General features: G+C 40.4%; 3 protein-coding genes and 2 non-coding genes across 5 annotated transcripts; 2 read left to right on the plus strand and 3 right to left on the minus strand.

Annotated features, from left to right (window-relative positions):
• Positions 1–3,709: 3,709 nt before the first annotated feature.
• LOC131226421 (small nucleolar RNA R71) lies at positions 3,710–3,816 on the minus strand. Its single transcript, XR_009161807.1, has one exon. It is a non-coding gene; the product is annotated as a small nucleolar RNA R71 (small nucleolar RNA).
• A 111-nt stretch (positions 3,817–3,927) lies between these two features.
• Positions 3,928–4,034, minus strand: LOC131226373 (small nucleolar RNA R71). Its single transcript, XR_009161762.1, has one exon. It is a non-coding gene; the product is annotated as a small nucleolar RNA R71 (small nucleolar RNA).
• A 1,105-nt stretch (positions 4,035–5,139) lies between these two features.
• On the plus strand, positions 5,140–7,531 carry LOC131225504 (uncharacterized). Its single transcript, XM_058221041.1, has 2 exons — positions 5,140–5,581; positions 6,499–7,531. Exons 1-2 carry the CDS (start codon positions 5,265–5,267, stop codon positions 7,154–7,156), a joined length of 975 nt encoding a protein of 324 aa, XP_058077024.1. The 5' UTR covers positions 5,140–5,264; the 3' UTR covers positions 7,157–7,531.
• Positions 7,532–22,529: 14,998 nt separating this feature from the next.
• Positions 22,530–23,645, plus strand: LOC131224925 (uncharacterized). Its single transcript, XM_058220364.1, has 2 exons — positions 22,530–22,949; positions 23,109–23,645. The coding sequence occupies exons 1-2, from the start codon at positions 22,530–22,532 to the stop codon at positions 23,643–23,645; spliced, it is 957 nt and encodes a 318-aa protein (XP_058076347.1).
• A 7,701-nt stretch (positions 23,646–31,346) lies between these two features.
• On the minus strand, positions 31,347–44,050 carry LOC131225268 (large ribosomal subunit protein uL23). Its single transcript, XM_058220772.1, has 4 exons — positions 43,957–44,050; positions 43,755–43,809; positions 31,689–32,052; positions 31,347–31,569 (listed from the first exon to the last, which is right to left on the minus strand). The coding sequence occupies exons 2-4, from the start codon at positions 43,771–43,773 to the stop codon at positions 31,485–31,487; spliced, it is 468 nt and encodes a 155-aa protein (XP_058076755.1). The 5' UTR covers positions 43,774–43,809; positions 43,957–44,050; the 3' UTR covers positions 31,347–31,484.
• Positions 44,051–70,396: the final 26,346 nt, after the last annotated feature.

Below are 70,396 nucleotides of genomic sequence, written 5' to 3' on the forward strand. Positions count from 1 at the left end.
TTACAAAATAAACATATGGCTGAAATCTTGTTGCAACCATGCACTTGTTTTCTACAGAGTGGCTCACCTAAAGTGTGAAATTGCCTATTATTTATGTGAAAATGTTTAAAAGCTTGGCCAACCTGATGATAGGGTTCGATTTCTTATGCACGTCATATTGGCTAGTGATATTGCATGTGGATGGGCAAGCGTCACTAGACTTAACAAGCTTCATACTTCCCATGGGTAGTTAACTTTGATACTCTCAGGTACAATGGTTGATACACTAAATTGTAAAAATCTAAACTGCAAAAATCAATCCATTGGATTTTAACTGTCCAATAAACATCCACCGATCCAATAGTTTAGTGATAAAATAAGTGTATTTTTGGACGTGTATAACTTTAAACTGAACAAAATATGTTGGACAGTTTAATTTTAGTTAATGATATACCACATGTACGACTCTCATTGCTCCATATCCTCGTGTTGAGGATCACATAATCCTCCTCGATCTTGATTTTCCTTTTTGGCAATTCAGGATCCCTAACATGTATGGCCACATATGGAAAGTTGTTCCCATGATAGCAAGCAGCCCTCTTGGATATTTGAAGGGACTATGATATAATAATTCAGGTAAAGAATTGATCCTGATCATTGATTTATTGACACGTTGAGCTACACATAAATAAGGTATGAACCATTCATTCAGTGTAATTTTCTTAATTCGTCTCTTCTAATAATAAAAGCCAAGTCGTCATATCTTTAAATGTGTTCCCCACAAACTCTCTCAACGTATGGGTGGGACTATAAAGATGGAAAAAATATGAACTATTTCAATGGGACTAATTTCAAACCAAAATAATATAGCAGAATACTTGTTAGTATGGGAATTAAAATTTTCAGATTTTCTTACCGCAATGTAACCATCCCAAATTTCATTTGTAGCAATGATCATTTTCTCATCAGAGCCCCATCCAAAACCACTCACATTCAGTATATCTTTGATTGCCCAATACAACCTTTTTTAAAGTACATAAATGGTTGGAAATGTTGTGATTTTCCTAGAGAATTTCACATATATCATGGATCTCCATGACTATCGTCTTGTAAGCTTTTGGTTTAAAACCAATATCATTTTACACCAAGATTCACTTGCTCCACCAATGCATTAACTAGGGCATTGTCCATTAGATTGATCTATTGAATTCGATTTTATTTTTTTTTTACTTCCATACTTCTTTAGAGTCAACTTCGTTTGCCTTATAGGTGATGAGCCTTTGTATGAGGGAGATGGACTTTTCTTTATTGGTGTAACGAATTTTCGATTTGCTGATGTTGAGCTCTTACTTGGTGATGTTGCACCCTTTGCAGGCAACGGCCTTTCATGCTTACGACTGAATACCTTCAAACTACTGTTGAGTGTCAAATATTGCATATTTTCCCCTACTATATCTTAGTTTTATGAACATGATACTGCTTAATGGTATATTTTATACATGCTTGTATTGCAAGGTGAATCTGAGAGCTTAGATTGAAAAGAATGTTAAAAGCATGGATTTGATGCTCAAGAATCACCAAAGCAAAGGATGAATCTTAGGAGACCAAGATTAAAGAATTCACATGCCAAAGATCTAAGAAAACCAAGTGAAGAATGAAGAAAATCGAAAATTTGAAGTGAATGTGCGTAATTCTCGACTAGTCGAAGCTATGGCTCGACCAATCCTGGCTCTGGCTCGACTAATCGAAGAAACTTCGACTCGAATTCCAACAACATTATTTTTTAAATTCGCGCAATCCTCGACTCGTCGAAGCTTGCCTTCGACTCATCAAAGATCTCCTTCGACTCGTCCAAGGCTACGCAGATAGCACACGGACTGCGTAAATTTGAGGCGGTTCCAAGGTCAGTTTGTGAATTTTCAAGGTTAGTTCGCAAGAGGGTGTATCACAACTATAAATAAGAGTTCCTAGGATGTTCCTAGGCATCTTCTAAGGTTTAAGGAGTGGAGCAAAAGGGTAGAGAGCCGTCACCAAGAGTTTTTCTTCTTCTTCCTTAGTTTGTTTTTATGTTCATTTTTAAGAGTTCTTAGTTCAATCATGTCTATGGTTAGCTAAACCTCTTAGATAGGGCTAAGAGGTGAAGCTTGTGACGTGTTTGAGATGTTTGTTTTGCTTTGATTTATGTTTTTATTAAACCTCATGGATTCTAGTTCTTTATTAAGGAATATTTTTAGTTTTTAATGGTTTGTTGTGACAAATTACAATAGATCTGCAATTGCTTTGAATATCTTCTTTTCCTGATTTGATATTATGAAATTAGTAAGACTCGTTGTTCACCATCGTCCCTTGGGCATGGTAGGGTGATGGAATCCTTCCTAATCTTCACAATTCTCCTATGATTGGTTGTGGGATTGGTATATCCTGTTGTTGGCCATTGTCTCATGGGCATGATTAGATGATGGAATCACTTCCAATCCTCACAACTCTCATCGGTTGAGATTAGATTCATGAGAAGTTCAAAGATTCAATTATCTCTCTTTTCCAATTGGATAGGATAAGACTCCAACTCCAGTTGGATTTCTTGAATCAAGCAAGGTAGCATCCTAAGAAGCTACAAGTGGATCCTTGGCACCCTATTTCCTTTTAATTGATAGTTTTCACCTTAATCACAATTATTCACTTTATTCTAGATTTCTCTTCTTCTAGTTCTGATTTTAGTTACTTTCATAATACACACGAGATTAGTCTCTGTGGATTTGACCTCGGTCTTATCGAGATTATTACTACATCGCGACCCTACACTTGGGGTTGTGAACAAGTTTTTGGCGCCATTGTCGAGGACTAACGATTGTGTTTTTCTGAGATTAATTAGTTTTAGAATTAGGTTAAGATTAGGATTTATTTACTTTCTATTTTTAAGTTGGATTTTTTCTAAATTATTTTTAGAAACTAACTTATCTTTTTGTTTCTAGGTTAGGAATTTTTTTATTTTTTTTTATAAAAAAAACTAACTTGTTTTTCTGTTTTGCAGGATCTCAATATAGAAACTTCTAATTTGGTAACTTCTTTCTAATTCTCTCTCTTTCTTTTCTAGAACTATTATTTGTTTTAGAATTCTTTTTTTTTTAGGATTAAGTTAGATTTTGAAATTGAGGGCCGAGAGTGTTTCATGCCCAAGTGGGTATGTGACAACACTCTACGCTTCTTGAGTGAAGGAGGATTAGTCGAGGGGTTATCTATCTATCATAGGATTAGACACCATTTGAGATCCCCAGAGTCAATTGAAGTGATGGCTACAAATCAACCTGTAAATCCTCCTCAACCTCGAGTTAAGAAAATTCATGATAAAAATGAGGTGTATCAAGCACCTCTTCCTTGTACTTTACGAGACTATTTACAGCTGGTAGGGGTGAGTATACCTTCATGCATGATTTTTTCAGAAAATAAGGGACATATGGATATTAAGCCATGGGTGATCTAACTTCTTTCAAAACTACATGAACTTGAATTTGAAAATCTATATTTACACTTAAAAGAATTTGATGAGATCATAGCCACTTTATATTTTCCGAATGTGTCTGAGGACATGATCAGGTTGAAACTCCTTTACTTCTCTTTGAAAGAGAAAGCTAAGACATGGTTGCATTCACTACGTCATCGATCTATTGGTAGATGTAACAACATAACAAGGGAGTTCATAAAGAAATTCTTCCCGTACCATAAAACAAACACTCTCAGGAAGTCAATTATGAACTTTGCCCAAAAGGAAGATGAAACACTCTTCCAATGTTGGAAGCGGTTCAAGGATCTTGTCAGTTCATGCCCCCAACACGGTTTTGAAACGTGGCGCATCACAAACTTCTTCTATGATGGACTGACATCTTCCATGCGCCAATTGGCCGAGACAATGTGCAATGGCATAAAGAAATTCTTCCCATACCATAAAACACCCTCAGGAAGTCAATCATAAACTTTATCCAAAAGGAAGATGAAACACTCTTCCAATGTTGGGAGCGGTTCAAGAATCTTGTCAGTTCATGCCCCCAACATGGTTTTGAAACGTGACGCATCACAAACTTCTTCAATGATGAACTGACATCTTTCATGCGTCAATTGGCTGAGACAATGTGCAATGGGGAATTCATGAATAAAAATGTCAATGATGTGTGGAACTATTTGGACAGACTTGCTGAAAACGCACAATCATGTGACATCTCCCAAAATCTAGCACCACTTCTAAGCCTACTCAATCAAAGGAGAGGGGCCGAATATATTTTCTAAAAGAAGATGATGATATAAATGCTAAAGTGGCTAATCTCATAAGGAAATTCGAGGTGATGGAACTAAAGAAGGATAAGGCTAAGGAAATTGTTTGCGGTATTTGTACTTGCAACATTCACACAATTGAATATTGTCCGACAATACCTGTTTTTCAAGAGGTACTGAATGAGCAATCTAATGCCGTAAATAATTACCAAAGACCTTTCAGTGGATCCACTTCGAATACATACAATCCTAGTTGGAAAAATCATTCAAACTTCAATTAGAGGAATGAATACTCCCTCTGTCTCTTCCTATCTCAAGATTGGTGAACGAACGGGATCTTGCCTCTTCTTCTAGCTATCGCCATTGCTTTTATCCCAATCAATGGACGGCTTGAGATTAGCCAATGGGAATCCATTTCCTAACTTAGGCTTGGACCCAAATTGGGTTGGCTTGGACATGGATTTGATTTCCTGATATTCGAAACCCTCTCCATCGTTTCTGCCTCTCCCTATGTATCATCACTAAATTTGCATAGATTCGTTCTTCGATTCTATTAGCGTGCCCAGTAAGTTTCCTAATAAATGTGCACGATAATTGTAACCACATTACGTATAACGATTCATAATTTCAAAGCATGTGTTGCGGAACGCAGCGCTGAAAGGAAATTAAGTGAAGATGTCTTTAGGTGCAACCAAAACTTGTGTGGGCCATGAGAGGTTTTTAATGGTCGATTGCCACTGTTGCCCTTATCATGGTCCACGTTTGATTTGGATCTGCATCAGTTTTGGGATGATGCCATAGAATGAGTTTTCAAAGCGGATGGACGGTGTGAATATATAATACACATACATCACAGTGGGCCCATCACCCACTGGGCCCATCCACGTCGAGCTAATTAGGTCCCAGCCCGGCAGAGAGGGAGCCAGGCCAGGTACGGCAGGTCGTCACCCTTGCATCTTTCCTCTTCTTCTCCACACCTAAAACCGACACAAGAAAAGCAAACCTCTGGAAGTGTGGTAATGGCTCCTGCATCGAACAAGGGCATTTCCGTCCCGATTCTATTGACAGCCTTTGCAGCTTCATCAGCCCTTATCTTCTTCTTCCTCCTTCCTTCTCTCTCCTCCATTTGCTCTTCACCTTCCCAACCTATACAGCGAAGCTCGGTATACAGCAGTCCCAATCCCATCTCTCCAACCCCAGAAGACATCTCCTGGCTCAAATCCCAGCTCCAGATCAACCGCCTCCCCGACCCTCCTTCATCTCCTGAAGCCTGGCATTCTCTCCGCAAAGGCATCAATCCCCGCACCCGTGCCCAACAGCTCGATGACTTCAAAAGGTGCATACACCGTAATCTCTATATATATCTCCCAGCAATCCTTTTTTTTTTTTCCTTCTCCCCTCTTTTGAAGAAGTTAAGATGATTAAATGCATCTCTTGGATGAAAATCTTTTAATTGTTCCAGTGTTCAAGAATTCTCAGTTTGTGTAAAGTGGGGTGCATGATCCAGGCCATTGATCTGATGGGCCATGCCACCGGAAACTCCAAGATCTGGAGGTCAAAGCAAAACATTACTGTTTTTGGCTCTTTTTTCTTTTTCTCAGTTGAATGTAGACCTCTTGCTTCTTCTGTTGCTTTTCTTAGCTGTATATGTGCGGGTCACCAGCTGCCCCGTCAAGGATCGGTGGTGTGGTGGATCAGATCAACGGTCTGGATCGCTGGATCATGGACCACACTTGTACAAACTTAGAACCTGTGGGAGCTGTGCTGTTGCTTCTCAGCCTTTTCCTTGGTTTCAAATTCAAAAGGCGTCTCTCACTATGAAAATGAAAACATGTTTCGTTCTTGTTTGAAAATTCTCAAATGTTTTTCTGTTTGTGTGTGGATGCTCCATTCAACTGAATTGTGATTCATTCACACATTCTAGAGGAAATGACCTAAAAAGGGTGGCACCATTTTAATTCATGGTGACAAACAAACATCTGAATTCCATTCCGTGGGCTTCAATTTGGATATGAAATTATAGTAGTTGCAATTTGGGTGCTATTCCCTCATTGAAAATGAAGTGGGCTACACCCACTTTGGCCATTTACTCTCCATTGCATTGAATTATTACAAGTCAAATCAATTGAATATCCAAACACCTCCGCCTTAAATCTGTTTCTCGATCTCAGATTCATGGGCTTTTGTCACTATGAACACCTACTTGAATATTTTTCATAGTCTTAGCCATTTTATTTTTCATACTTATTTCAGATTCAAAGGCATTTCACATTATGAAGACCCAGATGAAGCCAACAACCACACTGGTCTCCCATGCCCTGGCGAATTATTGATCGAGGAGCACCACAGCAACTACGGTGAACCTTGGGCCGGTGGCCGCGATGTCTTTGAATTCCTTGCTAGCTCTTCCCGCATCTCCCCTGATGCCCACGTCCTCGAGATTGGCTGTGGGACCCTCCGTGTGGGGCTGCACTTCATCCGCTACCTTAACCCTGGAAGATTCCACTGTTTGGAGCGTGATGATCTTTCTCTGATGGCTGCATTACGGTATGAGCTCCCTTCTCAGGGGCTCCTGAACAAGCGGCCTATGATTGTCAAAGGTGAGGACATGGATTTCAGTAGGTTTGGACCTGACGTTATGTATGATTTGATCTATGCAAGTGCAGTTTTTCTTCACATGCCGGATAAGCTTGTTTGGGTTGGGATGGAGAGGCTGACGAAGAGATTGAGGCCTTATGAGGGTCGGATTTTTGTTTCACATAATATAAAGTTCTGTTCGCGATTGGGAGGAGATGAGTGCACAAAGCGGCTGTCGAGTCTTGGGCTCGAGAATGTGGGGAAAAAGACACATGATAGTTTGTTGTTCAATCATTACGAGATTTGGTTCGAGTTTAGGCGGTCAAAGGTGTAGGAGTTTAGTGGTTTATATGTATTCTTCATTATATTCTTCATTATCAGATCAGTTGTGATCAGGAGCTGAAGAATTGCTTCTAGGTGGTTGGGCGTCATCTCTCAGTGCTTTATTTACATCTTTGGAGATTGAATTTTGCAATGTATAACGGTGAAGAGATGAGATGGGCGAACAATGCAGATCTGAGGTCTTGATTGGTTGGTTGCTCTGAATTTGGGATCAGGTTGGGCCCCACTTTGTAATTCTTATTTAATGGATTTTTTGAGAATTTCTTCAAATTTGTAATTTTGGTTCGGAGAGTTGACTGAGTTGAAAGGTGAGGGAGCTCTACATCTATGTCAACAGTTTCTTGCCAGATTGAATAACTTGTTTCTACATGCATGCTTCCTTTTTGGTCATGGTCGATGCACACTGATGAATGGTGCAAGTTAAATTAGCAAGAGAAAAGGAAAAGATAAATCAACCATACTGGTCTCGGGAAGACTGAATTCACATACCGTTGATTGAATCCTCATTATGAATATAATCTAACATGGAAGATAGGTTGTTATGTTAGTTTATTGCACTGTTTATCTTTAAATATTTCTATTCTATAGGTGCTTATGAATATTAATTGTAGCTTTAGATTCAACAGCAGTTTTGAGAACACTTGTGTATGTTACTTTCCATGTCCAAATAAAAATGATGAACAAATCACCTGAAATTCCATTGGCTTTAGTATTGTATGAAATTGAAATTTGGTGAAGGAAATCCACCTCGTTTCATGAGCCACTTTAGTATTGTATGAAAGCAGAATTTGGTGGAGGAAATCCATCTCATTTCATGAGCTACTGAAAGCTATCTCATTTCTCCTCTATTGAGTAACATAAGGTCTCCATAGATCCTTCAAGCGCTGAGATCTACATCATCACAATTTGTTTTCATCACCTAGTCAAGTGATGTAGATGAAAATCTCTCTGCAAGAGTTCCGTGCAAAAACTCTTAAAACTAAAATTCATATGTATAATCAATAATAACAATAATAATAAAACTAGGATTCTAGCCCATGTCGACTAAATTGCCAAACCTTCTTATGTTTTACTTCCTGAACTACACTGTCCCGATCACTATTTTTACCAACCCAAATTTTGGTTCTATATTCTTAGTGTTGATTAATTTTTTTTGTAATTTTATATCTTTAATGTAGAGATTTATACTTTGATTTATGCAATAAATAGCACACATATAATATGATACCATGCATGCAGGGTCTATAACAATCACATTCATTTTCTCATATATATGGAACTGAATTGCATATACTTAGTGTATGTATTGTGGCGACCCACACGATCCTTCCTCTATCATACCATGTATTGGGAAAAGTACCATAGCACACACCCGCTCATGTACCACATAAGGGAGCAACCCACGATCACAGTAACCTTGATGCTAGCATAACTAAAAAAATAGAAAAACTTGTACAGCTCACCCAAATCCTAATCCTAATAAATAATAAAAATTGCAAAATGGTAAATGTAAAACCACAAGAAGCTACATTGTGAAATCAATAGCTTGTTTTAGACCACAAGAGACTACATCGTGGAAACTGTAACTATCATACTTCTCTGAGAATAACATGAATATATAAAAGAACTTGGAGATCGTGAGGAGATCTATAGGATGCGTAGGAGATCTTAACAGATACGCTTATTAACATGTATTAAAGATAATCTTAATCTAGGAAATCCCTTTAATCTACACTAACAAACCCCTTAAAGTCAAGGTGCTTTGAAAGAAGCAACTTGAGTTTGAAAAGTATGGTGAACATTTATTCAAAATCAAAAGAAAAATTCAATGGCAACATGGCACAAAGACAACAAGTAGTATGAGGCAAGCAGGCACTTTTGGCAACTTCTGGAATGTCAACCATTGACACTTCCAATGACTTATGAATGATCTAGTGGCACTTTCAGTGGTCAGGATTTCACCCTTCGCTTTTCCAGTGCATACACACTTCTGGTGGTTGGAAGTTCAACCGTTGCTCTTTTAGTGACTCTAGATATTTCAACAACAAAAATTGGTCCGGTCCATGCACCTAATACAACAACAAGTCCGATCTATACGCCCAACACAAAAATGAGCCTAGTTCATAATGCCTGACTAATGTTGTCAAATGGCATATGCCATCTTGAGCTAACTAGGGCGTCATGCATATATGGGATCGCATAATTGCAAGCAATCGCACAACCCCCTAAACACTTTTTTTAAAATCAGGAAAAAAAAAAAAAAAAAAACTGAAAAATTATGAAAAGTTATGTTAATTACTACAAATATTTGGAATTTTTTTACCTATTTCATTAATATTTTCATATTTTTGTTGTATTTATTACATTACATATATTAGACTATTAAACTATAATGAGTCAACTAACAAAGTAACAAGTACCCAAATGATACATATACTCAAAATTGAGGAAAAAAATAGAAATTTTATTGATGTAAAAATACATTATACAAATTCAAATTTTAAAAATTGAAAATACGATATGCTTCTACACATTGATTCCTAATCTATTGTGGCACATCTCCACCATCATTGGCATCATCATCAAAGTCATCTTTTTCTTCGATGTATACTTCATCTTCTTTTGTTTCTTCATCATCTGTTCCCATTAGATATTCACCCGCATCCAATAGTTGATCATCTTCTTCTTATTTCTCATGATCCCGTCTTCTTCTTGGCCTTGACTGTTACTAAGCCTCACTCGGTTTCTTGACCTTTGTCTTGAACTTTCTTTAAGTGCCGATCCAAATGCGGCATCTTCTACTTAAGCCCATGTTAGGTCCTCGCTTACAAACGCTCGGTCCTCTGTCTCTACAAGCTACTTACCATCTGCCTCCAAATCATCTAGACAAATAATGTCATAAAAATTAGGCTTTTCTCACCTATCTGGAAATCATTTCCACAACTTTTAGTTGTATTGGACAAAGATCTGGTTATTTAAAACAATTGCTTTTTTTGGTATGGATCTATGTAATTAGATTCTTTTAAATATTCACTCCAAATCCAACATTTGAATATATTCAAATTCAAAATCTTACTGCCTCAAAAGTACTCCAGTTGCGCTCGCAACCGCTTGCAGAACATGTGAGACTAAGAATTTTCATGGCCAACTTCTCAGTGCTAGATACTTCCTGTTTGGATCTACTTCATACATTCCCCACAATCAGTTGTTTAAATAACAATTAGAGTAAGTTAGATTTTGTAGTTAAAAAAAAAAAAAATTTGCTCTAAGTTAAAGTAAATCCCTTAGTTGTTTATTCTTGGTAATTTCATAATTCTATGTCAGATGATTGTCCCTTGAGAAAATCGCCACCTCTTCGAAGAGAAGTCCAAAAGCTAGGATATCCTATCATGTTCATCCTTATTTGAAACCATTCTTTCCAAAATGTTAAGAAATCCTTACCATATGTGTCACTTCTTCCTAACTCTGGTTAGCATGAGCAAAGGATACGACACGATTAAGGATGTAGGCAGCTGAATACAAAGAGTATAACATATGACTACCCTATATTTTACCGATTATATCTAATATAGGCCTATAATTGTGTTATTTATAATTAAAGTGTTCCATAATTTTTATCTAAGCATCTCCATCACATCATAAATGTATCCCATTGTTGGCTTCTCATCGCCATCCTCTAATCTAAACACACCCCTTAAGGGTTCTAAAGATTTTAATGCCTTTAGTACTTGTGTTCGGAATGATTGTGAAAAGATAGTTTGTTGAACTTTCATTCAGCCTTTTTTAACCGAGGCCCATTATTTCAATCGATCAACAGTACAAAGCTTCTAAGTCGATTTTTTTTTTTTTGGGAATACAACCCTTGTATTTAATTTTTTTTTAAATAAATAACTATTGCAAATCAGGTGACGGTTGGATGAAACAAATCACAACAAATGTGTTTTCTCATGTTATGAAGTAAAATGGTATGTTTATGCATGAACATAATTATTCTTCTAGCCCTAGCAATCATTTTAATATGTAACTACCTATATCTTTCAAAAAAAAAAACATTAATATATACAATGTGCCACGCATGGAGTCTAAAGTAAACGACGTTTCTTTTCAGTCTAAGGTAAACGACGCTTCTTTTCCATAAGAAGGTGATCGGAGGCTTCATAAGAGGATGCACAAAGTCCATATCAACAACATCAACATCAATATTTTCATGGGCATCTTGTTCCATAAATCTTTTCTAAGTATTGCATTGTCACGCGTTTTTTATCATGTTTGTCCATGTATTCTATACTTTTCTTTCGGATCTCCATAGTAACATTAGGATATGCTGTTATATTTAATCCTGGCATGTGTGCGAGGCGTTGCTTGTGCCGTCCAATGCCACCGATATTTATAAATGCACAAAGTTCACACAATACCGAGAACTTTTCAGTACCATTACGGTGGTGCCCATACTTCCAACCCGAGTCATTAGATTAGGGTTTCAAAGAACGAAATTGGACAGAAGAAATGATGAGAGTGACTTGGGGGGGGGGGGCGCTTGTAGCCTTGGAACTTGTAGGAGTTATAGCCTTGTAGTTGTAACTTGAAAGAGTGAGAGTCTTGATTCCTGATTCTCTAAACTGAAAGAGATTATGAGAGAAAAGAGTAAGAGGTTAAGAGTTAGGAGTCTTAAGACTTGAGAGAAAAAGAGAGACATTGTATGTTAAAGTGAGAGAGAGATGAAGAGAGCAATAGAGTGAGGAAAATGGGGGAGCAAAAGGGGAGAGAAATGGAAGAAAAATTAAGTCCCAATGGTCACAAATTTGTCTGTTGGGATAGTATGCCATCTCATAATCCTCTACATGATCGTATAATGCCCAATAGCTATAAAACGTGGCATATGCAGTCTGGCCTCCCAAAATGGCATATGCAATCGCATATTACAGCACTATGCTCAGCACAAACAAGTTTGGTCCAAAATACTTGTCAAAAGGCCTAGTACGGAGAAGATACATTGTTGAAGGTGATGCAACAAAGAAGATGTATAGAGAAGGCCGCCAAAAGTGTAGAAAATCAGGCACACCCAAGGAGCACCCAATGCAAAGGAAACTTAAAGAAAAGTATGGGTGGCAATGGGCGTGCACGGAAGTACAGTTCACTCATAGAGAGAGAGAGAGAGAGAGAGAGAGAGAGAGAGAGAGAGTGAGTGAGAGAGAGAGATGACTACCCTTTTTTCCCCTCTCTTTGGTTGGATTCGATACAGGATCAAAGAGTGGAGTCAAGAGAGAGAGAGAGAGAGAGAGAGAGAGAGATGACTACCCTTTTTTCCCCTCTCTTTGGTTGGATTCGATACAGGATCGAAGAGTGGAGTCAACTAGTCACAAATGGCAGTCGGAGAAGATGGGAACGACTACGTGATTCGGGGACACTTTTCAGATATCTTAACGTCCATTACAGGTTTGGGGATCGAACGAGCAGCCGATTGGTATTGCCGACCAAGTTGGGCAGTGAGGTGATTCCAAGAACAGGATGGCGGGGGTACTGTTTGTTGAGATCTGGTTGTGTACAAGTTGCGGCTGTAGTAGGATCGACTGAAAACGATGAATATGGGATTGCTGTGATGGGTTTGGACAATGACGATGGGTTCTGAAATTGACACCGGAGCCAGAGAAGATGCGATGCGAGCACCAGAAAAAAAATGGCGGACTGCAACGGCGTATTTGAAGGCAATTCCTTGCAAATCGGGCAGTAGCTGTACTGCGATGACCAGAGAATGAATGGAAAATGTGCCGAATTTGTTGGTGAACAGTGGAGATGACGCAGCAGGGGGTAGATGGGTTGGATTTGTTGCGTTTCTACAGGCTTGGAGAACGTTGGACGATAGTGGACGATTGGAGAAGATGATGCTTTGTGGATGGGTTTGGAGGGCATTGACAGGGAAGAAGAAGATATTGCAGTGGCAACGGTAGTGGCAGATCTGACAATGTTGTCGGAGACGTGGCTTCGAGTTGCAGCAATGGCGGGATCCAGGTGGGTAGCGGGCAGTGCTGCTACACGCGATGATGAAGATGGCAATAGGTTGTCAGGAGTTTCTGAAGCCTGATGGGATTGGGATTCGAGCATGCAGGTTACAGCAGAGCATACACCCCGATCCGGCGACGATGGAGAATCATGGGCCCTGGTGGTTGGACAATGTGCAACGGGAAGTTGCCCTCGAGTGGCAAGATGGCTGGAGAAGAAAAGGTGAAGAAAGAGGCGGGGTTCAGTGACAATAGTTGTGCGGCTGCCATAATGATGAGAAGGGAGAGAGAGAGAGAGATGAGAGCTAGGGTTTTACCTAGCTCTGATACCATGTTAAACCATAAGAAGCTACATTGTGGAAACATAACTTGTTCATTTAGACCACAAGACGACATCGTGAAAACTGTAACTTTTGTATTTCACTGAGAATAACATAGATCCTGGGGAGATCTAAACAGACATTGACAAATATAGAAGATAATCTTAATATAGGAAATCACCCTAATCTAATCTAACGATAAATATGTTCATAATTTCGTCATCAAACTTAGAACTATAAAAGTGATGTCGTAGAAATAACTGTACAAAATAAAGCTCTCGTTATGTTAGATAACCAACAACTACACTTTCATGAAAATCACACTCCTAAGGATGAAGTTCTGTAGTTCCAATCATCTATGCATCATCAGTGAAATCACCAGGAAAAGCCAACCATCTGAATTTCCTGGATAGACCATAGACAGTACAGTTGAATTGAATCATTCCGCACTCTTTCAATTTTCCATTCAACCGTTGATGCTTGTATGTTTTCTTGTATGCTGTGCTTCTCACACATGCTTGGTTGCCTTTCATTTCCCTTCACAATATCCTCTTGTTCAGTTTTTATTTTCCCTTGATAGCACCGGCGTCAGCTTGTTTAAAGTTTTCAAGGGACTATACTAAGGCCAAATGTTTAGCAACCCCTTCCCAAATAAAATTCTATTATTCATCAAAAGAAAAGAAATAGAAATAGAAAAATCCCCCCTTGGCATCTTCTACAACTCGTGGAGGATCACCATCAATCCCACAGTCCATGCTTTCTTGTGTAAAATTTTAATCTTGGTATTTGTCTTGGGAAATCTGTACCTCAGAAAAGTGTGAATTTTATCATGGCAAGGTCCATCCAACTAAATCTTTTCCTCTGTAGTGCTGATCGTATTTTTGGTAGCGTTGATCCTTCAACACCCAATCACATGGTGTTAGGCATTTGACCTGTTGAACATCTTTTTTTTTTTCTCAAAGGGCGGTTGAACATCTATTATATGTATTGGAAATAATATTGGAAACTGACCCCTGACATAACTGTTCAAAAAAAAAAAAAAAAAATCCCCCTGACAGTGACAAGGGTTATACTGTGGAAAACTTATAATGGCCATTTGTCAGATTCAATTTCCTCAATTAACATCGAATTACACAAACTTGATATCGCCAATCCATTTTTTAAGTATCCGCTTCAGGTACCAAGGAGACAGATCTAGTGTCAAAAGTGGGGGAAATTTTGTTAAAGATAATTGACATTGTTACTCCATGGGCTTTTTTGGCTTCTCATATCAATTGGCAGACTAATGGGGTTTTCGTCTGCCTAGCATGACTGCCCAACTGCTACACATTTCTTGATTCAAGACTTCATTCTGTTTCCATCTTGATTTTGCTACCATTGCCAATATAAGACGAAATTTGAAGGACATGCTGTTAGGATTAATGCATGCACCTATTAAAAAGATCCACAAGAATGATAATTTTCATCTAATTTTCCCAATGAGCATCAAGTTCCATGAACTTGATGTGCATTTCTTTATTCTAGAGGAAATGAAATCCACCTCCAAAGGAGGGGGAATTTTCTAGAAGATACCTGCATTCTTAGCAATGGGGCATTTTCTTGGCTGCCCACATCCATCGTAAGGCCAATAGGCTGCTTGCTAACAGTTTGTCTAATTTTCAGAACTATATTTTTCTTTTTCTATTTTCTTTTTCTTTTTCCTGTTTCCATTTTTGTTGCATTCTTCTTTACTGAAAACTATGGAAAGTGGGGAATTTGCTGAGAATGGCAAATACTCTTCTTTGGAATAGGAGGTCCAAGTGACATGTAGAGGTATCCCGTATCGGTATCGGTTGGCGTAACGGTGTCCTCCAAAACCGATACGGATACGGGGGCGTAACGGTGATACGGGGGCGTAACGGCCCGTAACGGCGCAAAATTTTTTTTTTGCCAAAAAAATATGAAAAAATATGGATTAAATCCAGAATATTCTAAGCATTCCAAATATGCATTCATTTATAATTTGGAACATGTTTATGGTGGTGTAACGGTCCACTCTTTGGTGAGAAGTTGTATCGGACTGTCTGATGAATTTATGAACCAGATAACCTGAATTTGATCATATATTTAATTTTCTAACTATCTACTATCAATGATAGATATATTAGAATGAATGTAAAATGAAAATATCTTACATCAGGTGTTTGCAATTATTTTTGAGGAATTTCTCGAACATACCTGTGGTCCTGTGCAGTGTGGTGCACCATGCACGTGACTGTGATAGTGTAATTCCTGTCTATGACCTGTCATCCATCCTCAAGTCAAGAATATTAAAAAAAATAATTAGTAGTGTCTGATATACTCCCATGCAACTTGATTAAGGATTACTTGATTGGTTGTCAGGGGAGCTATTTTAAATACAAGTTCGGCAGTGTCAAGTGTGTGCATGGCTTCTTGCAATAATACTGTTGTGAGCTGTCTGCTGCAACAAATACTTACCTTAACACAAATATATACTCACAAGTCACAATCACAAGTCACCACCAAAATGAAAATCTGCTTTTTTGTGGTTGCTCGACCTCCACATCATCGTCATCGTCACCATCGGGCTGAAGCTGTCCAATAGGTGTAGGTGCTGCATATCCATAATATCCAATGCCAAAAGGAAATACTAGATCAACGAAACCAGAGGATGACTGATCATGACTAGGCAACGACTCTGACCCGGAATAAAGATATCCACCAGTGCCCCGTCGAATAGCCATATTAGTGCCCATACTCAGGCTGTTGAGAATCTTAAGATTGAGAGTGCGTCTGCTGTGATGAGTAACTTGGATTTGGATCTGGATATCTATAATCATATGGATATTGATCGGGAGGGCTACTCCAACATGAATGTGATGGAACAGGCTCAGTATAACCATCATAATTCAATTCACCATAAGAATATCCATCATAATAACCAAGACCATGAGCTTGTTGATGTTCTGAACCTCTCGGACCCGGTGCACCACTAGATGTACCCACCTCCTGCTGGCTGTATCGTGACTCGGTACACTCATAAGTCCGACCTCGTGTACCACCTCGTCGATGTTCATCGATATCGTGATCTGTAGACGGCTGTATAGGGCGCTGAGCAACACCAGAAGTGCCAGCACCAGGGGCAAGGGGGTCATCGTCTTCATCCGACACGGTCACACTACCACTGCTCGTATTCTTTTGTTGATCTTAAGCCGTATCCGTACGTGGCATAAACGCTGCCCCTCTTACTGGGTCCAACACATCTGCACGACTCTCTTGTTGTGCTCTGCGTATTTTTGGGTCATCAATTTCCAATTCTTCACTATCCTCTTCAATTTGCTCTTCCCTTGTTTCCAACCAAGGTAGAAGTGGGTCATCCTCATCATAAATATTATCCAAGTTTATTGGACAGTAGTCTCTGTCATCAGCAGCTGTAATGCTCCTATGATGTCGTCGCATTCTTAGTTTTATATTGTAGTGCATGAAGACAAGTCTATCTAATGTTCTAGTCTGCAATCTATTCCTATTCTTTGAATGAATGAGCGCAAAACAACTCCAATTCCTTTCGCAGCTAGAGGAAGATGTTGTCTGGCTCAAAACTTTTACTGCAATTTTTTGGAGAGCCTTCGTACTCTCTCCGAAATTAATCCACCATTCGGCCGGTTGCAATCTAGATACGCGGTGCAAGAGCATCTCCAAAGCTACCAAGGCGATTTCCAAATGTATCTAATTCATTTAATGCATTTATTTGCAGATCTAAGTCAGGCTCTAATCTCTTTATCACATTTTTTAGCCCGACACGAACTTCATCATCCGCAACAAATGATTGGGCATATCTATACCTAGGATTTAGGTAGTAACTTGCTGCATGAAGATCGTGATGGAGTTGGTTTGTCCATCTCTTGTCGATCATCTTCCAATAAGTCTGCCAACTTCTACAATCACGTTGAATTGCAAGCTTTACCTTATCCATGGCATCATATATGAAGCCCATGGTAGGTGCTTCATCGGATTCAACAAGACGGAGTACCCTCATTAGTGGCTCCATCACCTTTAGGATCGCCTTGACCTTCTTCCAATATTTGTTGTCCCGTATGGTGTTCACAACTTCGACCGGTATTTCTGATGTCTTCTTCCCATGTTTTGTGTTGAGCCATTCTCGGGAAGCGAACATCTCACTCAACTCTTCTCTATGCTGGAATAAACTCTCTAATGCTATAAAGTTTGTTGCGAATCTAGTCGCCGCAGGCCTCAACAACTCTCGTCCTTTCGTAAACTTTCTCATTATTGCAACTACTTGATTATGGTTGTAAATAAACGTCGTCACTTCCTTGCCCTTTCAACCATTTCCTTAACATTCTTCTTCTTCCCAATATCTTCCAATATAAGATCAATACAATGGGCGGCACATGGGATGACCAAAAAAGATGTTTTCTCTTATCCATCAACATATGTCCCGCAAGCTTATATGTTGCTTCATTATCTGTCATAATCTGCACTATATTCTCCTCTCCAATCTCGTCCACAACTTTATCCATTAGTTCATTAATATAAGTAGAATTTTTTGTTGCCTCTGAGGCATCAATTGACTTGTGGTATATAGTTCCTAAGTGGCGGTACACTATGAAGTTGATCATGCTGCGTCTGGTTGGGCCAGTCCAACCATCACACATGATTGTGCATCCTCCGGCTTGCCATACCAGGTTTAAAGGTAGCCACGTATGCTTTCACATCCGCATACTCTGCATCTGTCCATTTCCCCTAATCTCCTTAGCCGTGGGAGCTTTTATTCCTTCACTTTCTTTGCTGCATCAATTACCACCTGCCAATATGGAGAATTGGCTGCGTTAGGAGGTATGTTGGCATGTATAAATAACTTTGCTGCTGCTCTACCTAATTTCTCAACGGAAGTTCTACTCCACATTTGTTTTATCTTCTTTTGTTTAGTTGATTCTTTCCTAAATAGGATTGGATCAATAGAGGGTCTCTTAGGCTCATTTACTTCTTCATCCAAACGTATAGGGGCATCATGTGAAGATGTCTGTCGTCGGCTCCCAAACATACGTCGTAACCCACCAAACCGACCCCCCCCACTCCCATCCCCACCCCCACCTGCAGAAGCAGTTGCACTTCCAGTTGCACTCCCACTCCCACTCCTCCCCCTGTATCACGCACTGACCCATGCGTGCCAAACATGCGGCGACGTTCTTCCTCTTCACGAGCTAGACGCAAGCTCTCTCTCCTAGCTAAAGTAAGTTCTCGATCTGAATCTTCGTCAGAATCAATAATATCTTCATCACGAATGCCCATATATTCAGGACCAAACACTTCATGTCGAGCTGCATCCAAAATATCATCTTTCTTCTTTTGTACAGCAGTACGTTTACCCTTCGACTCATCCAGACTAGCTTACATTAAAAGTATTATCTCTTTCGGTACTCTACTACATGGCGCAACTTGACCCTTGCGATGTGCCAAATGTTGTTTGAGACGGGTAATTCCACCAGTCACTAGTCTATCACAATACTTACACTTCATTTGGTGCCTAGTACCACCAACCCTCTCACAATGTTGCCATTCAATATCATCACTTACTTGTTGTTGGCCAGACCCAAACATTTCTTTAGGTTTAGGTAGATACTAGATAATTAGATATGAGTATGAGTGTATGACCTATGTTAATAAAGATGATTTTATCTTCTAATTAAACCCTAAGAAGCTCCAAGGCAAAACCTGTCCAATATAAGCAAATAAAAACATAAAGTCACTAATTCGAAAATAGAAAAAAATTATAAAATGACACCCCAAATCTGTAAAATGCACATTAACATATTCTACCATGATTAACACATCATATGGCATGATTAAAACAGTAATACAACCATTAAAAATTGATTTTTCGAATTTAAAAAAAAGGGGCAAAATTCATGCGTAAATAGAAAAAATATTTAAAAAATATAAAATGGGACCCCAAATCTGTAAAATGCACATTAACATGTTCTACTATGATTAACACATCATATGGAGTGATTAAAACAGCAAAACAATCATTAAAAATTGATTTTTCGAATTTTAAAAAAAAGGGGCAAAATTCATGCGTAAATAGAAAAAAATATTTTAAAAATATAAAATGGGACCCCAAATCTGTAAAATGCACATTAACATGTTCTACTATGATTAACACATCATATGGAGTGATTAAAACAGCAAAACAATCATTAAAAATTGATTTTTCGAATTTTAAAAAAAAGGGGCAAAATTCATGCGTAAATAGAAAAAAATATTTAAACAATATAAAATGGGACCCCAAATCTGTAAAATGCACATTAACATGTTCTACTATGATTAACACATCATATGGAGTGATTAAAACAGCAAAACAATCATTAAAAATTGATTTTTCGAATTTAAAAAAAAAGGGGCAAAATTCATGCGTAAATAGAAAAAAATATTTAAAAAATATAAAATGGGACCCCAAATCTGTAAAATGCACATTAACATGTTCTACTATGATTAACACATCATATGGAGTGATTAAAACAGCAAAACAATCATTAAAAATTGATTTTTTGAATTTAAAAAAAAAGGGGCAAAATTCATGCGTAAATAGAAAAAATATTAAAAAAATATTAAATGGCACCCCAAATCTGTAAAATGGATATTAACATGTTCTACTATGATTAACACATCATATGAGATAATTAAAACAGCAAAACATATTAAAAAAGTATAAATACCTATTTTTGATAAATTTATGAAAAATGGCCCACCAAGCTTTGATTCAACAAAATCCGCCAATATAATGTGTTTTTTACTCAAATATCCAGCCAAGGTTGGTCGAAATTAGCAGTAGAAGGAGTGAGAAGGAGTTTGGAAGCAAGAAGTTTCGAAAAAACATCAAAAACGGACCTTAAAATGCAAAAAAAAATGGCCGTTTTTCGACCGTTACGGGGCTGACCGTTACGGGTGACCGTTACGCCCGTATCGGCCGTTACGCCCGTATCGGGCCCGTATCGGCCGATACGGGTACAAAAATTGGTATCGGCCGATACGGCCCCGAATCGGGTAACGGTGCGTACCGCTACCGTTACGTATCGGCCGTATCGGCCGATACGTAACCGATTTGGCATTCCTTGCTCAGTCTAGTATTTATTTCCAGCTGGAGAGAGGAAGTATTAGAGAAACACACCTTCGATGAATGAAAGATTTGACGGATGATACAATTCTATTTTGCGAGGCAGAAGTAGAAAAGGTGGACAAATTAAGGAAGATTGTTGCTTGTTTTGAAGTTGTCTCTGGTTGAGGGTGAATATAAGGAAATGTGAATTGTTGGGGATACATTTATGATTTATCTAAAGAAGAGGTGGGAGATCTGGAGAGTATTTTTAGGTGTCGGACGGGGTCTTGTCCTTGTACCTATTTAGTCTTACCACTATGCATAAGAAAACCGGTGAAGAACTTGTGGAATAAGTTGGTAGAAAGATTTGAAATGAAGCTTTCAGTTTGGAAAAGGAGGTACGTGTTGAAGAAAAATCTCATGGCAGAAAAGTGTCCCCAATGATGCATTCTTTCTCTAGCTGGATCAATGATTAGGAACTCATCAATCTTCCTCTTCTCGGCTCCAGATTCACTTGGACCAATGGTAGAATGAATCCCTCTCATTCTAGATTGGACAGATTCTTAGTCTATTCGGATTGGCTGGAATGGTCCCCTTTCGTCTCTCAGACCGTTCTTCCGAGAACAACTTCAGATCACAGACCGGTAATTTTGTCGTCTGATGAGTATAATTGGGGTCTGAAACCTTTCAGATTCAAATCCTCCTGGTTAAATATTAATGGCTTTTTTCAGTTGGTATCAGATTGGTGGGGTGGTTTTCATGTTGCAGGATTCGCAGGATATAGACTATGTAGCAAATTCAGAATGCTGAAGGACAAGCTAAGGCAGTGGAATCAGGAAGTTTTCTCCAAAAGGGATTCGGAAGCGGAATCGATTATGGCAGAATTGCAAGCGATAGATGTTGGAGCTGAAGATGGCATCATGTCGATTGAGATCCTATCCAAAAGAATCCAGCTCATCCAGTCTTTGTCTGCCAGGGTGCTTGATAATGAAATCGCTTGGAAACAAAGATCTCGTGCCAAGTGGCTTAAGGAGGGGGATAAAAACACGAAATATTTCCATAGTATAGCCAGCATGCATGCTAGAAAAAACAGAATCAGCAGTATCATAGTCAATGGCCGTCATATCGAAGACAAAGATGAAATTGCAGAGGAAGCTATAGCACATTCAGCTTCTTGCTTAGTGAAGATCGATGGGATAGACCGCGTCTGGACCACCTTCCGATGGATTGTCTGCTAATTGAAGATGCTAATGCCTTAGAAGCCCCGTTTACTGTGGAAGAAGTGAGGCTGGCTGTGGACTCCTTAGGTAGTGATAAGGCTCCAGGCCCTGATGGTTTCCCTATTTGCTTCTATATCTCTTTCTGGGAGGTGATCAAAGAAGATGTTATGCTCTTCTTCAACGAGTTTCATGAAAGGGGAAGATTATCTAAAGGCTTGGGGGCCTCCTTTATTGCGCTAATCCCTAAAGTCTCGGGTGCAAGTTCTTTCAAAGATTTCAGACCTATAAGCCTGTTAGGGGGTCCATATAAAATTTTGGCGAAAGTCATGCCGCTTGAAGATGGTCATTGGGAAGATTATATCCGGTCACCAGAGTGCATTTATTCCAAGGATACAGATTATCGACTGTGTGCTTATTGCTAATGAATGTTTGGATTCTAGTCATAAAGATGGTTCGAAGTCTATTTTTTGTAAACTGGATATTAAAAAGGCTTACGACCAGGTGGACTGGAATTTTCTTCAATACATGATGAGGCGTATGGGTTTTGGAGAAATGACGAGGGTGGATTTGAGAATGCTTAGGGTCAGCCCATTTCTCCATCCTCCTTAATGGGACCCCGAAAGGCTTTTTTAGGAGTTCCAGAGGCATCCGCCAAGGGGACCCACTGTCCCCCTTCCTCTTTCTCATAGTGGGAGAAGCCCTTTCCAGAATGATTCAGTCAGGTCAAGAGGCAGGCATTTTAGGCGGCATTAGAATGAGAGGAACATCTACTCCGATCTCTCGTATCCAGTACACTGATGACACTCTGATTTTTAGCGAAGCAGACCCTGTCAAGGTTGGTAACTTGCGCACCACGATTCATTGTTTCGAGGCAATGTCGGGATTAAGGATCAATTTGGCAAAATCTAAGATGTTTGGGGTTAATTTGAAGGAAGAGGAGGTTAGCGTGTTTGCTAATTCTTTTGGGTGCTCCTCGATTTCGCTTTTGGTGTCCTTTGTTGGTCTCCCGTTATGTTTGGGCTTGCCTCCTAAATCCCTTTGGGATAAGGTTATTAATAGGTTCAAAAGCTACCTGGCCAAATGGAAATGTAGATATCTTTCTTTGGGAGGCCGCCTCACTCTTATTAAGGTAGCTTTCTCAAACCTACCTTTATATTTCATGTCCCTATTCAGATGCCCAACCTCATTTTTGTCTAAGTTAGAAAGATTAAGACGAGACTTCCTTTGACATGGCAAGGAAGAGAAAAAGAAGTTCCACCTTGTTTAATGGCATCAAGTTTGCAAGCAGTTCAAAGAAGGTGGAGCGGGGATTAAAGATCTCAAGAGGATGAATATGGCTCTCCTAGGGAAATGGATTTGGAGACTTGGGACCGAGGACGATAGTCTTTGGAATAAGATTATCAAAGGGAAATACAGCAGGTCTATCGGTGGTTGGTGGACCAAGGATTCTTCTCGCTGTAGGGCCTCGGCCCTTTGGAAGGGGATCTTATCTTTGAAGAAGGATGTGCTCAAAGGAATCGGTTTCGTCCTAGGTAAAAGAGACAATATCCGGTTTTGGGAAGATATATGGGTGGGAGATGTGCCTTTGAAAGATGACTTCCCAAATATTTTCCGTCTTGCCTCCAACCTTGCTATCCATGTTGCTAACTGTTTCTCTATCTCGGCTAACAAAATTGAGTGGAATGTGGCCTATAGGAGGAATCTTCATGATTGGGAGGTCGAAGAGTACGTGGGCCTCCTTGAGCATATTTACAGGGGCATGCCAGACATCCATAGCCCAGACAAATTATACTGGAAAGCGGATAAATCCAGCAAGTTCAGTTAAATCACTATATGCCTTGTTGGGCCACGAGCTGCCCTCAATTGATGATCATCCGTCTTTCCAATTTTGGAAATACTCGGTCCCCCCAAAACATGTTGCCTTTGTTTGGTTGGTGGTGATCAAGAGGATTCTCACGATGGATAACTTGAGAAAAAAGGGGATGCCCATAGTTAATGTCTGCCTCTGCTATATGAAGAACGAAGAATCTATCGATCATCTGCTTCTTTTTTGTCCTTTTATCACTCGGATTTGGTTAGAATTCCTCAATTGCTTCAATATAAAGTGGTGTTTCCCTGGTTCGATGAGTCTTCTCCCTAAAGCCTGGCATGGGGTTAGATTGGGCAAGCATAAGACGCGCTTGTGGAGAATGGCAATCATTGCTATATGGTGGTCGGTCTGGGAAGAAAGAAGCGGTAGATGCTTCAAGGACATTTCAAACTCGGAAGCGGTTATCGCTAGTAAGGCTAAGCGGCTAATGATCGAATGGGCTGTTTATGTAGTGGGCCTTAAGGAATGTGATTTTCTTTTTCTTGGAGTCTAGTAGTGATTGCCTCCTCGCCAATCTCTCCTCTCCTCTGCTTTGTTTTCCCTTTTCCTTTTATATATATAGTGACTTTTCAAAAAAAAAAAATTGTCTTTGGGGGGAAGATTAACCTTCATTAAGGCAAGGGTGTCCATTCTCCCAAACTATGTCTTTATTCAAAATGTCCAAAATTGGTTATCGATCACCTGGATAAAATTAGGTGTGGTGTTCTTTGGCAATGTGCAGAAGAGAAGAAAATGTTCCATTAAGGATATGGTAGTGGGAGTGTGTAAGAAGTTCTGAATTGATGAATTCTGCGCTTTTGGGAAAATGGCTTTGGTGATTAGGTGGGGAGGAAGGCTTTCTATGGAAACAGGTTATAGCTAAGAAATATGGATTAGAGGAGGGGGGTTGAGAGATTAGAGCATCTTCCTTATATAGAGCATTGGGGTGTGGAAACCGATAGCAGTATTGAGAGGAAAGTTTATGGAGGGGATAGGTTTCTCACTAGGGGATGGAAGGAGCATTCATTTCTGGGTTGACGTATGGTTGGGAGATAAGCCCCTTCAAGAAGAATTTCCAAGTTTGGCTAGAATATCAGTGGATCAAAACATTATGGTTGCTAGTTGTTACTCTATGGAAGATAATGTGTTAATTTGGGCCCATCTATGTAGAAGAAACTTGTTTGAAGAGCCAGATGTAGAAGAAACTTGTTACTCTATAGAAGGGAATGTGTTCATTTGGATCAAAAGATTATGGTTGTGATTGCCCCAGGAGGTATCGCCAGTGGCAGGAGAGCTGGATTCTATGGTGTGGATAAAAGAAAATCGGGTAAGTTCTCTGTCAAATCATTCCATAGCTTCCTAGCTGGGTCTTCAGGTGATGGAGGTTTTGGTCACACAGGTCCAGTATGGTATTATAGGGCTTCTCCTAAAGTTGCAGCATTGGCTTGGCTTGTGGGAAGAAACAAGGGGCTAACAATTGATAATCTCCTTAGGAGAAGGATGGTGTTGCCAAACTTATGTTTGATGTGCATGCGAATGAAGAGACGGTGAATTGTCTTTTCCTCCATTGTCCTTTTGCAAGGGAGGTATGGGATAAATTTTTCAGAGTATTTGGAACATATTGGATTATGTCAGAATCAATAGAAAGCTTTTTCCTGCCATGGAATGGAGGAGGAATTGGTAAGGGAAAGCATTATGGAAGCTATCCTTGCTAGCTGGAATTTGAGCTGTCTCGGAGGAGATACAATAGATGCCTTCGGAATCGAAGAAGGGCAGGCAGTCTCTGTCTTCAAGAGAGCTTTAACAAGTGTAATGGAATGGGCAAATGCTTGTAAAGGTAGAGGGTAGTTTCGGTTTTGGGTTTTTTTTCTTTTTCTTTTTTCTTTTTTGTATATTGTATTCTTTTGGCTTTGGCCTGTTGTAATAAATCATCACCTTTCAAAAAAAAAAAAAAAACATTTGATGGATGCTTGAAATGAAACTTTAGTATGCTGGTAAAGTGATAAGAGACCTCTTTGGTGTAAGGAAGATGACACAGATTCTGGTGTTACTGGTGCTAATGTCCGATCTTCTTGGTCTTAGGGTTTTGATCCATGGAAGGGTGAAGCTCCTTGGATTTCCCACTTGCCATCCTTTCTTGGTTAAAATGAAGGATTTTAGTCAGAGATAATGGATTAGGAGGTGTCTTTCTTTTTTCTTTTTTCCTTTTTTTGCTTTTCCTTTTTCCTAAAGGAATGCTTTCAACACTATTTAAGGTTTTCTTTCACTTACTTCTGATCCACCCAAACTTCAAATCACTCCTTCAAACCATCAACATGCAGCTCCAGATACTCTCAGAAGATGCGGAATGGGTGGCGAATAGTATGATGGCAAGCCTATCAATGTCCTTGAAATTCCCCATTGCTGCCGCCGCTCTGGATTATACAATTTGCAATCCTTCTTGCAATTTTACCAATTGAGATTGTAATTCATGTGAAATGGGCTTCATTATGCGTATCTACGTTTTGACACTGGTATGAGTTGTTCACTAGGCATTTCCATCTTTTGCAATATACAGCATATAAGATTATATGCAATATGCCATTTATTAATATACTATATGTAATGTAACATGTCTACATGTTATATGGCATGTTTGAGGATGAAACTAAATCCCTGAGAGTGGTTGTCACTTCCATCTCCAGGTCTATTCCGCGCCCACTTATTGTGCTGGGAGTTTGCCATGTTGCCAGGATGGTATAGGGGGTTAGCCTCAATGATGAAGTGAACTGGATTACAAAAGTTCAGTTTGTCAAGGAAAAACTGGAAATAATATGTTTCCTATCCTATTATAACAAGGATGTGTTGCCCTGAATTTGCCACTACATTCCTTTTTTTTTAGTCCAACTTAAAACAAGTGATAGAAATTTGTATCTCTATCCTTGATATGAATGCTAAGGAAATTGTAATTTTCCTATTTCTGCTTCTTCAGGCTAATTATTGCTGCCCGATTTGATAGTGTATCCAAATGCACTCATATTGTTCCCATTACCAGTGTGCGGAAAAGTATTTATGAATTAGATTTCTAGTCGGCTTTTTTGAGGAGTATGGAAATGACTCTCTACTATAGCTCAAAAACCTGAAACTCGACTAGACTTGATGTCCAGCGTGATTGGACCAACTTGAGGACTCAGATGAGTCTCAACTTGATTTGACTTGATATTGTCTAATTAAATTTGTAACATTTCTGGTAATAATGAATGTATAGCTAAATAAAAATAGAGTAAGCAAATGGATATTGTGGGGTTAAACTTATGAGCCATCCCATGAAATTTTGTGATAAAGATTGAGCAAAGACTGAGGCATGAGTAGAGTGTATCAGAAAATCAGTTTGGTTTCATGCTATAGAGGTTTATTATTGAAACTATTTTCCTACTAGGACAATTGATGGAGAAATATATGAGGATCTCCACATGGTTTTTATTGACTTAGAGAAAACATATTATAGGATCCTTAGAGAGTTAATCCGGTGGGTTTTGGGAAAGAAATGAGTTTCACGAGAATATGTTGACACGATTAATGATATGTATGAGAGAGCTGTAACAAATGTGGGACTACTAGTGAAGAGACAATGAGTTCCCAATGGCTGAGGTTTACATTATGGGTTGGCATTGAGCCCTTACCTTTTCACATGAGCTATGTATTAGTTAATGAGGCATTTGTAGGAAGAGATCCCATGGTGTGTGTTGGTTGCAGATGACACAGTTTTGATTGGCATGATGAGGGAGGACGTAAACACAGCCAAATTTATGGAGGGGTGCTTTAGAATCTAAAGAATTTAAAATTAGATGGACTAAAACAGATTATATGGAGTGCAAGTTAAGTAACGATAGGAGTGAAAATGAGGAATTAATATAAGATTGCTCACCAAGAAGTGTCCCAAAATGGCCACTTCCAGTACCTTGGGTCAATAATTTATGAGAATGGAGAGATTGAGAAGGATATTCCCATAGAATTCAAGCTGGGTGGCAGAAATGGAGATGTTCCTGTGGTGTTTTATTTGATTGTCGCGTACCACCTAAAACCGAAAGGGAATTTTATAGAATAGCTATAAGACCAGCCATGCTTTTACTAGACAGAATTTTGGGCGATTAAGGAATAATACATTCATAAGACGAGTGTATAGGACGAGTGTAGTTGAAATGAGGATGTTGATATGAATGATTGGCATGATGAGGAAAAATAGAATTAAAAATGAATGCACAAGAAACCTGGAGTAGTACCAATAGGTAATAAGATGAGGGAAAGTAGACTTCGATGATTTGGTCATGTGCAACGGAAAGCATGAACCGCAACAATTAAGAGCGAGTACAAGTTGAAGGCTCTAAAAAGGCAAGGGGGAGGCCCAAAAGGACGTGGATGGAAGAAATTATAAATAAATAAATAAATAAAAAGAAGAAGAAGAAGAAGATTTGATGACCTATGGCTTAACTGAAGGTATGACGGGTGAAATGGTGGAAGAAGATTCATGTAGCCAACTGCAGTTAATTAGGATTAGGCATAGATGATGATGATGATGATGATGCTGAAGTGAATGCATATGGTGCTCATAGAGCACTGGTTAGTTAGACGGACCCTCCTCTCTAGAGGAGGCTGCAGGTTTGAAACTAACTCTCTTTTTTTTTCTTTTTCCTATGTCATGTAATGGAGTTTTGGAACTGTGGTTGCCGGCACTAAATAAGCAACCAATAAGCAAGGAACCAGTGTGTGCGTCTTCAGTATCTGCAAATGCCAGACAGCTGAGCAGAAAACGCCACAAGCTTAGAAGTGGGTGTTGCCTCAGTTCTGCGCTACTTGAAATCATCCAAGTTTATTATTTTGCTCCCTATATATCTTAACATGATTGTATAATTAGTTGGCTGTGATAATCTTGGCAGTTGATCCGTCTCCACCATCGCTCGTCTGATTGGTAGGTTATCAGAGATGCTGTGCATTTTAGATGCAGCTATTTTCCACCATCCTATTTGCATGCCCTAGATGGCCACTATTTTCTACCTAGGCATTGATCCTGTTGTAGAATTTAAGGGTGCTATTAGTGGAAGCAGCCACATTGTTATTTCCTTGCAACATTTTTGGCTGAAGGTCTGGCCCCAAATTGCAATTGTAATTTGTTCAAGTGGGACCTGAAGGATGTTTTAGGATGGCACCCATATTTCATTTCTGGAATGGAATTGCAGACATTTCAGTCCAATCACCCAAAATTTACTGGTTTACAAACGGCCATTCACGGCAACCAAAGAGGAGCTTTGGCTAGAGTTGAATTTACATCCATTTGATGCTTCTACATGAGTGAGAGACTGAATCATGGGCCAGGATCTTGGCCCGTGTTTAGAACTATCCCGTCGAGGCCTGGCCAGAGCCTGGTAGCTGTTTATTTTACTCATGACTCACTTAGCTTAAGAGCCCTAGCTAAAAGTAACAAGAATAACTGGGACCAGGCCTGAATTGTTCTACTGGCTCCTTTCCACTGCATTTCCTCTTTTTTGAGTATCTAGAAAATGGGCAACCTGTCCTAAATACAGCCCTTGTACCCCCAGTGATCACGTTTTCTAGGGCCAAGGGGGCCTCAACATTGGATGGGTCATATAGTGCAAATTGCGTCCAACAAGGATAACCCTTCATTTACTCCACATACACTGGGACCCACATAGCTGCCTACAAATCTAATGAACGACTCATAGGGAGGACACCACCATTCAAAAGATGATGCCCATCGGTGCATTCAAAAAACTCATGGAATTAGTGGGGCCCTTGTATCTGGTGAATTTGGGCTTAACCATGTGATTCCCATTAGAATAAGTATGCTGAACTAGTGTGGAAAGTACGGTGCAGCTTCAATTTAATGCAAGGAATCAAATCAACTTGGGTTATAGAGAGAGGACAGCAAGAGTAGCAGGCTTCATTGATCCAGTATTAAGTAGGGCCATAGATTGCTGATCAAGACTATTGATTTGATAGCCCACTAGATAGGCCTTGCCCCAAAATCAGACTGGAACCTGAACCTCAAACGTCATGGCAGACAGTTCAGCCCAATTCGATTCCAACCTGAAGGGACTGTGATGGCATCCAGATGTGTGGCATCTCAATAATGGTGTCCCCCGCCTACACGCCACCACACCCCACCAATACAGCCCGTGAGAATGATGCACCTGATCGGCCCATCAGGTAGACAGTACATTAAACAGATGAAAGTGGTTGGCCCACCAAATTAGCAGACCGGGTTGGTTTCGGACCACAAGATTTACAGTTTTATCCCCCACTGATGAACTGCTTCAGACGGTTTTAATTGAAAAATCCCTTGCGTGCATGGTTCAGCCACTGCTCGTGCACCGTTTTTCTTTTGTTGCTTAACCTGAGACCCACCATCCATTGGTAGGCATGCTTAAGCCCACTTTTCCTACCAGTTTTAAACTCCATTTAAAGTCACCGCAAACAATCAGGCCTTTTTAGGCATGCCCCCACAGGTATGGATCTGTTGGCCCACTTGAGAGTTTTTTTGGACAACGATCCTCACACACTTGAATCTGCGGTCTACAAGATACAGTTAAAAGCTTTTTAAAAAAATACAGCATTGATCCACTAAACAGAATAAAAGATCAAAATTATAGAATGGCCATGATATATTCCAACCGATTTTTATCATTGGCACATAGTCCACCGGGCGTGACCCACCCACTTGTATAGTCTTGAAGCCTGAGAATACTTTTACATATCCAAAGGGCCCAGATGGGATAATGCATCTCTAACCACACAGCCAAATACCACATGACCCGTTACGAAACCACATGTTGATAAGGTAGTGTAGCTCTTCTTTTTCTTTATTCTTTTTATTACACACAAACCAACACCCCAGACACTCACCCACAGCACATGGGCACTCTGATCCCTGGTCTCTGTGTTGAAAGAGAGTCTTGTCTACCACTGAGCCATGAGGCTGGACCCCATGATGTGGAAAGGAAAGAACTAGAAATGATTGCATTGGTGGGGCATCAATAGGTAATACAATGTGGGAACGTAGACTTGGATGATTTAAACATGTAATATGACCGCATCAGTTAAAAGTAGTGAGAATTGGTACAAGTTGCAGCCTCTAGGAGTAAGAAGGCAAGGGGAAGGACCGAAAAAGACATGGATGGATACAGTAAGAAAAGACTCATGACCTATGGTATGACTGAATGTTACGGATCTTGATAGAGTGGAACGGTGGAACAGGCTTCGTGTAGCCATCCCCAATTAATTGGGATAAGGCTTAGAGATGATGATGACTGTACAGGTGACTGAAATCAGAAAACCATCATAATAGGTACAAATAGCAAATACATGAATGAATTTTAGAAAGAGAATTAACAACAGTGGTGGGAAATGATTTCCCACGAAGGGAATAGACATATAAAAGAGCACTGGGAAAATCACAGTAGTCATATTCTTTGTAAATAGATATTTTAGATGAATCATTTTTGCTAGTCAAGGGTGTCTACCTCATATAAACCCCACCACCCAAGGCTGGGGACAACCAACTACTGCATTGATATCAAGGTCTACTTGAATGAACTTTTCTCAAACTAATGAACAAAACCCATCGATTAAGCAGGATTCTCTCCTCTCTTGGCTTTTGTCTTTTTTCTTTTTTGGCAAACAGAAACCAAACTGCTAACTTAATAGATGAATATAAAAAGCATAACCTTCCCAGCATTTATAACCAGTCCATCTTTTCTATTAAACACTAAATGCAAAACTTCCATCTGAAAATGAGAGAGCAAAAAACACACGTCCGATCTAAATGATGCCGATTTTGTTTGCAACGTCAAGAGCATCATAATCTGGTGTCAGCCTCACATATGCCTTCTTCGTGCCATCAGGTCTGTTTCAAAAAAATAAAAAAATAAAACAGAATTGAACATAAGAGAAATCCAACATGGCAACATCCAAACTAAGTTGTTGATACAAATGGGCGGGGAAAAAAAGCCAAAATACACTAACCTGATTAAGGTATTGACTTTCTTTGTCTGGATATCATACATCTTCTTCACTGCTGCTTTGATCTTTTTCTTATCTGCACGGATATCAACAATGAAGACAAGCGTGTTGTTGTCTTCTATCTTCTTCATGGCAGATTCAGTCGTCAGAGGATACTTGAGGATCTGATAGTGGTCCAACTTGTTTCTTGGAGGGGCGCTGATGCGAGGATACTTTGGGTTCCTTTCCTTTTTCAGTGTCTTAGGTCTATGGAAGGTTACAGAAGTGCGGATCTTCTTTGCCTTCTTTTTAAGCGTAGAAGCTCCAGACTTCACAGCCTTGGCAGCTTTCAAGGCCTGTGCTTTTGGATCAGGCTTCTTCGGGGTAGCTGTTTGCAGACAATGCTCAGAGGGTTATGGGAAGAAAAGAGTAGATGCTTAATCTAAATAACATCATCTATGGGGGCATGGATGCCGAAGACATCCTTGCAAGCTAGAAGAGTACAAAACAAGGTCATTCTACATGATGCTCTCAACATTTATTAAAAAAATAAAAAAATAAAAAAGTAAAACTTTCAAATATATAGGGGTATTGCCTGAACGGAGAGGTATACAAGTGTAAGAAAGACACGCCATTTGAAGCCAAGAAATGCAGTACTGCAATACCATATGTATGCAGATAAATGCGTGAAAATGAAGCTTTTTAAGTTTCTCAGCTTACAAAATTGTAAAGGTTTTCACTTTCCAAATCCCTAATGAGTCAGATGGCTCATGTGTGATGCAGATGGCTCATGTGTGATGCAGGACAATTAACCACTTGCTCTAAAAGCTCGAACTGTTAGAATATGACAAATTAATCTTTTTATCTCATAGCTCAAGCCCTACATCTCATGGGTTATGAACTCGGCCAAACCCCCCTCGTGGGCCCCAAATCACATAGGCTGCTCACCCCGAGTGTGTCCCCGCATCCCACGGGCTACCCCACCCGAGCCCGGTGTGAAATGCGTATTAATCACCCCCGGTGAGGAGTCTCGAACACGAGACCTCCCCCTTGGGCCCCAAATCACATGGGTCACTCAGCTCGAGTGTGTCCCCGCATCTCACGGGCTACCCCACTCGAGCCGGTGTGAAAATGCCCCTGCATTAATCACCCCCGGTGAGAAATCTCGAACACAAGACCTCCTACTCTGATACCAATTTGATGCAGGACAATTAACCACTTGCTCTAAAAGCTCGAACTGTTAAAGCATGGCGAATTAATCCATTTATCTCATAGCCTAGGCCCCACATCTCGTGGGTTAGGACCTCGGCCGAACCCCCTTCGTGGGCCCCAAATCACATGGGTACTGCCTCACATGGGCCGCCCACCCCGAATGTCCCCGCATCCCACAGGCTACCCCACTCGAGCCCGGTGTGAAATGCGCATTAATCACCCCCGATGAGGAGTCTCGAACACGAGACCTCTCCCGTGGGCCCCACCCACCCCGAGTGTGCCCCTGCATCGCATAGGCGACCCCACTCGAGCCCGGTGTGAAAATACCCCTGCATTAATCACCCCCGGTGAGGAGTCTCGAACACGAGACCTCCCGCTCTGATACCAATTTGATGCAGGACAATTAACCACTTGCACTAAAAGCTCGAACTGTTAGAGTATGACGAATTAATCCTTTTACCTCATAGTCTAGGCCCCACATCTCATGAGTTAGGACCTCAGCCGAACCCCTCTCGTGGGCCCCAAATCACATAGGCCGCCCACCCCGAGTGTGTCCTCGCATCCCACAGGCTACCCCACTCGAGCCTAGTGTGAAATGCGCATTAATCACCCCCGATGAGGAGTCTCAAACACTAGACCTCCCCCGTGGGCCCCAAATCACATGGGTCACCCACCCGAGTGTGTCCCTGCATCCCACAGACTACCCCACTCGAGCCCGGTGTGAAAATGCCCCTGCATTAATGTGTTCACCTACGATCGCAGACTATGAATTTTTTTTCTTGTGCATTTGTGTGCATGTTGTAAACGCACAAGTGCATGTATGATTTATTTTATTCTCCATGAAAATCAAAATCAACAGCAGCTGGCTAATTATAGTTCCTTTTAATAGGTAATTCGAATTGGACCACAAGAATACCATTTGCTGCTGAAAGACATGCATATCTTTAGCAATTAAATTTTGATTGCATCAAATTCATTACAGGCCTGTTTGTATCACCAAATACTCCAGTCCTATTAAGGACCGTCATCATTATGATTTTACTGCCACCAAACCAAACACAAGAATCATCAATCAAATGCAGATGTATTCAAGAACAAAGTAAAGGAATTTATAATTTCTTGGCATTACCGTGAAATTTTCAAATTCAAATAGCATCATCACTGAATTTTGGTGACGATTTGACATTAATGTAAAAATACCATCAGTATGATTTTACTACCAATAAACCAACCATGTGAATTGGTGGTCAAATGTAAATGTTGTTAGGAGAGAAATAATATGCAATCATTGCACACTTCCTTTACCTTGGTAATTGGTGAAGCAAACAGACCCTAATATTTTGTACACCTCATCTTTTACCTATAAGGTTGTTTCGTGTTTGGATACAAGCAATCCATAGAGAAACAATTGGTTTTCCCTTGATTTGATGTTAACAGCTGCTTGGATTGCAAATAAAACCATGGACTCCACATGTTAATCATTAAACCTTTTATCTTATGCATTTATGAAATGAAATTTATCTCATAATGCCTTTTTAAATTCATAATATTTACATATGTATAAGTGTGTTAGGTATTTTAAGGTCTCACCATGTCAGACAGCTCATATCCACATCCAAGGATAAGTGTCTAAGTTACATACCAATTAGTGGGTAGAAAATAATCTAATGGTGCAAGGCGACCCCCAGCATCCGCCAATCAAGGTTGACCCATCACAGGTTTCAAAACTCTCAGAAACCAAGCTCACGCAAGTCACTCTTCTAGTACGTCGTCAAATATCCTATCAAACGGCATAGTCCCTCAGAACAAGTGTCACAAGGCTGCAAATGACATGTGACGATCAAGACACCCTCCATCAAGAAAGACGGATCAAGACCATCGACTAGCTCCTCCGGAATCTATTATAGAAACCGGCTGATCCCATTGTAGTGTGAAGAAAATCCTGAAAAGGATGAACCCAACGAGGGTAGGACACCCAAAATCTCAAGATCCATAACCGTCAAAAGCCTCAGTGTCACTGTCACCATTCAAAACTCCACCCTCATCATTTTCACCATCAATAACAATGAAGCCACACAGGCACCATCATCAAGCCCATCAATACTACCATTTAAGATCCCGCTATAAAAATCTAAGTCCATGCCATTAAAGCCAAAACCTACCCCATCCATGCCATTAAGGCCATCACAACCCCATTCCAAGCATCATCAATGCCATTCAAGCTTCCACCATCACTGGAGTTCAAATAACCAAAGAACCCTTCACCACCAACTACACTACCATCAATAATGCGTGTCATGCCAAGCATCAACCAAAGCCATATTTTATCATCACCAAGAGAGCCCTCCCCTTTTGAAGAACCAGCCCCAACTCTACCAATAGAAGCCATTGATAAAAAGACAAGAAGAAGACAAGAGGAAGAAAGATAAAGAAGAATATAAAGAGAAGAAAGAATGATGATGGAGAAACAAAAGGGATTTCTTGGAGGTTGCAGTCTTAAAAGGGCGGCCAAAAAGCGGCAATCAACATGCCGTCCCACATCGGTTTTCGCGCTTCAGTCTAGCGCATTAATTACTGCCCACGTGCACATTCAAGAAGAGCAAAAGGCATGAGAGGCTTTAACTCTCATATGGGCTCACCAAGTGGCCCACACGTGCACATTAAAGAAGAGCCCAAGGTATGAGGTGCTCAAACTTTCAAATGGACGGTCCACATGCACACATTCAAGAAGAGCCCAAGGCATGAGGAGCTCTAACTCTCGAATGGCCCCACCAAGTGGCCCACATATGCACTTTTGAGGAGGCACGTGTACATTTAAACCTATTTGAACACTAAAGGTCTCCTTCACATGTAGGGTGCTTCTCTTGGATGCTTGCTCATGGTCATTCTAGGGCCATTGGAAGATAGAGCCCAAAACATTTGCAGACTCCTCCTTGCTCGATGCATGTGGCCCTCTTGGGCCCATTTGGAAACTAGAACCCACTCGTGCTTTGGGTTCTCCTTGAATATATATGGATGTGGCCAATTTGGGCCCATTTGGAAACTAGAACCCAGTCATGCTTTGGGTTCTACTTGAATATATGGACGTGGCCAACTTGGGCCCATTTGGAAACTAGAGCCCACTCATGCTTTTGGGCTCTACTTGAATGCATGGATGTGGCCAACTTGCGCCCGTTTGAAAGTTAGAGCCCCTCATGCCTTGGGCTCTTCTTGAATGTGCACATGTGGGACACGTGGTGGGCCCATTTGAGAGTGAGAGCCCCTTATGCCTCAGGCTCTTCTTGAATATGCGCATGCGGTCCGCTTGGTGGGCCCATTTTAAAGTTAAGGCCCCACATGCCCTAGGCTCTTCTTGAATGTGCACATGTAGGGCACTTGGTGGGCCCATTTGAGAGTTAAGAGATCCTCCTACCTGGGCTCTTCTTGAATGTACACATGTGGGCCACTTGGTAGGGCCCATTTGAAAGTTAGCCCCTCATGCCTTGAGCTCTTCTTGAACATGCGCATGTGGGCCACATGGTGCGCCCAATGGAAAGATTAGAGTCCTTTAGTACATCTTAGACTCTGTTGAATTGTGTACACATGGGGCCACAATTTTAGGACCCGTGGGGGTTTGAACACATCTATCCATCAAGCACTCAAGTGTGGTCTACAATGGGCCCATTGGTCCTTTGAGTTCATGAAATTCCCACCATGGGTCCATGATGGGTTACTTAAGAATCTCATGTCACTCCCAATGGTTGAGGGGTTCCACATATGGCCAGTAGGGCCATGTGCTCTCTTTTGGGCCCATGAATTGGCCTGCCAAAATGATGTGACATGAATCCCCACCCTCGTGGTCAAGATGGCCATGTAGAGTACATTTGGGGCCATGCTTGGCCCACCAAAATGATTTGAGAGGAGAGTCCAACCATGTGGCCAAGAGGGCCATGTGGAGTTCATTCGCAGGCCATGCTTGGCCCACCAAAATGATTTTAGAGGAGAGCCCATGTGCCAAGAGGGTCATGTGGGGTACATTGTGGGCCCGTTCTTAGCCCATTCCAAGATTTGCATGAGGGGTCCCACCCATGCGAACAAGAGGGTCATGGGGGACACGTTGTGGGCCCCTGCTTGGAAATAAAAAGAAGCGTTGAAATTGTACTTACTTGGACCTTGAAGTGATTTTGCAACATAAAATGCCTCGACGCGGTAGGGGCGAGTCCAACCCTTCTGGCAAGGGAGCAACTAGATCAAATGATCCTGCTTTCAATCCCTCCAAGCGATTTTGCAACATAAAATGCCTTGGCGCGACATGGGCGAGTCTAAGCCTTCTGCCAGTAGAGCAGCTGAGTCGGATGATCCCGATTTCTTTCCCTAATAGGGCAATCATCTCTCTGATTATGCCAAAGGGGAGGAGCATCCGTTCTGCTTGGAATGATTGGTTTGCGAAAGAGTAGCCGCTCTTCACCTAGGTGATGGAGCATACGCCTTTAAGTGGCTTGTTCCAGGTACGCCTAGGTTACACCAACATGACGTTCATGACGCCCCTGATAGAGCATTGGAGGGCCCAGAACCACACCTTCCAGCTCCCCTTCGAGGAATGAAGAATCACCCTATTTGAAGTTTATATTATGATAGGCTTGAGATTTGAGGGTGGTTCCATTCCCCTTGAGCGTGATTTGTCTATCCCTATGACTGATATGTGGGTCAGGTGACTCAGGATCACACCTCCTCCCACTGAGATCCAGGGACAATGCGTGAAGTTGCATTGACTCTCCAACAATTTCCCCAAACAAAATCACCCAGACCATGGAGGAGGCAAGAAAGTCTCGAGCCTTGATCTTTTTTACCTTGGGTGCCCTTATATTCAACCATGGGAATAAGCACGCGAGTTTGCGCCTTCTCAATTTGATTATCGACCTCTATTTTCCAGTTCAATACGACTGGCATGCTGCACTGTTGGCGCACCTTTTTGATGGTTTGGACAAGGCCAATTGGTGGGATAGTTCGTCGCTTACTGGCTTCTTTCCCCTCGTCGAGGTATCTAGATTTCTCCTCAGTTTGGTTTGGTGCATGGCAATCTTTGCGTGCATATGCTCAAATTAAAGCTTGCTTTTATAATCATTTTCACCCAAGGCCCCGCCCAGCCCTTAAGGACCGCACACCACCCACCATACTAATGATGTTATGGCATAAGGATAACCACACGACCATAATCGTTGCCACTCCGATCTCGCCTATCGATCCAATATTGATTGTCGCATGCGAAGGGATGTAAGTGGACCTTTTACCCTTCTTTTTACATAGCTTTTGGGGGATCTATGTTCTTCTTTGCTTTGTCTAGTTTACCCACAAATTGTATCATCACACTCTAGAAATGGTTACACCGGCAACCCTTATCACCCTTTAAGCCTCACACCATCAATGTTTTCTTGAAGAACCTTGGGTGATTAAATGTTATCTTGAGGAAAGGTTGCTTTGGCAGCTGATCGACACTACTCATATGCCACAGTCACCTCCCTGGTAGCCATTGAATTGGGCAAACATCCCAACCACCTAAATTAGCACAATTGTGGCCAGCATCATCGATATGTTGCGCGATTATGAGACTTGGTATGTCGAGTTTGGGTCAGCCACATATTAGATCTTGTTTACTCTCCTTATGGGGGTTTTGGATTTGTTGGCGGGAGCACAATGGTGTCGCACTTGGAGAAGGTTGGATGAGAGGAAGACAGAAGCCTATGATTTTGAAGAGTGACAGGCTCACTCTTTTTTGTTAGTGTTAGCTGACCGCATATGCATCTTCTTTTTTGTTGCTTTCCCTATGATGTACCTTTTGCCAATTAATAATGAAACATTATACTTTCACACTTCTTCTGGTCTGCCTTAGAGAATTCATTGCAATTCCTAGTACTTTCCTTCCACACAAATGCATGTTGTCAAAGAATTTGGGCGCTCGATTCCAGCCATAAGGGTACATTGGTCTGTCTGAGTGGGGTAGGAAGTAACCTCTATCATCAAGTGTTGCATAAAACAGCTTTTGGGGCCTCTGGGAGCCCGTTGTAAAAGTTTCAAACTGTCCCCATCATCGGGCGACACTCGAAGTGTTGCCTGCTAACTCATGTATTGCAAACTCACCTACCCTCTCGTTGCGCCCTGCCCACATCGAAAGCGAAGCACGAAAACTAATGCAGGCAGCACTCACTCGAGAGTGCTACTTTTTGCCCTCGTTTTAAGATAGTGAGCCTATCTTGTTTCCTTTATTCAAACGTTCCTTCATCTTTGTCCCTCTTTGACCTCCAAGAAATCTCTTTTGTCTCATATTTTCATCATTCTTCCTTTTCTCTTTAGATTTTGTTGTCCTTCTTGTCTCCTTTGTCTTCTTCTTTTGTCTTCTTCTCCATGGCTTCTAATGATCATGTATATGAATATCGGTATTGTATCAGCCGATACGGCTTTATCACTCCGTATCAGCTTGTATCTGCCGATACAAGGCATGTCAACTCTGATAAGAGGCCGATATGGGCTGATACGCCCATAAATGCCCAATTTTGAATTATTATTTTTCAAAATTTCACATCTTCTTTTCTTTCTTTTTTTTCATTTAAACCATTGAAGAAGCTTAAAAACTTATTTTAGGCTAAATCTAGACCCATTTTGGGATCAAAACAAATAATTTGAACGAAATTCGACAAATCAAAGCGAAGTAGACCATCATGGAAACTTCAGGAAGAAGGGAAAACATTCACTTTCTTTTTTATATTTTCATCTTCATTTTGTTGTATTTAATGTAATGGGTCATTGTTCATCAAATCATGCTTCATTTGTGTTTTATTATGGCCAATTTAGTTGACCTTCAACAAGTCAAATCGAAAGACAATATTCTCATCAAAGAATGGTCTGATACACCATTGAATGCATGGTCAAAATACACAAAAAAAAAAAAAAAAAGAAAAGAAAAGAAAAGAAAGATAGATAGATTCTCGGATATCTCATTTTTTCATATTTTTCTAATATTTTCCATGTCATTTTGCTTTAAAAAATATGAGCAACGATTCCGACACGCGACACCGTATCATATCATTTTTCAGCCGGGCCGATACGCCAACCGATGCTGACATTAGAATCATCCCTTCCCTCACACATGGAATCACACAACTCGAGTGACAAGTAACAATTAGACTATTATTTCCATCTAAAAATCTTACACCAACCATAAAATGCCCATGAACCAACATGAACTTATAGTTGTCCATAGATATCTAGCTAGAAAACAAGCGGTTCAATTGCTTCCAGTTCCTTCTCAGTATGGCCAAGGAAGCATACACCACACACCGTAATTGAACCTATAATAGTAATGATCATCACAAAAAACAAGCAGTATACACCATTCTGCTATTATCCATAGTGCAAGGGAATTCCAAAATGGGAGTTCAATCAGCATTTTTGAATTTACAAGAAGCTTCCCAGGTAGTAAATGGTTGTCGTGCGAGTGTACACTGTACACTGGTTTCTGGGCAAACCTTGTGTACACCTATAAAGCATCTAGTGCATTCCTGTTTTAGCAACAGAGCTCCCTCGAAGGTTTGGGATGTTGAGCTAGATATATGTAGTAGGTCATGATCTACATGGAAGAGCACATTCTAGTTGGTTGGGGGCAGGATAATGTTTCTAAAATTGGTGTTGGCTTCCATCCTATCTACTTGCTATCAATGATGCATTACTCGGTTAAAGTTGCCACAAAATTAGAAGCTAATTAGAAGCTATACAAAATTAGAAGCTATACAAAAACAGTTCTTTTGAAAGATCATAAAGATGCAAACAAATTCCACTTCGTCCCATGGGAGGTGGTATGCATGAAGGTGGAGGCGGCAAATTCCTTTGCCGCTATCCCTTTATGTATTTTTTCTTCTCCCCAACAAACTTTAGCTTCTCCCATTAAATAAATAAATAAATAAAAACTCATGTACACCAAAGTTGCCCTAATATTTTTTGAAAGATGCCAAAGTTGGCCTACTATAGAACTTTAAAAGTATGAAAGAAGAACATGCGATTTAAAATAACTTTTGATGCTTTAAAGCACTTAAATGCCATTTGTCAATTTTGTTGCTCTTCCTTTACTGCCATACTTTATGATTGTGATTTCCTATCACTTAAGGTTGCGCTTGGTTGCACCAAATCATGGTGTGTCGTAACAACCGTTATGAGGCTGTAAAGGACATTACGCAAAGGTAACAATGGCAACCATTACACATTACGGGGACGTAATGGCTGAAACTGTAACAGGAAAAACGGCCTATAACGGCTATTACAGCCCCTGTAACAGCTCGTTACGTCCCCTGTAAAGGATGTAACGTCCATTATTGAGCCGATGCATGTTTTTCAGATTTTTTATTCAAAGAGAAAGAGAGACAGTAAGAGACCGTAACGGCCGTTACAACCCATATCGTAAAGGTAATGGTGATGGTCGTTAAGGCCACCGTTACTATTACAGAATTCTTGCACCAAATATCATGTAGTTTTGTTAAATTTCATTATTTATCAATATAAGTCGGTGCAAAATATCATGAAATTGGTATAAATTGGTTCAGCCTTGATTAAAAATCTAAAAGTAGCATGTAGCTTACACCAAACGCTATGTAGCTTACGCTAAACACCACATAGCTTATTCCTCACGCTTCAAAGGAGTGAGCACTACGCTACACACTATTAGCCATTTAAAACAGATCATGCTTTATATTGCTTTCAAATTTTCTACTTTTAAATTGATGTTTAACATGATGCAAACTATGACAGATTATAAAGTTAGCTAGAAGCAAACAACAGCATCATTCATGGACCTAGAATCAGTTTAACAAACTGAAGATCTCTAAAATGAAGAGCGTGCTGCAAAAATGAACACATCTCAACAATGACCAAAAGAATTTAACCGGATGCATGTGGCAATTACATGGAAATATCAACAAGAAATAGTTTATGGAAGCACAATCAATGGAAAATATGTTAGGTTGTGCTAGGTGAACAAACAAATTGAACCGAGAGCATTCAGTTAAAACAGAAGGAAACAACAAACATCAATGAAACATTTTCATTTCATAGCAAGGAAGTAGCCCTCAAATTCCAGTCGCCTTTCTTATGCTTGTGGTTGTATGCACAAGTAAATTGGAATGCAATAATCGAGGGGAACAAAAAAAAATATATATCGGTGATGTTTTCATAGTATTCATAGTGAGGGAGTATACCTAAAATTGGAGCAAGTTCCATTCGTTTTTTATATGGTATGTTAATTTCCATTCAAGCCCTACTAACAACTAATGTAATTGTTGGACCCCAGACGCTCGATATAGATGCTAAAGAAATTGCAAAAAATTGGTTATTTATAAGGCTCAATTATTATAAAAGGACTCCTGCTAAGACAAAGCATAATCCCTACTTTCGGGTCCCGTCACATCAGATTTTGCATTGTTAAAGCAGCAGTTTCTCCACTTAAACACAGTTTTGGAAGTTCTCAAAATTAAAAATAAAATAAAAACACCAAACATTGTGATCAAGCAAAGGCTCTAGCAGTGAGTTGGTTCAAGTTGAATGCTCTAAAAGGCTAAGGGGATGGTCCAAAAGGACATGAGTAGATGTAATAAGAAAAGACACAAGACCTTGATGCAGGACAATTACCACTTGCTCTAAAAACTCGAACTGATAGAGCATGGCAAATCAATCCATTTCTCTCATAGCCCAATCCCCACATCCCATGGGTTAAAACCTCAGCCGAAACCCCCCTCGTGGGCCCCACTTCACATGGGTTCCGCTTCACATGAGCCACCAGCCTCACATGGGCCGCCCACCCCGAATGTGCCCCTGCATCACACAAGTCACCCTACTCGAGCCCGGTATGAAAATGCCCCTGCATTAGACCTACCGTTTGACTGAGGACATAGTCCGTGATAAAGTGGAATGGCAAAATAGGAATCCTATAGCTAACTCCAATAAGTTGGAAAAAGGCTTGGATGATTATGATGGTGATGGGGTGGAGGATTCAGCAATGCAAATATATGTGGCTGTATGGGGCCCACCAAAAGCAAGATTGGGCTTAATCCTGATTTGTCAGACCGCAAAACCAAACAGAACCCAATTTTACTGTACTGATATTTGCAATTCAATTCGATAGCTAGTCCAAACACATCCTCGAAGTCAAACTCTGTTGCAATCCTCAATGGTTTCGCCTACCTTGATTTGTTCCATCATGCACTAAAGCTTTGGGTGCATAAGTTAGTTTCTTAAGATCTGGTATCAAAGCAAACAGCATGATTATTTAGGTCTCAATGGCCTGGACCTGGGACTGGCAAATGCAAACAATAATAATAATAATAAGCAGCACACCCAGGGCAGAGCAATTAAAAATCCAGACCCTGGAAAACCCTAAGCCCGGCCTGCTGACAGTCCTATGTTCTGTATTTGAGTCCAGGAGGGGCAACCTGTGGACAAGGCAACCTGGTTCGGAGTGAAAGCTGCCATACCACCACGTGGTGGAAAGGACTACATGGACAAGAGACCAATGAGTACCACCACAGACGTGATGTCCTTTACAATCTCAGTGATTTAATTCCTAGCTTGACATGTTCCATCAGTACTGGGGATTTTGGCATATTGCTATAGGTTCTTAACAAGATCAAACTGACGTTGTTTCAATTCACAGACCAGGCCATTGATATGAATGCCTTTGAAGGAAGCTGCGACTTGAATTCAGTTATTTCGAATTCTTTGGACTACCAATTGCAACCAAATTCAACAGTACAACCAAACACGCACTTACAGATCTAAGGTACCCTGGAGCATGCGTTGCAATGTATGAGAGAGAGAGAGAGAGAGAGAGAGAGAATAAAAGATAAATGCCTTGCGTACCTTTCGTAGGAGGAGCCATTTAATGCTGCCAAATGAGTTCCGATTCTTTGAACGACTGCAGAAGAAGAAAACTAAATGAAATTCAGAAGCATGTAAGGAGGTAGTTTGAGAGAGAGAGAGAGATATAAACCCTAGAAATGAAACGGAGAGGGGAGGAGAAGAACCTAGAAAACGAATGAAGAGAGAAAGAAGTGAGAAGAACCTTGAGAGAGATATAAGTAGGGTTTTGGGCGCCGCGGCCGCCGGGAGCTCTTTCTTGCGAGAAATGGCTGACGAGTGGCGACTATATATATGCCACATGGCGACTTTTAGTTAAGGGTTTTATTCGCGGCACGGAAGCCGATTGCGCACTGAGTAACTCAGCACCCTAAGGGCCTGTTTGGCCGGACCGATCCCACGGTATTAGGTGGGATGGGATTCAAAAAACATCATTATTACCCATGGCAGGGACTGTTCCCTGTTACCATGGGATAAGCTTAATTCCCTTTTTTGTTTGTAATACGGTGGTATATTGAAAGGATATACCCACCATCATTTGAAACTATTGACAATAACATACATGTGTTATATCTAAACCGTTCATTTGTTTTGTAACCTCATTTTATGGCATGGGGCTAAAAATGAGGCAGATCCAAAACTTATGTGGCCCCAAAAAAGTTTTCAACGGTAAGTTTTCAATCCCCATTGCTTTCTATGGTGGGGTCCACTTGAGCTTTAGATCTACCTAAATTTTTGGCCCATGCTCTAAAATGATCTCTAAAAATAAGTGGACGGTGTGGATATATCCCACACATCATGGTAGGACCTACACAACTTGCTAACATTGAGTGATATTAGCACAGGACCGATACGATTCCATCTAGCCTACTTCCAAGCTTTTCCACTCTTCCCAAACATGGAGTGGAATTGGCACAGGACCGGATGCAATTCCATCCCACCTAAGCCCAACTAATCCAGCCCGCCAAACAGGCCCTAAGGGTGTGTTTGGGCGGTGGGATTAGAAGGAATTAGGTGGGATGGGATTCAAAAAACATAATTATTACCCATGGCAGGGATTGTCCCGTGTTGCCATGGGATAAGATTAATGCCATGCTTTGTTGGTAATGCGGTGGTACATTGAATGGATATACCCACCATCATTTGAAATTACTGAGAATAACACACATGTGTTATATCTAAACCGTTTATTTGTTTTGTAACCTCATTTTATGACATGGGCCTAAAAATGAGGTAGATCCAAAACTTACGTGGCCCCAAAGAAGTTTTCAACGGTAAGTATTGAATCCCCATTGCTTTCTATGGTGGGGTCCACTTGAGCTTTAGATTTACCTGATTTTTTGGCTCATGCTCTAAAATAATCTCGAAAAATGGGTGGACGGTGTGGATATAGCCCACACATCATGGTGGGACCTACACAACTTGCTAACATTGAGTGAAATTGACACGGGCCCCAATGCAATTCCATCTAATCTAATTCCATTCTTCCCAAACATGGAGTGGAATTGGCACGGGACCAGATGAATCCCATCCCACCTAATCCCTTCTAATCCCACTGCCCAAACACGCCCTAAGCGTACTGATTAAACTCTGTGGGGCCCACCGTCATTCATGAATCTTATCCACTCCATCCATCCATTTTAACAAATAATTGTAGAGATTACCCCAAAAATGAAGTCTATGTAAAGCTCAAGTGGACCACACCAATGGAAAGAGTGTGAATTGAATTTCTAGCGTTCAAAAGTTATTGGGGCACAGAAGTGTTAGATCAAGATGATATTTGTTTTTTCCATTCATCCATGTCTTGATCTTATTAACATGTTGGATGGCAAATAAACATCACTGTGGGCCTTGAAAAGGTTTCAACAATGGAAATTAATAGTTCCACTGTTTCCTGTGGTATGGTCCACTTGAGCTGTGGATATGCTTCAATTTTGGGTTCAAAATTTAAAATGATCTGTCAAAAATGATGGACGGCCGTGGATTATCCACGTGAATGGGCATAACAGAGTTTACTCAGTACTATAAGAGCCTACTGAGTAACTCAGAACGCAATCCGATTCCTCACGGCACGTGCCAACTCACAACGCATGCGAGATATCTGCCTTTCACGTGTGAAGAATCCAGGGAGCATGCCGTGTCCAAATCCAAAGTGGGAGGATGGTCCGCTGATTGGTTGCGCGAACTTGTCTCTTGAATGTGTACTGCTGGCCATTGCTCTATCGAACTGCTTTTTAAGATACACGTGCAGGCCGCCTGATGGCGTACGGCCATGCTTTTTGCTAGGGCATGTCCGTGGTGGACCACTCCTGATGGGCGCAGATTGGATACCAACAAGATCAGTAGCCAAATCGCTACTGAAGTGACGTCACCAAGCTTTGTGGACCCCACCATGATGCATGTGTTGTATCCATACCGTCCAACCATTTGTAGAGATCGCTTTATGCCATTACAATGAGAATGAGATATATCTAATTCAAGTAGACCCCACCATAGAAAATAGTGGGACAGTGACATCTACCGCTCAAAACTTCTAAGGGGCCACAGTAGTCTCCAATCAAGCTGATATTTTTGTTTTCACTTTATCTATCTCTATGTTAACTTATGAACAGGCTGCATCTCAAAATACATCGTGACAGGCCCTATAAATGTTTCAACATTGGGTGTGATTGCTCCCAAGTTATCTGTCGTGGGTCCACTTGAAATTTATATCTATCTCATTCTCTTTATAATGTCATAAGATGATCTCTACAAATGGTTGGCCGGAATGGATACAACACATGCATCATGGTGGGTCCACAAAGCTTGGTGACATCACTTTAGTAGAGATTTGGCTACTGACCTTGTCAGTATCCAATCCGCGCCCAATCCTAATGGATGGAAGCGGATTGGCTGATGTACCTCACACCAGCTATATAGCTGTTGTATTGACATCAGAAAGCTATGTGGGTCTGATCACGAGTAATGTATTATATCCAAATTGTCTATCCATAGGGTGAGCTCATCTTAAAGCTTGAGAAGAAAAATAAGACAGATCTAACTATCAAGTGGACCACACTGCAAAAGGCAATGAGGGATTGAAGTCTACCATTAAAACCCTTTTTGGGGTCATAGAAGGTATGGATCAATATAAAATTTGTTTTTCCTCTTAATTCATGTCTTTGTGATCTTATGAACAAATTAGATGGAAAATAAATGTTATGGTGGCCCTATGAATTTTTTAACAGTAAAAATCATTATCTCAGCAGTTATTTATGGTGTGGTCCAGATGATCTTTGGATGTGATTTATTTTTTGTATAATATTGTTAAATAATCTCTAGAAATAGATGAACAGTATAGATATAATAAATACATCACCATGGAGCCCAAGTAACTTTGATCTCCTTTGAACCGTTCGTACAACTCGGAGTTCGAGGAGCATCAATGCTCGTCTTCACACGACATGTACCTACAGCAGCTATATAGCTGGTGTGTGGTACACTAGCCAATCCGCTTTCCATGATGGATGTCCCTAGTACAGGAGAGTAGATTTTTCAGATGCTCGGTAGTAAAACCATCTTATGTGCCAGTGGGACATGTGGGTGTAGCCGGACTCACACAATGGTGCGCCGCCCTTATCATGGGCATACCTTGATGCATGTATCATGTATCTACCATCCCAACATGAGCTCAAAGATGAAGCATATCTCATCATTTGGTGGACTATAACGTAGGAAACAGTATTGGTAGGCCATTGGTGAACAACCAAAGTTTTCGACCAAGCTAATATTTGTTTTTCCCCTTCATTTAGGATTACCCAGCCTTATAAATAGGTTATATGAAAAATAAACATTGCAGAAATATTACATTGGCCCTAAGAAGTTTTTAATGATAGGGTGTCTAATCACCACTATTTCCTCCAACATGGTCCACTTGAGATTTGGATCTTCTTCAATTTTGAGCTCCTTCACTGTTCACGGATTTACTGTGAAAGCGGGAAGTTCCTGCGCTGGAAACTGAGGTGAGGCCTACTGTGATGTTTTTGAGGAATCCACTCCGTCCATCCGTTTTATGAGCTCATTTTCAATCATGAAACCAAAAGTGAGCAACGTCCGAGACTCAAGTGGGCCGTACTAAAGGAAAAGGTGGTTAGGAAAATTCCCACCGTTGAAACCTCCCTGGGTCGACAGTGATGTTTACATGCCATATATACCGTTCATAACCTCATTCCTACTAGGATTAACTTAAAACACAAATATTAGCATGATTCAGAACTTTGTGGCCCTACCAATATTTCAACTGTGGACGTTCAATTCTCACGTCTGGGGCCCACTTAAGCATTGGATCGAGTTCTTTTTTTCCCTCGTATCTTCAAATGAACTCACAAAATGGATGAACTAGGTGGATTTCTCAGAAACATTTTAGTGGGCCTCCCCTGGTTCACAGGGCAGGAACTTCCACCGAAAGGTTTTTTGTTTAAAATAGATTGAGACTATGGATATATAATACATATATCAAGGTGGACCCCACGGTAAGGACTACATGGTCTTGGGTAAGGTCGGGCCCACCTAATTCACTCCCCTAGGTGTCAATCAAGTTGCTATTCATCGGGTGGGCCATGGACCGATTCCTTCAAACTGCCCATTTTCATGCGAATGTGTCCTGCCTTATAATTGGACTGGCCTGATTTTTTCAGCCCACGCCTCAAATTGCATTAGGGCCATTTTACCTGGGGCGAGACGTGGGAGAATAGCATTGTCGTGCATGGTTATCTCCATGCAGACACGGATTGCATGCTCACCGTGCTCTCTATGGCCCTACTCTGATGTATGTGTTTTATTCGTGCCATTCATTTGTTCTTTTTGCTCATTTTATAACATAACCTATAATTGAAGCATGTCCCAAGCTTAAGCAAACTAGGCCACAAGAAATAATGGGAACTGAACACCTGTTGTTGTTATAACAATTTTAAATAAAGCTAATATTTGTGTTTTCCTTTTATCCATGTCCGTGCACCCTGATAAACTAGTTGGATGACAAATAAAACATCATTGCAAGCCATGCGAAGGTTTCAATCATAGCCATCATTATCCCACCATGATCCACTTGAACTATGGATATGCTTTAAAACAAATGGAGGGCATGGATGAGACACATATATCATAGAAGGCCCCTTAGAGTTTACTTAGTAAGCTGGTGTGCTTACTCAATACACAATCTGTCTTCCACCTTTATCATTTATTGCGGGATGCTTGGTCCACATGAATAAAGTGGAGGAATGAAACAAACCAACTTTCTGTAGCCCACCATGTCGTGCAGATTTACATCCACTCCATCCATCAATTGCTACTTCTCATCTTCATTGCATATTATATATATTAGGTGGGTCGTGTTACAAGGAAACATGCATGGTATTGCATGCCAAGTTTTATAATCATGCTTATTTGTTACAATATTTCTTCACCCTAGCAAGGCTCACCCGACCAATGGATTAAATGCAATATAAGTTGGGGTAATAGGGGAGCAAATTCTGAATTCGAATCAAACAAAAGATATAAATGCAAACAAGCATCACATAAAACACACGAATTTTACACGGAAAATCCTTATAAAAAAAACGCGGCACAAAATGACAGTAAAATCCACCGTGAGACGATGCTATAAGAGATTAATCGACTTACCGATGCAAAACCCTTCAAAAAATCCTAGTCTCCCTTCAAAAGCCCTTTATAGACATTTTGGTTATTTTATAATACCCTAATCTCGCTTTACACCCATATACAATGTTACACCAGGAATAAGAACAAAATCAATGCAATTACGCAAAACTACGCACGTCGTCGATGTAAGCATTGATCAATTGACATTTTTTCAAGCAATCTTTATTTGATCAAGCCATCATGTTTCTATCAATCGAACATGCTAAAAAATATCCAGAGAGCAAGATGTACAAAAATGGAGATTCTCAATCGATCGAACTCCCATACCCTCTCACCATGATAACAAAAAGTTGATTGACTAAAACAACGTGAGAGTATAATGAATAAAAATTGCATTAGGGGCTGTTTGGATGGGAGTAAATGGAGGTAAATAAGAAGAATTAAGAATAAATAGAGGTAAATGGCATTTAAGGTGTCTTTATAAATGAGTAAATTTATAAAAATAAAATGAGACGGGAGTAAATGATCATGTAAATGAAAACCTCACTTTTAAAGGGGATTTGGAAATAAATGAGATAAGGTGCCTTTATGAGCTCTCTTATAGAGTCACACTTGTAAACAATGGTGCTACTCTCAGAGAGTCACATGAGTAAATAATGGCACCTCGATGCACATGTCCACCACATATGTGACACATTGATGATACTTTGAAACAATCCAATTATCAGCTGCATTACAAAAATCACACCAATAAAATGATCCAAATCATCCAAAGGTTAGCCATATAAATGGACACTTAAAATATGTTTGCCAGTTACTTGTCTGTAATCTTTACATTTGTGGCCCACCTGAACTCAAAACTTCCTTATTTTTTGCCAACATGTATATTTCAATGGGCCTATTACAATCATTCTGTTAAATATCACATATATACACGTATTTGGAATATTAAATTTGATTTGGAATATAGCATATGTTCTTGTAAATATATTATAAAGTTCCAATACATTACAATTCATCCCGTTTACTACCATCCAAACATAATATTTGGATTTCAACTATATTTCATTTACTCTCATCAAAATATGATCAAGTATGCCATTTACTCCCAATTTATTTACCACCAATTCCATTTCTCCCATCTACCTCCATTTACAAGCTCCAAACAAGCCCTTAATGAAAATAAAAAACTTACAAAAGCGAGATAATCTTTGGCAATCCAATGTTTGTAGCGTAGATAATGAAACCATGGAGCAATGGTCTTCATTGGTTCAATGACTTGGGACGTAGTAGTAAAGACAAACTGGATTACTCTACTCGTGAGCTAAAGTTGGTTTAACGCAATAGCATAGATGAATTGGATTACACTACTCATAGGCCAACTAACTAAGATAGGCAGCGTCGCGTTGTAGAGTTGTGTTTGCGAGGGCCTGGAACTCTTTAATCTTCCTCTTAATTATAAAACTTTGAAGTATTAGTTGGAGAGAGATTTTCGTAGCAACTTCCTATATCTATTGATGTGGAAATAACCGTCTAGGCCTGTAGACAATTACGGCCTATTATGCAATGCCACTAGTGTTAGTTGTTTATCACTAGCCTCGTGATTTATTCATCTATGGCCCAAATCTAGTCGACTTATCACTGACTAATCAAGACAACCATAACTAAATAAAGACTAACTTAAAGTCAAGACAACCATAACTAAATAAAAACTTAAGACAACCATAACTAAATAAAAACTTATTTAAAGTCAAGACAATCATAACTAAATAAAGACTTACTTAAAGTCAAGAGAACCAGGGGTCAAATCTTAGTTAAGAAACCAAATCAACTCAGTTACTCTTTTAGCCTAAGAACCAACGATTTAGGGTGATTATGATCGAATTGTCATTTTTGTCAATTGCGAATAAGCTACACTGTAAACTTATTTAATCCAAACCTTAATAACGCGCTCAACAAACCTCGTTATCCAATTCATTCCAAAAATGCCCTGATTATCTGAATATGCTATAAATTGCTCGTTAATGGGCCACTAAATCCAAGACTATAGAAAGACATTCATCGTAGTGGACTTAATGTCCATCGCTGGATATCGAGCCGAGGTCACATCTCAAATCGTTCAACTTGGACTCGCAAGGTCAATACACGAGATGTGTGAATATTCTTGAAATTAATCAAGAACTTAAGTTAACTGTCTATATCTGGTCATTGCCAAAGTTATGACTTATACACCGTTATATCATGACCAAATTTAAGTAACAACCTGAGTTAATACCACACACTTATTCCTATAGTCATGACCCCGTTCGACGATCGATGATTGTCAAACTGACTTTTAATCATACTATTCAATCGACGCATCCAAATGACAAGCCGATTGTATCCATGCATAGATTATTGCTAGGGCCATATATCTCATACACCTCCATATATGTCTTAAAAGCTATAAACAACCTCCCATATGTTTATAATATTAAGTACATAGTCTCTATGATCATTTATACCACTCATAACACTATATAAGGTCCTCATTTGGGCACCCCCTCTGCCCATAGGAATTTGTGCCATAAGATTAGGAAAGAATGAGAAAAAGATAAGAGAAAAAGAAGAAAGATAAGAGAGAAAGAGAAGAGAAAGAGGGAAAAATATATTGTAGGCGGGGGTTGTACACCCTTTGCTCTTCTCCCCTTTAACCAAGGCCTTGGGCACTTTGGATTCTTCATCAGATTCCTTACATCGACAATCGGTTGTAAGATTTAGATTTCACTTTACAATGTAGGTCTTTCTATTTTCAATTTCATGAATCTCAAAACAATCTTAATGTTTCAATAGGAATCGATCATTTTCTCTAAAACCCTAACCTTGGTGCAATGAGATCGCATAATGTCTCTTAAGGTGCTGACCATTCTTATAAGTTTCATTTTACCAACCCTTGATTATGTTAGATAATGATTTTTGGTTGATTATAAGATGTTATATGTTATTTGTGGTTGATTATAAGATGTTATATGCTATTTGTGTTTGATTGAATGCTTAAATAAGATGAAACTCCTATGGTTGAAACTCTTGTATGTAAATTGATAAGTGATGTTGATACACGTTAGATTATATTTATATACATTAAATTGTACTAATTTGTACAGATTTGTATATATGTTCAATTGATGCACCCTATTGTGGCATTAAGTTGTTTCGTGATTATATTCTTGTATTTGATAATCTAATTTGTATTCGTATGGATCGAGTCATCCAAGATGTTAAGTAAGTGGATGGCTCACTTTGGGTTGGCTATCTCGGACTTACATGATCAACCGAGGTTGAACACGAACGACCGGTGGTAGTGAGACCTACATGGGATGTTTTGTACCCAATGTCGGTTTTACTCGGGGTCCTCTATTGTCGATCAGATCAGTCCAATGCATGGCCTGATCATTCTTATATTCAGTGGTTGTATAACATTCAAAGAAATATATGATACCACTATTACCATTGAATCAAGTCCATTCATAAAGTATTATTGTGTTACGATCCCATAAAGACTCGTGAGTCAGACATGGTGGCATGGGACATCATATCTGAATTGTCGGTCTACGCTGGGGTGACGTGCCTGCCACATAAGCAAAACATTGGGTGACTAGCCCGACATGTTGGTAAAACATCAGGTGACGAACCTCTCACTAGTTACCATCGAGCACCGATGAATGTCGCGATCCTACCATGTTGTTAATGGTTTGGGCGGTGTGCCTTCTCCACATTTGGAGTTTGGGTGACAACGTTCACCCTAGTTGTAATTGTCCATGGGCGATAAGTCCTGATATTAACCCGATTGAGTTGTATAGAGTCTTGGGTGATGAACCCAAATTTGGATCAAGTGACATTAATGAGAGGCCGTTACGTGTTGCCACAAGCTACATGAATTCGTTTAGCGACTATTGATAAAAATCGATGTATCCTAATTTCATTAACCTGCTCTTTGAATCAGAAATAATAACTACTTAGCTAATTATGAATATCATTACATTGTTGGGTTGTGCTGTGAGCCAACCATTATGCACATGTCGACATCATCGCTAACAATAACGCTCATGTGGAAAGTTTATGATTATTGTATTCCCAGGTATTTATCATGTTAAACCATGTTGGGTTGTGCTACGGGCCAACCATTGCGCATATCATCATGTCATCCATGCATTTAAATAATTGACTCATAAATTGTTTGTTTTGTAATGCTTTTATTGCCTATGCTTGATCATGTTAATAACATGTGTAACTTGGAAAATAGAACCACTAAGTTAGTTACTCGCTCCCACCTGAATCGGTATTTTAAAATACCAACCAAACAATACTATTGATACAGGCACCACTGAGACCAACACGTTGGATAAGACATAATGGACCATGCTACTCGTGCCCCATGCTTCTAGTTGACAAATGGGTAGGCTTGGGCAGAGCGCTTTGCCTCTTTTCTTTTTGTACATCTTAAGGATTTGTATATTTTGAGTCCCCAACTGGGTGGACTTCGTTAGTTGTTTCGTATAATGTTTATTGTAACTTGTATAGTCCCTATTTGGGTAGAAACCACTCTTGAAAATGTACATTTTGAATATTAGTCATATATTTACGGGCTTAGTTATCTCTACTTAACTTTTGATGTCACTGATTGTTGATCATGGGTAAACGTTAACCGAATGCGCGGGCACATGGGGACTTGCCCGCGTGCATTTTTTCTAAGTTCACACTCGGGAACTTGGGATCGGAGTCTCCGTACTCAGGTGTCAATTTTTCGAGGCATGACAAATGTAGATCCAACACTCAAGTGGGCCACATGACGTACAACAATGGTATTGAATATCCATTGTTGAATTGCACCCATTGTTGTGTGGCCCACCATGATGTTTATGAGAATCCAACCCGTCCACCAACTTTTTTTAGCTGATTTTAATTGGCATACTGGAATACAATGAAGTCCAAAACTCAAGTAGACCAAGAGGCTTGAAATAGTGTTATTGAACCCCCTTTGTCGGTATGGAGGGGCTCAAAAAACTGGAGTGTCCCACTATGATTTTTTTAAAAAGAAATCCACCCTGTACACCATCTTTGTTAGGTCATTTTAGGTTGTTGGCCCAAACATGAGATAAATCCAACACTCAAGTGGGCCACCCCACTTCAAACAATAGTATTGAACTTTCAGTGTTGAAATAGTCACGAGGCCTATTAGGGTTATATAAATGGTTAGGTCTAAGGCGCGTTTAGCCAAAACCAGACTCGCCCATTTACTAAATAAGTCTGGGTCCAAATTTTAGACACATATCCTTTTACTAAATGGGTCGAAGTTCAAATATTAGACCCATGTCCTTTTACTAAATGGACGAATCCAAGTCAGGTATGAGTTAACCCCATCAAACTCATTTATAAATGGATATGGGTCTAATAAAGGGAGATACACCCAAACCTATTTATAAATGGGTTGGGTCAACGGGTCCAGTTAAGGGATATGTAGACCCTGAACCATACCCATTTATAAAGAGGTTTCGTTGAGTCTAATGGGTTTGGGTGTCCCTAATTTTATGTCAAAATTAATCAATCCCAATTAATAATGAAAATTAAATTTAACAACTTCTTATTATAACAAAAAGCAAATAATTGCTCAGGTAAAGATCAGAACAATATATATTATTATCTTTACTTGGTTAGTTGCTCCGCTTTTGCCATGATGCATAATCTTCACGAACTCTTTTTTTATGAGGGTTACATCTTGACTTCTAATGCAAGCCTTGTCCAATAATTTGAAATAATCTCAAATACCATTCAAAAGAAAATGTTTATAAAAGTTGAAATTTTAAGAAATAAAATCAATAATTTAAAATTTTAAACAATATATATACTTTATGATTCAACTCTAAACCAATCATCCAACTCATTGTAATCATCACTTACTTATATCACGTGAGTGGATGACTCAATATCTATAGATGTTATCCATAAAATAGCAAATACTATATAACAAATATAGAAAATAGTTGTTTATACTAAGTTAATTATACACATATAATCATATTAACTAAATTTACATACCTTCGATGTGTCAATTTAGATTCCGCGGTGCCCCGTATTCTCAGCCAAACATGGGGTGGATTTCTCGTCTTCCCACATTACGTGTTAAGGTATGCAAGCATTTTTAACGGGTTTAAAACCGAGTTTAGACAGGTCCATGTGTAGATGGGTCCCATATAACACAGACTAGACCTGCCCATTTACTAAATGGGTTCGAGTCGGGTCAAGCCTAATATAAAGGAAACCATATCCAAACCCGTTCAGCAGTTGGGGTTAGGGGTGTACACAAACCGAGTTAGCTTGGTTAGCTCACTCGACTTGACTCGAAAAAGCTCGATTCGACTTGGTTCGAAGTTGAGTTCGAGCCGAGTCGAGTTGATTTTTTTGAGCTCGAAAAAATTTGGAACAGAGTTCGAGCTTGCCTGAGCTCGACTCGACTCGGATCGAACTAGTTCGGTGACTCGGTTACTTTGATATTGATGTTGCTCACCAAGTGTTTGATAAAATGACTCAACGAAGTGACGGCTAATGGCAAGGAAGGTATGTATATGAAACAAATAGCATTTTTTTCTTGATTTTGATGTTGCCTATAAGGTGTTTGATGAAAATACTTGTAAACAGTTGCTACTGTTTTACACATAGTGAGAAATTGAAAGTGCACAGCATGTGCTTGTGAAAATGTCGCAGAGGCTTGATTTTAGCTCGAACTCGGCTCGAACTAGCCCGAGCTACTGACCAAACTGAGCCGAGCTGGGCAGTCATGCTCGAAGACCGAGCCGAGCCGAGTTAAAGCTGGGGTCAGTTAGTGGCTGAGTCGAGTCAAGCTGAGGCCAGCTCGACTCGGTGTCCACCCCTAATTGGGGTATATTCCTGAACCCAGACTTAAACCATTTAACAAATGAGGCAGGTTTAAATGGGTTAGGTCTGGGTACCCCATTGGGTTTGCTGACCCATTTACAATCGCAAGGCATACATTGGTTTTTTAAAATATCCATTTGTGCATCGGTTTCTTCATATGATCTTATGGGTATCAGAATAACTTTTATGATCATTTTGATGTAATATAAATAGCATGGTGGGCTCCAGAAATATTTCAACGATAGTTGTTCAATCTCCCACAATTCACGGTGGTCGTTTGATAGTTGCCTATCTTGGGTTAGACTTGGGTTGGAATATTAGGCTTGGGGTCTAAAAGGGGGCTTAAAATTCAAGCTTACTCATTAATCCGGAATAGGGTCCGATATTGTTTATGTGAAATCCACCTTGACTAGTAGGCACATCGCCCCATTTTAAGCCCATGGTCCAAATATCTACCCATATGTGATTTAGGTGGACTGCACAATTATAAGCAATTTACAAGGCAAGATTTGCCCTTCAAATTAATTTCCTTTGGTGTGGGCTATTTGAACTACGTATGGGCTTGAAATTTAATCCCGTGGCTAAAGTTTGGTGTGACACCTAATGGTCAAACTGGATTTCATATAATCACCATGGTGGGCCTGTAAAAATCGAGGGTGCATATCTCTCTTTCGACTGTTTTCTTTAGAGCGGCCCACATGAATCACATAGGCCAGCTTGATTTTTTTTTTTTTCATGGCGGTCGTAAGTGGGATTATACATTTAATGGTCAGATTGGATTTCAAATATACATCAAGCAGGCCCGTCAAAATTTAAGGGGCACACCCCTCCAACAATGAAATTACAGGAAAAAAAAAATGTTACACTTTAATTTTTACTAAGGCCCGACATTGATTTTTTTATTAGAGCTTGTTCGCCACCCCAAGTATAAGGTTGCGATATAGTAATAATCTCGGTAAAACTGAGGTCGAATCCACAGGGACTGAACCTTGTACGTATTCTGAAAGTAACTTGAACTAGAACTAGACTAAGATGTAATCTAAATCAGGAAAATTCAAGAGAATAATGGTGAAATATTAAACTAAAACTTATAAAATTCAAAGGTGGAAAACTAGGGTGCCAAGGATACACTTGTAGCAATTAGGGAGATCTATGCTTGATTCAAGAACAAAACTGGAATCAAAGTCCCATCTTCATCCAGTTGTAAGATATTTTGTCATGCCCCAAACTCGGAGACCAGGCTCACAAAATTCCCGATCGCCGAATCTGGCGCCAATAGCCTCCGTAGTACCCTATTCTCGGCACCCGGCACTCATTCACTAGGTTCCGATCCTGGGATACTACGAGGATGATTTTCAACATCAGTTTGATTCGTAATAAGCATAACCAAAAGCATAACTCACAAACAACAACCAAAAACTCCATCACATTTTCACTATGATCAAAATTTTATAAGTATAGTGCGCGTAAAGGGAAATACAATGATGATAGACAAAAGCTCTAAAATGGTTTGCCACGTGCTCTAGCCTTAGCACTACTGCGATCCAACGTCACCTGCACGCAACAGTCGTACATAAGCTTATGGAAAGCTTAGAGGGTGGTGAAAGTGTGTGCCCAAGATAGTAATACAATTATGCAGTATCAGAGTAATACAGAATATGCTGACGAATCTATGAATACCATTAGCCGTACCAAGGCTATGCGATGCAAGGCATGAATGATGTCGGTCATACTAAGGCCATGCCATGCAAGATGCAATTCAAGCATACAAATCCTCATATGAGTCTACATATCAATACAATTCAAATCTAGAATATAACCGAGGTCTAGTACACGCCAACCAAATTGTCGCCCCATTACACACAATAAGGTGAGTGGAAGACTCCACTATCCGCCTGCCAATATCGGGCTTGGCTCGTCGATAGTGGACCCATTCCTTGAGCTGGTCAGACTCAACCTAGCTTTGCCCCCTCCTCTCGGGCGGGTAAGGCCGCACCCCCTTCCAACCGACCACAACATAGTGAAAAGCGCAGCCTTCTGGTAATCAGCACTTGGCGCTCATGCACCCACTAGGTCTAGACATTGGAGCAACCCCTGATACCATAAGGGTTTTAGGACTTTCACCCAGGGATATTTATAGCACCCCATGTAGATCAAGATTTTTGGTATCCAATCCTACCAACCATGATACGCCTGTGGAGGCTACGACCCTGATGTCGCTAGGGCGTACAGTAACCATGTCACATAATGCGAAATGTATGAATTACACCATTTAGTCATGCAGCAATCCTGCACGTATCGTGCGCTCAAGTAGGGCAACACTGCCTATCCGGGAGCCCTAAACAATCTGCTCGAAGATATGTTATGATCAGTCATTTCTTATATCAAGCATACATATGATGCGTATGATTATGAATCATGGAACTATACCAAATATGTTATATGGTGATGGATTCTTGTTCATAACAAAGATGGGCCTAGACGGCCTACACACTACAAATACGGGCCTAACAGTGGGCCTTCGAGAGAGTTACAATGCGGACATTTAACCACTATTGCTCTACAATGTGGACATTAAACCATCATTGCTCCCAAGGCATGATCGAATCGAATGAGCCGATTCAAATGGGCCGATTCAAATGGGTCGATCAAATGGGCCAAATCAAATGGGCTGAATCAAATGGACAGAATCAAATAGGCTGATTAAATGGGCGAAATACACCTCACAAAGAGGGGCCTAACATACATCAAGTGAGTCGCACCATCTCCCCATTCATTTAACCTTAGGGATCATTTAAGAGCATTTCAAATAAATCATAACTCCCTAATGCCCACCATAGCATTCATTTTCCATCTAATCTGATCATAAGGTCACACAAACCTTAAAAAAAATAATAATAATAATTTCATGTTGATCCAGATTCTCTGTGAGACCAAGAGGATTTCAATGGTAGATGTCCAATGCTCCACCGTATTTAGCAGTGGCCCACCTGATAAGTAGATCTGTCTCATTTTTGCCTCAAGCCATAAAATGATATCTCAAATGGTTGGACGGTTTGTATACAACACATGCGTCATGATGGGTCCCATAAATAAACGGCGTGAATGGAATAGGTAGGACCCATGGAGCTTGCTGCCGTGTACAGTAGCATGTTGCACGGCAAAATGACAGAGAGGTGGGTCCCACGTAGGGCCTACCCCTATGCATATTATATAATATATATTTAAAGTATAGCTGCTGCCAATGTAGCTATATGCATTAAAGGGAGAGTTGGGTCCCACGTAGGGCCCACCACAACATTCCAGATATAGTTATAATATAATATATAATATATTATATTATATATTAATATAATATAATATAATATAATAATATATTAATATTATAATTAATACACGAACCCGTCTAGGCCCTGGATGGCCTGGACATATATACAACACACATGGGTGGGTCCCACGTAGGGCCCACCATCTTAGATATATATATATGATATAATACATAAAATATAATACACACACACACACACACACACACACACACACACACACATATATATATAATATGAGTGTACTGACGTCCAGGCCCTGGACGGCCTGGACAGTCACATGCATCAAGGAGGGCCCCACACGTGAGGTGGGTCCCACCGTCCAAAGACGGTGGACACCACACATACATGATGGTGTGGCCCACCCCAATGGATGGATAATGTGGATGGGTCCCACGTCAGATCACACTTCACTGCTAGCCACTCCCAATAGGGAATCAATGCCAAGACCTCAGCGTTGAAACGAGGTATCTTTCACTTAGCTTACCACTGGAGCTATGGATCTGGGTGTGGACAAACGCATCAAGGAGGGCCCCACACGGACGTGGGTCCCACCGTCCAGGGCCAGTGGACGGTCTGGATAAAACCCATTCACCATGGTGTGGCCCATAGAAAGGGCTGGCGGGCATGGATGGGTCTTATGGACCCCACTTTCAGCCCACACTCCACTGTTAGTACACCCACTGTCAGTCCACACTCCACTATTAGCCCCACCCCACACCCGTCCACACTCCATTGATAGCCCACGTCCAGCATCCCTGGACGTTGGACAGTGTGGATACAACACAAGCATCATGGTGGGTCCCACATGGACATGGCCCACCTGATTTTGGATCCATCTAATATTTGTGTTTCTCTTTCATCCGGGCCCGTGTGAGCGTCTGGTCATGCAGGCCCCAAAGAGGGATCAAGATGGCCCACTAGTTGGATGGCATGGGTAGAATACACACATCATAGGTGGGTCATGATAGAAAGAGGGAAGGAGAGAGATAGAGAGAGAGAGAGAGATAACGGAGGGGTCTCGCCACTATGGGCCCCTCTTGGATACAAGCATACACAAAGTAGGTCCCACATATATGGACCATTAACTCAAAAGAAATGAATGAAAGAAAAAAATCCAAGACCACCCACCGCCTTCTTCTTGCTCCCTTGGCTTCCTCTGCTCCTTAACTTCAATTCCAATAGAAGAGATGGAGTTTTGATGGTTGAGATGGGAGATGAGAGAGTGGGAAAGTGGGCCACACTTGTTGCTTGGGAGAACTTGGAGAGGCTTGGACGTATGGAATTTTTTTTAGGTTGCTTGGAAAGTGGTTTGAGAATGAGAGAGAGAGAGTGTATTGTAAAGAGAGAGAGATGTGTGATGGATGTGATGAGTGATGGGTGTGTAAGAGCCTTTTTTGACTTTAGGGGTAGGTGGTGTAAGAAAGGTATAGGGTGTATAAGAAATTTTTGACTTTTGGGGTTGCTTGGGGATGGGTGTGAGGTGATGTGTACTTGACATGTACTTGACCCTTGATAGGATTGATTGATTGATGGATGTGACATTCGGTAAAGATTCTCTTGAATTTTGTAACGCGCGGCGTTTTCCTCGAACTGAACATGGGCCCACATCTCCTGGCCTGAGTATCGCCTCGACGCATGAGACGTGACATTGGAATTACCGCGACGACGCGATTGCTAGAGTACAAGTCTCGGGTTGAGTTGACTAGAGTTGACAGGACTCGGCTTAGGATCGCACGCAAACGTCTGATAAAGGTCGAAGGTTGCCGAAATTCGACTAGGAAGACTGCGGAAGCCTACGGAACAGTACGATGTAGGATACGGGTCTTACATATTCCATTAAAAACCAATTCTGAACTTCCTTTGATCTAGCTTTCAAAAGGTGAGTGGTATGAGAATTAGAATTGATTCCATCACAAAACCATGCCCATGAGACAAAGCAAACAACAAAATTTTAACCAATCCACAACCAATCTGAAAGAGTTATGAACGTTAGGAAGGCGTCCATCATCGAACCATGTCCATGAGACGATGGTGAATAATAGGGCTTCCGAACTTCACAATCATAATACTGAAAAGGACATGCTTAGAGCTATCGCAAATCCATTGTAATTTAAGTCACAATAAACCATTAAAAACTAAAAACATTTCTTATAATCAAACTAGAATCAAAATCAGTTCAACTTAAACATGAATCAAACGCATCGGGAAAAACATTAAGTGCCTATTTGATTTTTCAGTTCAACTGTAATTACCATGTAAATGGGTAATAATTATCTACTTGGGTAATTACTGCATCTTCCTAATGCAGATATGACAACTTACTTTTTGGACACTTAAATAAAAAAAATTTACAAAATTAATGTGGAGCTCATCGCGATGTATGTGACTTATCCACACCGCTCATTTGTTATGTCAGCTGAATTTAAGGCATTACATAAAAAATGAGGTATTTCCAAAGCTCAAGTGGACCACACCACAATAAACAACGGGAATCGAATGCGTACCATTAAAAACTTCTTGAGGCCCTTAAAAGTTTAGAATCAAGCTGATATTTGTGTTTTCCCCTTATCCATGTCTATGTGACCCTATAAACAGGTTAGATGATGAAAAACCTCAACATGGGGCCAGTGAAGGAAACAACTTTCAACCGTGGACAAATTAAGGCCACTGTTTCCTTTCGTGTGGGCCATTTGAATATTGGATCTGCCTCATTTTTCGGCTCATACCCCAAAACATTCTAAGAAAATAGATGGACATCGAGGATATATCATATACATTACGGTGGGGTCCATAGATTTAAGTCAACACTTTTGTACTGATTTTCGACGTGGAATTACTCACGTTTTCAAACAAGATGAAAAGGTAATAATTACTTATTTACCATGATTTACATGTATCATGGAAAATCAAACAAACCCTAAAAGGAAGAAGAAATCGAAGAAGAAGAAAGAACATGATGCCGCCATTCAAGCTTTCTCTCTCTCCATGTCTTGCTCTTTACATCCCCAGATGATGATTTTCGTGCTCTCTCTCTCCTCTCCTTTTATAGGCAGCAAGGAGAGTCGGTGGAGGCATTTTTACACAACTCTTTACGAGAACCATGCGCACACAACGAAAAACGCAAGGCAACCTGCGTTTGACTCATAATTTCGAGCAAAAAAGCCATCCCACGATCTGATTTTTCTCCATGGTTGGGGTAAAGACCCCCTTTCCAGACTTTTGGACGGTTTGGATCTTGCATCCATCATGGATGGTGGGCCACAACTCCCTACAACGTCCGGTTTTCTCGGACATGTGTAAGTTGCGAAATTTCTTGTGCTGATGTGTTCGGTGGGCCCCATAGTGATGTTTTGGGAGAAATCCACCCAGTTGGATTCTCGGTGAAATTTCAATTGGAAAGGAGTGATTTTGGTCGAGTTTTGGTGCAACCCACTGTATCAAATCACCCCACCATTCATCCTGTGTTTTACAGCGATCCACGTGTGTATACGTTCATGGGACCAAAAAGACACCATGAATACAGTCGTGGCCACGCCCTAGATCGAATGGACGGTCCCGATCGTCCATTGGGACGATGGTGGTGGCCCACTAAGTGCCACAGGGGACGCACGTTCGCTGCTGCCTGCGTGAAAGAAGCGGGATCGGGTCAATGACCCTTGACCAAGGTTGGCGGTCTGGTGCGCGGCTGGTGCGTGCGCACTGTGCACACGCACATCCTTAAGTGGGGTCCACTGTGATGTTTATGAGAAATCCGCTCCGTCCATCCTCCCTCTCATTTGATTTAAGGGATTGATATCGAATTTGAAGCATATCCAGATATTAGGTGGGCCCCAGATCAGTGATTTGGTGGCTGATCTATCTGTTGGGCCATTTTCATAAAGACACAGTGGCTGAAATTCGACGTGTACGGTTAATTTAGGGTCCCTAGGCCAGATATAAAGTTTCAAGTCAAACGGATGGTGGGAACCCTGTGATCTTGTATTCAGGATGATTTTCAGGCCCTTTTAACTTCAATCTCTGAGTTTTCTCGGATCTTTGGCATATGACTTCTTTGATCTTGGTCCCCTAAGATCCGGCCCTTGCCTTAGTAATTCTTAAGTACCAAATCCATGCCTTTAGCACCCTTTTTAGTCCAAGCTCTTAAATTCACCTTGCAACACAAATATGATTAAAATAGGACGTTAAACATTATCATGTCCATAAAATTAGGTAATAAATGGGGTCTAATATGCAATATTTGACCCTCAACAGAGCTTATGGCGAAGTGTATGTAAAATCCACTCCAACTGTTTGATGTGTAATCCAATAGGCTTTGGGCTAACAAATAAGGCTCGCCCATGATTCATGTTGGCAACTAGAGATGAAACAGTTGGGGGAGGCATGTCCACCCTTAATTTTCACATCGTCCATTGTGATGAATATGTGAAATCCACTATAACAACTAGATGCCACACCAAAACTCAAGCATGGGACCAAAATTCATTTAATATGTGATTCATGTTGGCCACAACGAGAGAAATAATTTGGAGATTAGGCGTTGCATTCTATTATTCCAATTGCGGGATCCAATTGAATCATAAATGGGGCTGATATTTAGGCATTGGGCCTAAAATGGGTGACTCGCTGGGTGGTTCGGGTGAATTTTCCATGCACATTATGGCGAGGCACACCTTGTTGGGGAACTGCATAAGCAAACCCCAAATTCAAATCGACTAAGAGAGATATAAACACACGTATACCACAGAGACACACGATTTTACATAGAAAACCCTTACATGAAAAAACCACGGCACAAAGTGACATACAAATCAACTACAACTGATAAATTATAAGAGATGAATTGAACTTACATAGATGATAACCTTGAAAACTCTCTCTAAAATCCTATATTTCCCTTTATAACACTTTAAAAACGTTTTAGCCATGCTTTAAATACTATAATTCCACAATTACACCCATATATATATGGTATAACACCCGTAATAGAAAATTAATTGTGCAATTATACAAAACTACATGCATTATCGATCTAAGCATCAATCAATCGACATTAATCGAGGAATTCCCAATCGATCGAGCTACCATGTTCGATTGATTGAACATGGCCAAAATATTCCAGAGAGTAAACAATGGAAAAACGAGATTTCTTGATTGAACGAGCCAAGGGTTCAATCAATCGAGCTCCCCTGTTCCTATACAAATTAAAGACATCAATCAACAATCTCCATTATGGCTTTAATCATCATGAACCACAACTCAAAATTCCTTCTCCAATCGCTTCCATCATAATTTTACCATCTACGTCAATTCTCTTGCACACTCCGTCTTCATCAAACCTTTTTTAGACTTAGAGAAGTTGAAAAAAAAGTTGAACTTCTCTGCGTGAACTACCTTTGTAATCATATCTGTTAGATTCATGCTCATGTGCATCTTCTATATAGTGACACCATCATCCTCAAGCATTTGTCGGATAAAAAGATGATGAACATCAATATGCTTAGTCCTAAAATCGTAAATCGAGTTTTTTTTGCCAAATTAATCATGCTTTTGTTATCACAATTAACCGGCACGGCATCTTGTTGAAGTACAAGTTGATTCATCATTTCTCTCAACCAAATACCTTTCATTGGATGATTATGTCACATCATATACTCAGCCTCGGGTGTGGACAAAGCAACCACATACTTAAGCTTCAACGTCCAATTGATCGCTCTACCCGTTAATACAAACAAGTACTGGAAGTCGATCTTTTATCGTCCACATTCCCCACGTAATCGGCATGCACATAACATACAAGTTTCTCCTCTGATTTCTAAAATGTCAAGACATAGTCCATTGTACATTGTATATAATAAAGTAGCATTTTCACTGCCTCCTAATGTTGCTTACTGGGTTTGATATATATTTGCTCATAATATCGTCTGCATATGAAATATCCGATCTTATAGAAACCATGACATACATCAAGCTGTCAATCGTGCTCGAGTGGAGCACATGAGACATAACCTAGTTTTCTTCATTTATAGTAGGACATCGTTATAAATAATGTCTGAAGTGAGTAACATAGGGTGTACTAATTTACTTAGTCTTATCCATCAAAAACTTGACCAACACCTTCTCAAGGCATTATGCCTGAGATAATTATCATGCCTTAAAAATCCATGAGTATGGTACATCCACGATCTCCGAATCCCCGATGGTCACATTTTAATATGAAAGTGAAGTTTAATGGTTAAGTCACACTATATTAACTCATTATAGAGGAATTTAAACTAAAAAGTCCCAAATTTAAGTGGCATCACACCACTCCAATGATAATAAATTACACATTAAAACCAACAACGAATTTTATTTAGTTGGGGCCCAATGCATACATCTACAAGAACTAGAGATTCAACGACTCTGCATAGCAATATCGATGGTAGAATTGTAATGAAGGCCTGCCGAAACTAGTTTTAAATCTAAAAAAATACAAAGACACGACACACGAATCACACTGTCATGATAACACCTGCATCAAAAGAGATATGGTTGGTGTTTTAAAACATCATCACAGGTGCAAGTCAGTAGCTAACTCATTTATTATTATTTCTTAAGTTGCATATGTTATTAATACAACCAAGTACAGGTAATTAAGGCACAACATAATAAATAACTTCATAAACTAGTTAATCAACGCATACATGTTATGATATACAAACGCATACTCCATAAGTAACATAAAAGACTTGAATAGTACACTGACCTTTCGCATAAACAGTCAATAAAGCATAAGAAAGGGAGTACACTGGTCTTTAACATAAATAGTCAACAAAGCACAAGAGATGGAATATGCTAATCTTTAGTATAAACAGTCAACCAGGCATGGGAGACGGAGTACATTGGTCTTTGGCCATTATTAGTCAACTAGGCACAAGACAACACATAATGTATAATTTATTAAGTCTTTATCAATCCAAATTCAAATAACAATGTCAAGTAAGAATACCTCAATTATAACAAGAATAAATTAGGTAGGATCGCATGGCTCATCACCAGTGTTCTAAATTTTCAAATTGGGTTTGTCACCCACATAACTGAATAAGGGGTCGAATGGTGAGTATTTTAATGTCCCATGATAATACCAACATGGTAATGGATTGTCACCAAAGATCAATGATTGTAGACTCGTTACCTCCATCAGTGCTCAATACTCAATGTAAGATTATCAGATCAACACATGCCAAATACAAAATGGACACAGTGTCCCATATGATCATGCTTGGATCACGAGCTTCAATATGTAGGATTCAATGCTTAAGGCTCTCAATGGGGCTCGTCGCTCGACATAGGTCGGCAGCTCAGAAATAGTGTCCCATACCACCATGTTTGTCTCACGGGACTTGATATGTACGATTGTAAATGAATGCACAACAATGGTAATAATCGTGGTTTTCTATATTTCATAGGATATTTGGCAATGTTGTCACGCCCTAGACTTGGTAACCGGACTCACAAGGAACCCGATAGCCGGTTCTGGCCGCAACAGCCTCCATAGTACCCTATTCTCAGCTCCTAAGGCAAGTTCTGATCCTCGGATCCTACAAGGAAGATTTCCATAATAGTATAATCATTACCAATACGAGCATACACAAGATTACAACAAGTATATTTGAGAATAACAAATGCACATAACAAAATCTACTATGAATTTGAACTTTTACAAGTCTTCATAAGGTTCAACAGGGCATACATAAGATAATAGAAGAATGAGAGAAAAGTCTGCAATACTGGGGTCCTCAAGCTTAGCTCTAATCCAAGCTCTATCGCTACGACACCTGCCTAGGGTTTCCTGCACGTATCAATCATGCATATGCTTATAGAAGCTTAAAGGGTGGTGAAAGTGTATGACAATAGTGCGCAGGAATATGATGCAATATCACCAGCTTTACCGAGGCTTATCACGAATACGATGCAATGAGTATTGTGCGCCTTACTAAGGTGATGCATAAAAGGGCTTATATAGCTGATGCGAATGCGATGCAAAGTGATACCAGTGCTCATCTTCAATCCACATAATAAGTACATTTCCAATCAAAAGGAAATCACCGGAGTTCATTACACTTTTGGATGACTGCTGCTCTACAGACCCCGCACAGTCAAACGAGCGTAAGAGACCTCACTACCCGCTTGCGAACAGCCAATCACCAGCAAGGCCTGACGGTAGCGGACCCATTTACGAGCTGGTCAGACTCAGCCTAGCAATGTTTCCTTATATCAGGTGAGTAAGGCCACACCCTTACCCAACCGACTACACGATAGTGGGAGTCGCGGCCAAATGGTATAAGACCCTCGTGCGCTCATAGTTTTCACTCGGTCACGGCGTTGGGGTAGATCCTTGGTACCATGGAAGTTTTAGAAATTTCACATATGGGCATCCTATGCACTCGGTATGCTCAAGTAATATTTTCGGTGTTCACACATACGGCCATCCACGAACGTCCCTGTGGAGGCAAGGCCCTGGTGAAGCAAGGACTGTATCATCATGAAATGCGATGCCAATGCACGAGTCACATATACAGATCATGCACAAGCTTCAAGCACTCAATGTGCACAAGAGGAGAAACTCCATCCCTCTATGACCACCACATAATGCAATTAATTCACATAAATGATGCATATGGGTCACAATGAAGTAAGTGCGCTACCTGCAGAATATATATTCCTCCTTCTCAAGGAAGGACAAGGTCTAGATACATAGATAGGTACTCTAAAGAGAAATAAAGTCCTCTAGTGGGGGCTCAATACTTTGGGGTGGCCCACAAGCTAAGAGAGTCATAAAGTCTCAATGGAAGAAACGATCCTAACAAAGTCCAAGGTGGGCCTTCAAACACCTATAAGGGTCTTATGAGCCTACCTTCGGGCCACCAAGGAGGACATCCAACCTCAACTGGGTCCCAAAAGGTAGCCCACTACGTATATAAAGTAAGGTCCAAGGCCCAAGCAATCCATGGCCTAATGGGCCATACACTAAGCCCAATACCTAAGCAAGATGGTGGGCCCTTAAGAAAGGTTTGGGCCCAACCGTAAAGATTATAAGACTACTCATTATGGTGGGCCTAATGGGCAGCCCATTATTCCAACATATGGGTAACCCTTATATTTAAAACAAGTAAGTTGGGCCTCACATCTCGGCTCAAGTATGGATTTATTTTAATGGGCAAGCAAAGGCCCCACTACTTGAATATTGGCCCATAAAACCCATCACAATGGCATAAATAAATATAGGCCTCAAGGGTCCAATGGGCTTATCAAGAGTTTCAAGATAATGGGCCCAAGAAAACCCAACAAATAACTAAGAAGAATAGTCCAATAAAAACCCAATTGGAATGGACCTTAAATATACACTAATTAAGCTTTTAAAAAAATCTAACTAAAATGGGGCAAGATATGTGTAATAATGTCCCCAAATTTTTTAGACCATGCTGCCCCAAAACATTCATTTATGGGCAGCAATCATGGGCCTATTGCTGAAATTCTAGCCCACCCACAATCTGGGCTTACTGGAAATACTAAAATAATTAATTCATAAATTTATTTTAGTTCTGGGTGACCTATACATGACACAGGGGGGGTCCACCAGATGAAGGGAGTGGATTTAACACATAAATCAGATGGGCCATGCTACTGGACTAGACGTCCAGCAGCAGCCCAATGGGCTGGGCGTCTCATGTGTAGGCAGCTATATGGGCCTGGATATTCGGCCCCAAAAACTCATCCAATGGGCCCCAATTGAATCCTACTGAAGGGAAGGATGATTAAGTCTCCTGTGGACCCGACATGGATGAACAGTGGGATATAAAATACATTAAGGTGGGCCCACAAAGTGGCCTAGACGACTAGCCAAGGCTAGACGCCCCACCCTGGGCATCCCAGCCTGGTGGGCCACTCCAAGCCGCACCACAGTCGGTACAGGGGCCTGTTGGGCCTGAAACTTCACAAGGTGGTACTTCCATGTGTGGGCCACACCTTTACAAAACTTCGCAATTTTTGGATAACTAAAAGTATTTTAATTAATTTTAAGAAAATAGTCTATCCAGAAAATTCTATCTGAATTGGATGTCCCAACGTGGTGGGCCGGTCCAGCCCTTACCACGGTGTGCACAAGAGTCTGTTGGCCCCAAAAATTGGTAGGTGGGTCCTACCATGGGTGGGCCACCTCTTTATAAATTTTTATGCTTTTTGAATACCCAAAAGTATTTTAATTAAATTTAGAATTACAATCTGTCCCCGATGAAATGTTGTTGGAATTATAACTATCCTTATGTTTGGGATCACATGCAGTGAGCCTGGACCCACCCAAACCCTTAGAAAATTGGGGGAAAAGGTGGCCCTACATCTGGACAACAAGTGAGGTCCACTGGGGTGGCCCACTTCTTCCAGAAAGTCAGATGAATATAGTATTTTCAGCCATACTATATTGCTGAACTGTCCAGAAATTTCTGGACAGTTAGCCATCTTTGTTCCAACCCATGGGCCTCAAACATGGGAGGTAGGGTGTGGGCCCCATACCACATCCAAGTGGGGTCTACACACTACAAAAATCCTAAAAAATTTAGGGATAAAAAGGCCTGCAAATAGGTCTAAACATTAGCTTAAAAAACATGCTTCAATCGGGTCTGAAATCTGGATAGCAACATAGGCTATCCATATTTCAGCCCATGCAAATAAATCAAGGGGTCCATACCCTGATTCCTCATGTGGGGTCCACCCTGATAGGTTCAC

This window comes from Magnolia sinica, chromosome 14, assembly GCF_029962835.1.
Source record: "Magnolia sinica isolate HGM2019 chromosome 14, MsV1, whole genome shotgun sequence".
Classification (NCBI taxonomy): domain Eukaryota; kingdom Viridiplantae; phylum Streptophyta; class Magnoliopsida; order Magnoliales; family Magnoliaceae; genus Magnolia; species Magnolia sinica.

Excerpts from the sequence above, each read along its gene's own strand:
- LOC131225504 (XM_058221041.1), top strand. The coding sequence starts at position 5,265 with ATGGCTCCTGCATCGAACAAGGGCATTTCCGTCCCGATTCTATTGACA. Across the intron at positions 5,582-6,498 it reads CAGCTCGATGACTTCAAAAG|ATTCAAAGGCATTTCACATT; the intron begins GTGCATACACCG and ends TACTTATTTCAG.
- LOC131224925 (XM_058220364.1), top strand. The coding sequence starts at position 22,530 with ATGATTCAGTCAGGTCAAGAGGCAGGCATTTTAGGCGGCATTAGAATG. Across the intron at positions 22,950-23,108 it reads GCCGCCTCACTCTTATTAAG|TTCAAAGAAGGTGGAGCGGG; the intron begins GTAGCTTTCTCA and ends GTTTGCAAGCAG.
- LOC131225268 (XM_058220772.1), bottom strand. Across the intron at positions 31,570-31,688 it reads AAAGTCAATACCTTAATCAG|ACCTGATGGCACGAAGAAGG; the intron begins GTTAGTGTATTT and ends TTTTTGAAACAG.